This window comes from Ranitomeya imitator, chromosome 1 (assembly GCF_032444005.1).
Source record: "Ranitomeya imitator isolate aRanImi1 chromosome 1, aRanImi1.pri, whole genome shotgun sequence".
NCBI classification, from domain to species: Eukaryota; Metazoa; Chordata; class Amphibia; order Anura; family Dendrobatidae; genus Ranitomeya; species Ranitomeya imitator.
Window position 1 is genome coordinate 1,193,458,384 of NC_091282.1, and position 72,089 is coordinate 1,193,530,472.

At 46.5% G+C, this 72,089-nt stretch overlaps 1 protein-coding gene across 1 annotated transcript; it reads right to left on the reverse strand.

Moving 5' to 3' along the window:
* Positions 1 to 5,494: 5,494 nt before the first annotated feature.
* HS3ST1 (heparan sulfate-glucosamine 3-sulfotransferase 1) lies at positions 5,495 to 38,816 on the reverse strand. Its single transcript, XM_069744856.1, has 2 exons — positions 38,680 to 38,816; positions 5,495 to 6,674 (listed from the first exon to the last, which is right to left on the reverse strand). Exon 2 carries the CDS (start codon positions 6,558 to 6,560, stop codon positions 5,643 to 5,645), a length of 918 nt encoding a protein of 305 aa, XP_069600957.1. The 5' UTR covers positions 6,561 to 6,674; positions 38,680 to 38,816; the 3' UTR covers positions 5,495 to 5,642.
* Positions 38,817 to 72,089: the final 33,273 nt, after the last annotated feature.

Consider the following 72,089-nt stretch of genomic DNA (forward strand, 5'->3'; position numbering starts at 1 on the left):
ATTATTTCCTGGTTTCTGTGAAAGTCCGTCACAACTTTTGGAAGAAACGAAGGGTCCAACTTTAGGACAATGCAATCTTCTTGTATCTTCAAGTATGGATCTGTTATGGACAGGGCTTGAATTTCGCCTATTCGCCTTGCTGACGTTATTGCGACTAGGAAGATAGTTTTGAATGTTACAGATTTCAGGTCTGCCTGATCAAGTGGCTCGTATGGAGCTTTCCGTAATTCATTTAGTACCAGGGTGAGGTTCCATGGAGGTACTGAACTTCGTACTGTTGGTCGGATACGTTGCGTAGCTTTGATGTATCTCGCTACCCAGGGATGATTTGCTAGTGGACAATCATAAAGGGCACTTAAAGCCGAGACCTGTACTTTCAGTGTACTAGGCCTCAAGCCCATATCAAAGCCTGTTTGGAGGAAATTTAATATCTGAGGAATATCTGGTTCTTGGAGAACAGATATTGAAGTATTGCTTTGTGCACAAAATTTCTTCCAAATTTTTAGGTATATAGCCGAAGTTACCGGCTTCCTGCTCTTTTTGATGGTTGAAATGACCGAGTCAGACAGTCCTTTTGATCTCAAGATCTCCTTTTCAAGATCCATGCCGAGAGCTGCAGCATCTTTAGATTTTGATGGACCAGCGGTCCCTGCATTAGGAGATCTTGCCTCAGTGGTAGTAGAACTGGGTCTTCCATCGCCATCCACTTCAGCAGAGAAAACCAGCTCCTCTTGGGCCAATATGGCACTATGAGGATTACTACCGCTAGACTTTCCTGAATTTTCCTCAAAACTCTGGGAATCAAGGCTAATGGAGGGAACGCGTATGCAAGTTCCATGTCCCAATGTTGAGCCAAGGCATCTAGGCCAGCTGGACTGTCTCCTGGATTTAATGAAAAAAACTTTTCCGTTTTTGTATTGTTTCTTGAGGCGAATAAGTCTATTTGCGGATTGCCCCATCGTCGAGTTAGCTGAGTAAAGACTTCTTTGTTTAGAGACCATTCTGACGGCTGCACTTTCTCTCTGCTGAGAAAGTCCGCTATTTGGTTCTGTGAACCTTTTAGATGTACCGCTGTGATGGATTTCACGGAATTCTCCGCCCAGGAGAATATTGTTTCTGCTAGTGCCTGAAGTGGACGGTGTTTCGGTCCTCCCTGATGTAGGAGAATGGCTACCGTGGTCGAGTTGTCTGAGAAAACTCGGATGTGGTGTCCCTGAATCTCGTATTGGCACATTTTTAGTGCTTCCCAGACCGCTCGGAGTTCCCTGTAGTTGGAGGAACTGTCGCGTACTGAGGATGGCCATGTCCCCTGAAGATATTGTCCTTCTATGTGGGCTCCCCAGCCTCTTGAGCTTGCATCGGTGGTTATGTCTATGCATGGAGATAATCTCCATGGTTTTCCTCTTTTGAGGTTTTCTATGTTGATCCACCATGAGAGGGACTGTTTTACCTCGCTGGATAACCACATCTTGTTGTCTAATGACTTTTCCTTCCCGTTCCATACTGAAATAACTTCTCTTTGAAGCGTTCTGGAGTGAAATTGGCTCCACTGTACGCTGGGGATGCAAGAGGTCATGAGCCCTAAAATCCTCATAGTTTTCCTGATGGAAATGTATTTGCGTTTCTTTATTGTTTGAAGTTCTTTTTTGATTGACCGTTGTTTTTGGTCTGGTAGGAAGGAGTATTCCAGTTCGGAATTTAGTAGTACGCCCAGAAATATTTTCTGTGCAAAGTTTCTGGAGAACTCTCTCCTGCGTCTGTCCCTGATAGGGACAGGAAAAACACTGAAGGTTAGAGGTGGGGAGGGGCTATTTAACCTCTTCTGTGTTCCTGTCCCTATCAAGGATATGATGAGCAACCTCCTTGTGGTGCTGTCATGAGGGACGATCTGGAAATATGGATATACTCACCCCTCCGACGAACCCTGGCTGTCACCGCTGCAAGCGTCTGCCTCCGTTCCTAAGAATGCAGAGAGTGAAGGACCTTCGATGATGTCGCAGTCAGGTGACCGGTCACGTGACTACGACGTCATTGAAGGTCCTTCACTCTCTGCATTCTTAGGAACGGAGGTGGACGCTTGCAGCGGTGACAGCCAGGGTTCGTTGGAGGGGTGAGTATATCCATATTTTTTACATGAATATGGATCCAAGGGCCTGAAGGAGAGTCTCCTCTCCTCCAGACCCTGGGAACCATACGTACCGCACACGCCGAAGATGACTGGGAACTTATAGGAACTTCCGATTCCGCAAAAATATCGGAACTCTATCGGAATTCCGATACCCGATATTTGCAGTATCTCGTTACTCGAGATTTCAAGCATGCACGGAGGTCCTCCAAGTATTTTAGTGCTCGGAGTTTTAGTTTTTCTTGCCGCAGCTGAATGATTTACATCTGTTAGCTAGCATAAGTACATGTGGGGATTCCCTAGCAACCAGGCAACCCCCACATGTACTTATGCTGGCTATCAGATGTAAATCATTCAGCTGCGGCAAGAAAAACTAAAACTCCGAGCGCTAAAAAAAATACTCGGAGGACCCCAAGCGTGCTCGAGAAATCTCGAGTAACGAGTATATTCACTCATCACTAGTAAAGATGTAACTTAGCCATACTTCGTCCATGAATCGCAGTCTCTATTCAGACAGGGTGCGGGTCTCGTCGCCTGAACTTGACAACTTCAGGCCCATGGATGTGTGAATGCAGCATAACCTTGAGATAATAAATAAATTAAAAAAAAATTATATATATATATATATATATATATATATATATATATATATATATATATATATATGATATTCTGATCAGGGATGGATATACTATTAAGGAAAAATGTGTAGGAGTCGCACAATGGCACACTCATCTTAAACCCAGCTTCGGACTATTGGATTGTAGATCAGGAAATGAATGAACTAATAAATGTCTTCACTCCCAATTACTGGTTGACTGTTAGAAATAAGTAGGTACCTTATGAGGAGCCAGTGGTGTACCGCTGCCAGCTGCAGACTGTATGGAGCCTGCGAGTTGTGAGATCTGGCTCGGTCACCCCTTCCACCAGTAAGAATTCTAGAACACAATGGTTTGTGCAGCCACAGGGGTCTTATTGTGTATATGCACATCACACAGTAGGGGCAAAGTTACTGTGCAGGAGGCAACATTACTTGTCCCTCTCAGTCTTTCAAAGATGGAGGGTATGTCCTTCTGCACTACAGACGATCTATGGTGATGTAGTGACAGACCAAGACAGCTCATGTCTGCAGAGGAATGAAGAACATTCAAGGTAATTGTTAATTGTGTCTGCTGACTAGTGACTACAATGGGATAACCCCTGGGAATGTGAGAGTCCCTAAAGATCTGCCTGTGTATTCTCAAAACTGTTTTGTAAAGCATAATTTTCATGCAAACATTGGGTTTCCTAATATCTCCATCTATATATAAAATGCTTATGTTTACTGATTTTCATTAAAAAAAAAAATTACAAAAATAACGCAAGGTTAAACCATCAGTCTTTTTAAAGATAATATATAGGGATCACTCACATGAGCCTAAAGGCCCCTTCACATTAAGCGACGCTGCAGCGATAACGACAACGATCCGGATCGCTGCAGCGTCGCTGTTTGGTCGCTGGAGAGCTGTCACACAGACCGCTCTCCAGCGACCAACGATGCCGGTAACCAGGGTAAACATCGGGTAACTAAGCGCAGGGCCGCGCTTAGTAACCCGATGTTTACCCTGGTTACCATCTTAAAAGTGAAAAAAAAAACAAAACAAACACTACATACTTACCTAACGCTGTCTGTCCCCGGCGCTCTGCTTCTCTGCACTCCTCCTGTACTGTCTGTGTGAGCACAGCGGCCGGAAAGCAGAGCGGTGACGTCACCGCTCTGCTTTCCGGCTGACCGACGCTCACAGCCAGTGCAGGAGGAGTGCAGAGCACAGCGCCGGGGACAGACAGCGGTAGGTAAGTATGTAGTGTTTGTTTTTTTACTTTTAGGATGGTAACCAGGGTAAACATCGGGTTACTAAGCACGGCCCTGCGCTTAGTTACCCGATGTTTACCCTGGTTACCAGTGAAGACATCGCTGGATCGGTGTCACACACGCCGATCCAGCGATGTCCGCGGGAGATCCAGCGACGAAATAAAGTTCTGGACTTTGTTCAGCGACCAACGATCTCCCAGCAGGGGCCTGATCGTTGGTCGCTGTCACACATAACGATTTCATTAACGATATCGTTGCTACGTCACAAAATGCAACGATATCGTTAACAATATCGTTATGTGTGAAGGTACCTTTAGGCTCGGATGAGTGCTAGCTGATAGCACTTGGCCCAATGTTATACTATGGAGAAGTGTGGATCCCCTCCCATCATGCGGACTTGGAGACAAAAAAAAAGTAGTAAGAAAAAAATAAATTGCAGCATGCGGAGAGTGGATTCCCTAAGTGGCTGATGCGCAGCCATACAAGTCTGTATGCATGTGAAAGATTGGCCTTCAATCAGATTTACAAGCACACAGAATGGAGAAAAGCTGTTCTTTGTGGCCAGAAGACTAAGATTTTCTCATCTGAGAGAATCGTATCACAGTGAGCTGAGACTTGAAGAAGAGCATCATTAACAAATTGATCTAATGCTCGCAGAAAGGATATACCTAAAGTGTGACCTCCGCCTTAACGTATAAGTTAACTGGGCATCATTGCTGTAGTCAGTTTGAGATCTCCTGCGGTCCATCTATGGTGCCTCTGGGCAAAGAATCGATGATTACACAGTTTGACGTGGCTGCTCAATCATGCTGCTGGCCCAAACTATCATAAAGAATGCAGTGCCCCCACCAAGCAGTGAGAGGACTGGTGTGCTACTGAAGATTGAAAGGGAGACAACCCCTTTTAACTACAATGTGACAATCCCCCATTTTTATAATTTAACTAAAAAAAAAAATTAAATGCAATGAATATATATGGGACTTATTGGGAGAAAGAATGAGGTCTTGAACGAAATGTTGTTCAGTGAAATGGTTTGATTCCTTAGTTAAGAAATATATACACTGCTAAAATGTGCATGATGAGTTTTGACGTACCTGCTGCACAAGTCTCCCCAATTCGATCATCACTGCTCAAATTAAATGGACGAGTTGGTCTACTTCCCGATGTATTTTGCACACAGCCCGTGTTTGAGAACAGAATCCATATGGGTCCACATGTGCATTGCCATGCTTCTCAGGAAGCGCACTTTCATTATAGCATGGGTAGAGGTACAATATTGGCCCATGACATATTCCATACACTACAAATTGTCCCCAAAAACTGACTAATTGGCCCCCATATTCGAACATCTAGAAGTGCAAATTAATTGAAAATCTACAAGTATTACCCACTCATTTTGCTCTTTTTGGACTTAAGTTTAGCAAGTCAAACAAGAGTAGTATCAGCCGAGTGTCAAATATTTTTGTATATACTAAAATTGTTTATTATCCATGAAAATCTATACAAAGAATATTCACAGAACAGTATAAAAATATAGCTAGCTTATTTTGTCATATCCTTGTCCTTTAGAGAGGATTTCAGTTATAAATAACTTATAGCTTAAATATATTCTTAATTAAATACAAGTTAACATTCCAAAAAGTTCATGTTACAACCGAACTATGTTTACAGCCAATCGAATGTCCTCCCAACCAGCTCAAAGAATTTCTTATTGGGTTCATAGAAGTAGTCACGCAGCTTTGCTAAGAGAAAGGAGCTTATGTGTGGGTGAGCCCGTCCTTTGGACTCATGTAAACAACGCTCCCGCCCACTGTCCCGTAAGCAATAAAATCCTTTGGTCCTATTGAAGTAAAAGTTTGATGCGTTGATTTGAGGAGAAAGGTTCAGAAACCTCTCCACCTTCTGCATTTCAGGGAATGGATCCTTAATTAAGTAATCACCGTCAACAATGTGAATGTTTTTGAGTGGGAAGAACTTAAGCCAGTTTTCCATGTAATGGTAATATAAACTCCTGTTTATTGCTTTGTAGTCAGTATTGAGTTCTCCATTTTTTAGAAGTAGGCTCTCCACCGGAGGATAGGTTTTATTTTTCTGCAAGTGGTTATAATAGACTTGGGTGTAGTCCGATAAGACTCTTTCGATAGGGTCTCTTAAGATAAGCAAGATCTTGATGGTGCTGTTCATATTGTATACACGTTCAGATACTTGAGTTGATGTGAAATAGGCTGGGGTTTTCTCCACTGTAAGTTGGTGAGGGTATGAGAAAGGCATCTGGCTCAAGTACCATTGTAGACCTTTTCCATACTGGTTTTCCCAGTCAAAGAAGTGTATTTCGCTCTCAGCCACAGCAATATCGGAATGGAGACTGAGCATTTCTAAGAGAGCCCTAGTTCCCCCTTTACGTACACCAATGATAATGGTGTGTGGCAAATGCTGGTAGGTGCCATTAGGATGAGGCACATTCTTCATCTCATAAACTGGGGATGGAGAGGAGAAAATCCTTACATCACCTGAAGTTGGTCGAGAAGGCACCCCTTGAGGCTGTATAAAGAAAAAACACACTCCAAAAAGCAGCGAGGCCATGACTAATTTCGAGAAGGTGGCTTCAGTTAGAAATATGGTTCTCCATTGGTGTGGAACTGTTGAATGAGGAATAACTTCCTGCTTTGCTGTGCCTAGAATCCTTTTATTAGTGATCTATGGAGACAAAAAAAAAAAAAAAATTTAAATATTTCAAATTAAAAAAGAAATCTTAATTTATGTATAAAATGATGTAGATAAGCAACTATGGTTTCCTAATACCACTATACTCAATTATGTTTGGGTCTGGAGGTGGGAACAAAAAAAAAAAAAAACCCTAGCCCATCATATTTTTTTTTTCTCTACCAACTTGCCTGGAGGTGGGAAAGCTCAGCTCAGCAGAGCATTCAAGAGCTGACGTCATGGTTCTTTCAGCAGATTATCTGCCATAATAAAAAAGATTGGTTGTTAATATTAAACATTCTGGATACTTCTCTCGCTCAAATCCATCAGTTAGGGATTTATTTTAGAGGCCCTCATACATATTAGACACTGGCTGATCGGTCAACAGTGTATGAGGGCCTTAATCACTGGGTAAGCAGACTTCCATTTAAGGTATAGGGGCACCTCAAGTTTTATCAAATGAAATTCTAATATTGGAGCACACTACTCTGACATTGTAATCCTTAAAGGCCCCCCAGACACATTAAATATAAGTCAACAGAACATGCCGATTGGTGGAGGAATTTGCTGACAGTCTAGAGCAGTGTTCCCCAACTCCGGTCCTCAAGAGCCACCAACAGGTCATGTTTTCAGGATTTCCTTAGTATTGCACAGGTGATAGTTGCATCACCTGCACAGGCAATAATTCCATCACCTGGGCAATACTAAGGAAATCCTGAAAACATGACCTGTTGGTGGCTCTTGAGGACCGGAGTTGGGGAACACTGGTCTAGAGTGTGTGGACAGGCTGCGACTCCAACAGATGTCGGGAGAGGGATCCATCCTGTTGAATTTCAGTGGCTGGTTTTTGTTCAGTGTGAAAATAAGCCTCTGCCATAGGAGTCTTACTGTAGATCTCTCAGAACACAAGAAAGCTCAGCTGAGGCGTGTATTTAGGCTATATTCATAAGCAGCAGTCATTTTGTCGCTGAAAAACGCAACAGCCATGTGCCACTGCGGTTTACACCATTTCCCTAAAACACAAACAAATCAGCCGTTTCAGCTGTAAAACTATGGGGACATTTCAACCGGGCAATGCAGGTGAAACAGGTTCCCTTTAATTTTGCAAGGAAATAGCCATCACCACCATAACTGCCATTAACCTGCAGATAGGGAGAACTTGCAGGTAAATATTAATATCATGTCAGGCTGCCTTACTGGAGGTTACAGGGAGAAAATAGTTATATTTCAGTCACTCACTTCCAGTAGTTAGAATTGTGCAGAAGGCTGTCATTATTCCTTGGCACAACCTGTCAATGTGCTGGTGAGTGATGACTAACCTTTCCTTGCACCACCCAGTTACAGGAAGTAAATTGGCTGCAGGGAGAAAAAGAAAAAAAAAAAAGTGTATTCTCCCATTAGCTGCTGCTCCACTCAGGCATGATATGAATCCTCCTGCAGATCACCCCCATGGGAGGATAATTATGCACGCACATTGGTGTTAAAATGTTGCTGTCACATTGACAGCGCAAATTAAAAAGTTAACAGTAGCGGGCTGAGCACCACTCCACCCACAATTGTTAGGGTAAGTCCTGGCTGTAATACACAGCCATCACCTGCCAGGTATGGGGCGGGCTCACTGAGGGAGTCCACTCCCTACACTATTATATACAATACACACTTATTTTAAAGGTCTGTGCTTTGAAATAGTTTTTACACTTTTATGATCAGTATATGCTATCAGAACAGTCACTATTTGCAACATGTGAAATCCTACAAAGCCGCAAACCCCTTAAAAATCAGCTTCAGGAATCAGAATAATTTGCCTTTTATAAAATATTTGAAAATTCTTTCACTGCTCTGATTTCCGAGACATAAATCGCTATATACACAGCTTTGCCTAAAAAGACGGAAGACGCCACAGCAATTGAAGTTCTTAGTTATAGACTGCATTACAATTAAATACATGCAATCCCTACAAGTAAAAGTTTAAATACCAAGTTAACCACATCTATACAGTATGTCCAAACCTTAACTCCCTAGTGAAGAAATCTCATTATGCCTCAGCACCAAAGGAAAAAAAAAAATCTGAACTTTCATAACTTTCTAATCATGTAATTGATTCAGTCTTCAGAGCTGAACTCCTGGCTTTGACTTTTCAGCAGTTATGATTTTAGAACTGGTTTACTTACTGGGAAGTTTTAATGAGCATGATGCTAGCTTGTGCAGAACAATTTGACCAAAACATAAGAGGTAGCAGTTGTGTTCTATCCACAGTATTTCTACATTAGCCAATCAGTAGACAAAATTCCCCCCTAACCACCTTTACACCAGATTGGTATCTTGGGGACAAAGCAGCATAGGAGACTAGTCAGAGACCGGTCTCAGCAGCTCCTCCCCGCCTGCGACCTTGGAGTGATGGGTCTCTACCTGAGCGCACATATAGAAAGACTTGTCACTCCCAAATAGAGGGTCGGGAAAAGCCGCCAGGGATCTACCTGGTCTCCCGTGAGGCTGTGTCCCCAGTGACTTTTAAAAATTAGGTCTCTGAGACAGTTGCTTTTGTCTTACGGTATTTGTTAACTTTTTGCACCCAATTCCTTGCAATTATGCAAACGGTTCATGAATTCTGCAGAGTCAAAAATCACCTTTGTTATAAAATCACATTGGAAGGTTCAAGGGGGCTTCGCAAATTTGTGAAAAATTTAGCAAATTTTTGAAGAGACGCCAATGATGAAACAGATTTAAACATCAGGAAAGAGTAAACTCTACCCCCAATGTGAAAAAGAAGGCACTAAAGCAATGAGGAGCCAGCCCCTATGTCTATAGGAAGTCGCTCACTAAAAGTAGTTACTGCACTTAAGTACCTCCTTGCATTTCACTGTTCTCAGGTTACCATATTTTCATTATACAATGGTTTTTGGGTCAGTGTTACTTGATAATTAAAACACGAATGAATCAACCTTTGCCGAAAATGCGTCAGAAGAAAAGTGCTAGTGTGCATTTTAATAAAAGATGAAACTTTACAAAAGAACGCTGGTTTCTACCCTGTTGCTTTCCGGTTAAACCTGGCATTTCCGTGCACTCATCTGATGGTTAGCTACAACAAGCTGGCGGTCAGCACATTCAGTGTAAAATGCAAAAGTTCTAACTGATGTTTAACACGGGGACAGAAAAATCCTGCCAGTTGATTTGGTCATTTTACTAATAAAACATCTGCATTATTTCCCTGTTGGCACAGGATTTGCCATCTACCGCCTCTCTACATTACAACTGCTCTATATCAGGATTAATCTTCACTTTATTATTTTTCTGGTACCCCATTTATACTGTACACTTAATATATTTCTGTAAGACCTTGTTAAATTTCAGTCGACGTTCTATAGGCCTTGGAGCAAATTCCTTATTTCCAACAGAAATACTCTTGATCACCAATAATTTCAATTTATACTCAAGAACCAAAATATTGGAACTTGAGTGCCCACTGTTTTGTTACGGGAAGATTCATATGGCCACAAGTCGAAATTATAGTGACCTCGACAGCAATATTTTTACATTTTATCTTTTCTATGGCTAAGAGAGGTTCCAAAAGTAGGACACGTGAACAAAGTGTCAATACTTCCTCAAGTCCTACCTGTATGTCTCATTAAGGGAGTTGTTGTGGAGAAATGTTAGTCTGTCTTTAGGTTAAGGATTTCTTACAGCCTCCGGGGTGTGCGGTGCAAGAAATTACTGCCTACTCTTCCCATTACAACTACTCCCTTCTCATGCAGGTCAGTTACGGCCCCGGAATCCCGCACCTGCACCCTTTCAGAAATACATACCTCACCCTCCCGTCTGGGTACTGAATTCAGGGTCCTTCTGCGCAGGTGACTTCCACTACAGTAACCTCCAGTGTGCGCTGATAAGGTGCTCCCCCCCCCCCCACTTCCTTCCTGCATAGTCATTGCTATGTATACATGGTTCTTAGGAATGACTATGCAGAGGGGAAGTGGGGAGAGCATCTTATCTAAGCGCACATCGAAGGTCAGATTTACCGGTGCCTGCATAGAACATCCCTGAATGCATCATCCATGGAAGGGAGGACGAGGTATGCATTTGAGGGAATACTGGGCGCAGGCCCAGGATTCCTGGGATGCAACTGGTGCTGATAGGAGGGGGATATTCTAATGAAAACAGGAGGCAGGGATTTCTTCAAGGCACCACACGCAGAAATAAAGACAGAACATAGCATTTCTCCACAACAAGACCGCCAATATGAAGCATACAGGTAGTACTAGCTTTACATTTCTATCACCTGTATGTCCCATATTAATAGGTCATATATGTCCGGCGGAACAACACAGATTCCCTTTTAATATTTGCAAGTGCAGATTTTTACCCTGTAGAAACTCAGCGAAGACCCAGAGGTAATAGGTTACCAAGACTGTAGTACATGATCATGGTGTAACATCATAAGACCACCCACCTACTCTACATACCAGCCACTAATAATATTTGGAATCTTTAAACTATTACTCAATAGACCATTATATTCCATATTTTCCCATATTTTCCCATGACTATATAATTTGCAGTCAACAAAAAGAATAAATATAAATGCACTTCACTAGCTCAAATATTGGGCAATAATCCATAGAAATGCTACCTCAAGTGCACTCTGGAGTTCTAAATAAAATATTTAGAGTGCTTTTTGCAAGTAAATTTTATTATCATTCATGTTCTCAACTATATAAAAAGCTCATGAGTCAGGCAGGTCGAGTCCCATAATACTTTGCAGAGGGGCGAACAACAAGATTCTCATTGTATGAAATTAACATCTTATAGTTTAAATCTAGGGAGAAGCAAAATATCACTGGAGGATGCAATGCTTGAAGCCAATCCAGGAGGCAAGGAGAAAATATAAAATGTTATACAGTGGGGCAAAAAAAGTATTTAGTCAGTCAGCAATAGTGCAAGTTCCACCACTTAAAAAGATGAGAGGCGTCTGTAATTTACATCATAGGTAGACCTCAACTATGGGAGACAAACTGAGAAAAAAAAATCCAGAAAAATCACATTGTCTGTTTTTTTAACATTTTATTTGCATATTATGGTGGAAAATAAGTATTTGGTCAGAAACAAAATTTCATCTCAATACTTTGTAATATATCCTTTGTTGGCAATGACAGAGGTCAAACGTTTTCTGTAAGTCTTCACAAGGTTGCCACACACTGTTGTTGGTATGTTGGCCCATTCCTCCATGCAGATCTCCTCTAGAGCAGTGATGTTTTTGGCTTTTCGCTTGGCAACACGGACTTTCAACTCCCTCCAAAGGTTTTCTATAGGGTTGAGATCTGGAGACTGGCTAGGCCACTCCAGGACCTTGAAATGCTTCTTACGAAGCCACTCCTTCGTTGCCCTGGCGGTGTGCTTTGGATCATTGTCATGTTGAAAGACCCAGCCACGTTTCATCTTCAATGCCCTTGCTGATGGAAGGAGGTTTGCACTCAAAATCTCACGATACATGGCCCCATTCATTCTTTCATGTACCCGGATCAGTCGTCCCGGCCCCTTTGCAGAGAAACAGCCCCAAAGCATGATGTTTCCACCACCATGCTTTACAGTAGGTATGGTGTTTGATGGATGCAACTCAGTATTCTTTTTCCTCCAAACACGACAAGTTGTGTTTCTACCAAACAGTTCCAGTTTGGTTTCATCAGACTATAGGACATTCTCCCAAAACTCCTCTGGATCATCCAAATGCTCTCTAGCAAACTTCAGACGGGCCCGGACATGTACTGGCTTAAGCAGTGGGACACGTCTGGCACTGCAGGATCTGAGTCCATGGTGGCGTAGTGTGTTACTTATGGTAGGCCTTGTTACATTGGTCCCAGCTCTCTGCAGGTCATTCACTAGGTCCCCCCGCGTGGTTCTGGGATTTTTGCTCACCGTTCTTGTGATCATTCTGACCCCATGGGGTGGGATTTTGCATGGAGCCCCAGATCGAGGGAGATTATCAGTGGTCTTGTATGTCTTCCATTTTCTAATTATTGCTCCCACTGTTGATTTCTTCACTCCAAGCTGGTTGGCTATTGCAGATTCAGTCTTCCCAGCCTGGTGCAGGGTTACAATTTTGTTTCTGGTGTCCTTTGACAGCTCTTTGGTCTTCACCATAGTGGAGTTTGGATTCAGACTGTTTGAGGGTGTGCACAGGTGTCTTTTTATACTGATAACAAGTTTAAACAGGAGCCATTACTACAGGTAATGAGTGGAGGAAAGAGGAGACTCTTAAAGAAGAAGTTACAGGTCTGTGAGAGCCAGAAATCTTGATTGTTTGTTTCTGACCAAATATTTTTTTGCATATTATGGTGGAAAATAAGTGATTAAAAAAAACAGACAATGTGATTTTCTGGATTTTTTTTTCTCAGTTTGTCTCCCATAGTTGAGGTCTACCTATGATTAGTGTTGAGCATTTCGATACCGCAAGTATCGGGTATCGCCGATATTTGCGGTATCGGAATTCCGATACCGAATTCCAATACTTCCCGCGTATCGGATACCGGAATCGGAAGTTCCCAGAATTCAAACTGCACGCAGCAGCCAATGAGGAATGATTGGAAGTGTGGGCACATCCTGTCTAGCATGGTGGGCATGCAAGTACTGGCAAGGCTGTGATTGGCTGCTGAAATGATGTCACTCTGCACTATAAAAAACGCTGCCGCCATTTTGCGCTCACTCTGCTGTGATTTCAGTTAGGGACAGGATGCTGTGTTCTAACTGAGGGCCAGTTGAGCTAGCTAATTGCTTTATTTTCCTTTCCAAAGGCTAATTTAGCAAAACGCTGTGTGTTCTTCACTGTTCACCTTGCTCTTGCCTTACAGCGCTGTTTTAACAGCGTTCTGCAAGGTCTCTGTGTGTGTGTGCAGCTCACTCTGTAGTCTTTGTGCAGCCATATACCCCCCGGTTGTATTCAGCTCAGGGGGGGGGGGGTTCACACTGCCTCACACAGTTGTCCTTTTTTGCTCATAGTGCAGCCTGCTGCACATTTTTTCTCAAATTTCCTATTAGTGTTTTTCCACCCGTCTCCAGCTAAATTGTGGAAAAACACTACATAGGATAACCTAGAGGGGGGTTTTTGGGCCTTGCAGCGCCGTTTACGGCTGTCTGCACGGTCTCCGTGTGATTTAAACTAGCTCTGTAGCCCGATCTGCACAAAAAAAAAAAAAAAAAAGGAAAGTTCACCAAACACAACTTAACACTTGTGTAGGCCACATTTGAAAAATAATAAAGTTTAGTCCACAATTTACAACATTAGTGTTTCTTACACCTGTTAGGAGGAGCATTTCAGGAATAAGCACACTAAGGCCTTAGTACTTTTCTGCTTATCTTTATCTGTCGACCAAGATGAAGAGGGCAGGGAGTAAGTCACGTGGGCGCGGAGCAGGGAGAGGACGTGGTGATTCTGTGCCTGCTGCGGGCGCCGGTGACTCGTCGTCACTCAGTTTCAGCAGGGAACAGTCCTTCATGTGCAGCTTTGTCGGAGAGCGCCGTGCACCGCTGCTGCGTGAAGACCAAATTGAAGCCGTTGTCGGGTGGATGGCAGCTAACGCCTCGGCATCGACTTCAGTTAGTGCCACATCCTCTCAGGCACAGAGCACTGGAGAGCAGCCATCTGTCTCTTCACCACCTGCCAAATTGGCCAGGCAGTCAGAGAGCCCAGGACAGGAGCCGTCTCTACTTCTGTTCTCTAAATCTCTTGGCTTGGAAACAGGGGGCCAGCCAAGCAGCATTGGAGAAATGGAAGAAGAGGCAGTGTGCAGTGATGCCCAACAGCTTTTTCTCTCTGACTCTGAAGAGGCAGGTGGGCCAGTGCCTCCGGTGACCACAGTGCAGTACGCATCTGATGATGAAACTCAGGTGACGCTTTCTGGTGCGTACTGTGCTGCCGAGACTACCCAGGAGGAGCAGTTGGTGGCAGAGGGTAGTGGAGATGATGAGGTCGTTGACCCATCGTGGCGTGAGGAACAGGAAGGTGGTGGGAGCAGCTCTGAGGAAGAGATTCCCCTTACGGGCCAAAGAGGGAGAGGGAGGGGGAAGACTGCGGAGCCTGTAGCCTCCACTTTGGCACCCGTTAGGAGCCTGTCTCTTTCCAAAGCCAAAAAGGGCGCTCCCAAGACTTGCAGTGCCTGGTCCTTTTTTGACACAGTTGCAGATGACATTTGTTTTGTCAAATGCAAGCTGTGTCATCAGAAAGTAAAAAGAGGGAAAAATGTCAGCAACCTCAATACCACAAATATGTGGAAACATGTGCGGACCAGGCACGCGGTGGAGTTACAGAAACAGACTGAAGATGTAGGCCAACCAACAGCGGCAGCTACCACCTCTTCAGCTCGTGTTGCCTCTTCCTCCAGCTCATGCACAGCTGGTTTGGCTTCCTCCCAGGATCGCCATGGAAGAACCTCTGGCACTGTTGTCCAGAGACCTTGTGTAATTCCACCCACAGCACCACCTTCCCAGTCATCCTCACACTCCCAGTCTACTCTACAGCCATCGGTAGTACAGGCATGGGAGAAAAGGTGGGCATTCTCGGCCAACCACCCCCGAGCACAGGCTCTGAATGCAGGCATTGCCAAACTGTTGTCCCTGGAAATGCTCTCGTTCAGGCTTGTGGAGACTGACAGCTTCCGTGACTTGATGGCATTGGCAGTCCCACAGTACAAGGTGCCCAGCCGCTTTTACTTCAGCAGGCAGGCTGTCCCTGCCCTGCACAGGCATGTTGAGGCAAACATAAAACATGCGCTACTGAACGCCGTCAGTAGCAAGGTCCACCTCATCACCGATGCGTGGACCAGTCAGCATGGACAGGGGCGATATGTTTCCCTCACTGCCCATTGGGTTAATGTTGTTGAGCCAGGTACAGATCGTGCGAGTGGCGCAGGACGTGTCCTGCCCACTCCAAGGATTGCAGGAATCCAGTCTGTACGCATCGACTCCTCCTCTTACACCAGTTCCTCAGATTCCTCTCTGCAGGATCCGTCACAGTCCACCTCCACATGGACCCGTGAACGTTTACCTATGACCGACATGAGCACAGCCGTGGCCAAACGTCAGCAGGCCGTCTTGAAACTAGTTTCATTGGGGCATCGAAGCCACACAGCGCAGGAGCTCTGGAATGCCATCAAGCAGGAGAGCGATGTGTGGTTACTGCCAGCGAATCTCCAGCCAGGCATGGTAGTGTGTGACAATGGCCGAAATCTGGTGGCAGCTTTGGCCCTTGGCAACCTCACTCACATCCCATGTCTGGCACATGTGCTCAATTTGGTTGTGCAGAGTTTTCTGAGGGACTATCCGGATCTTGATGCCCTGCTGCACAAGGTCCGCCTAGAGTGTGCTCACTTGCGGCGTTCCAGCTTGGCCAGATCCCGCATTGCTGCTCTGCAGCGCCGATTCCGCCTTCCGGAACACCGCATCATATGTGACCTACCTACCCGGTGGAATTCCACGTTACATATGTTGGAGCGGTTGTGTGAGCAGCAGCAAGCAGTTATGGAGTACCAGCTGCATCAGGCGCAAAGAAGTCGCCGTCAGCGCCGATCAGACTTCACAACCACAGAGTGGGCCACTATGAAGGACGTCTGCCAGGTTTTGCGTCCTTTTGATTATTCCACGCGGATGGCAAGTGCAGATGATGCATTAGTCAGCATGACTGTCCCCCTTATCTGCCTGCTTCAGCAAACTTTGCAAGGGTTAAGGGATGATGTTGTGGAAGAGGTGGAGGATGAGGAGTCACCTTTTCCATCAGCTTCTGGAGAGTCAGCGCCACGTGGTTCCTCACAAAGGGGTACGCAGGGGCCAATTTGTGAGGAGGATGAGGAGGAGTCAATGGAGGAGGAAGAGCTCCGTCCAGAGGAGGGAGCGACACAATTGTCCAGTGGTCAGTGTGTACAGCGAGGGTGGGGTGATGACGAGCGGGCAGAGATCATGTCTCAAGCAGGGGACAGCGTTTCTGGGCCAGTTGGCACTCTGCAGCACATGGTGGATTTTATGCTGCAGTGCCTGAGAAACGACCGCCGCATCGACCACATTCTCAACATGCCTGATTATTGGGTGTTCACCCTCCTCGATCCTCGCTACCGGGACAACGTCCAAAACCTCACCCTGCGTTGACCCGGGAGCGTAAATTGCGGGAGTACCACGACACACTGGTGAATTCCATCATCTTCTCCTGTCCAACTGAGAGGAGTGCTGCTAGTGCTTTACAAAGCAGCTCAGTGCGTCGAGGCAGTGGGGGAGGCTCTGCCCAAAGAGGGAGCAGAAGCAGTGCCTCTGCCCAAGGCAAGCCCAGTATGGCACAACTCTGGCACACTTTTGTGTGCCCGCCCCAAATGTCTACACCATCACCGGCGGCTCCAGTCAGCAGGAGGCAACGGTTCCGTCAGATGGTGACAGACTACATGGCTTGCCCTCTTACTGTACTCCCAGACGGCTCTTCCCCGTTCAAGTTTTGGGTCTGTAAGCTGGATACATGGCCAGAGCTAAGCCAGTATGCATTGGAGGTGCTGGCTTGCCCTGCGGCTAGTGTCTTATCGGAACGTGTCTTTAGTGCCGCAGGTGGTGTACTAACAGACCGTCGCATGCGACTATCCTCCGATAACCTTGACCGGCTTACTTTCCTGAAAATGAACCAGGCCTGGATCTCGCAGGAATTTGCCACTCCTCTGCCTGATTAAGTAATTGGGTGTCATCCAGGTCTCCTGCTGTGTTCATCTTTCTACCACCTGAACTGCTATTCCTGGGCTCCAACACCGCCAGTTGCGGCTCAGAAGTGCAGGCTGCACAGTAAAAACATACGACCCAGTGTTATTGGGTTTCAGTAATGTCAGCTGATCCCCAGCTGTGTAGCCGGCAATGTGTCCTGCGACCGCCACGCTGGCACAACAACCTAAATGTAAGGGAACCTGTCCCCCCCCCCATCGTTTGTTACTGAAAGAGCCATCTTGTGCAGCAGTAATGCTGCACAAGGAAAAGGTAGCTCTTTTTTTAGCTCCTTGCACACGCAGAACTTAACACTTATAAAATGTGTTCACTGATACTGTTATACTGTCCCGGAGCTGGGACTTTCCTTCGTAATGTGACGCAGCACAGCCGTCATTCCTACCCCCTTGGTGCCATGCGCTGCCTCCTCAGCGTTGTTTTAAGCTGTCACGGAGCCTGCGCTGTTCTGTTATACCTTGGGCATGCCCTATTTGCGCTGCCTGTTTTCTGACATAATTTGGTGTCAGGCTGGCTGCGACTGTGCGGCCGCGCTGCCCGAGATCCCGCCTCGCAGTGTCTTCTGATTGAGTCACACTGCGGGCCTGGGATCCATGGGCATGCGCAGTGCATATCTTCCCCTCGCTCATTTCCCTCCGCCTTCTTTAGACTGTGCGCCGTCAGCTGATCCCTAATAGCATGCCACGACCGTGACACCGCACAGTCTGAAGAAGAGGGAAGGAGGGGAGTGAGAGTCGAGGATATGCACTGTGCATGCCCATGGTTCCAAGGCCCGCAGTGGGATTACGTTAGACGAGACTGCGAGGTGGGATCTGGAGCAGCGTGAACGCACAGGCACTGACAGCCTGACACCAAATTATGTCAGAAGACAGGCAGCGCTAATTGGGCATGGCCAAGGGCTAACAGAACAGCGCAGGCTCCGTGACAGCTTAAAACAACGCTGAGGAGGCAGCGCACGGCACCAAGGGGATAGGAATGACAGCTGTGCTGTGTCCCATTACGAAGGAAATTCGCACCTCCGGGACGGTTTAACGGTATAAGGGGACACATTTTTAGTGTTTGCAAGGAGCATAATTAAAAGAGCAACCTTTTCCTTTTGCATCCTTAGTGCTGCACAAGATGGCTCTTTCAGCTACAAACGTCTTGGGGGGGGGGGGGTTAAAGGTAACCTTTGAAATTGGTTCAACTAGGCTTCGGCCTACACTCTGCTCCTCTCCTCCTCCTGCTGTCCCTGGGCTCTAACACCGCCAGTTGGTGCCTGGAAGTGCTGTGTGCACAGTCAACAGTCGCTCCTTTGTTATTGGGGTTCAGTAACGTCAGCTGATCCCCAGCTGTGTATCCGGCAACGTGTCATGCGACCGCCACGCTGGCACAACTAAAATGTAAGGGGACCTGTCCCCCCCCCCCCCTAGGCGTTTGTTACTGAAAGAGCCACCATGTGCAGCACTAATACTGCACAAGGGAAAGGTCGCTCTTGAAATTATGCTCCTTGCAAACGCTGAACTACACATTCATGTAATGTGTCCCCTCACACCGTCCAACCGTCCCGGAGGTGGGACTTTCCTTTGTAATGTGACGCAGCACAGCCGTCATTGCTACCCCCTTGGCACCGTGCGCTGCCTCCTTAGCGTTGTTTGATTCCGTCATGGACCCTGCGCTGTTATGTTATCCCTTGGCCATGCACAGTTTGCGCTGCCCGTCCTCTGACATCATTTGTTGTCGTCCTGGCTGCGCCTGTGCGTCCACGCTGCCCGAAATCACACCTCGCAGTGTCGTCTAATGTGATCCCACAGTGGGCCTGGTATCCATGGCCATGCGCAGTGCATATACTAGCCTCTCACTCCCCTTCTTCACGCTTCTTCAGACTAGGCGGCGTCAGCTGATCCCTAATAGCATGCCACGGCCGTGACGCCGCACAGTCTGAAGAAGCAGGAAGGAGGTGAGTGAGAGGCGATGATATGCACTGCGCATGCCCATGGATCCCTGGCCCGCAGTGGGACTACATTAGATGACACTGCAAGGTTGGATCTCGGGCAGCTTGGACGCACAGGCACTGCCAGCCTGACACCTACATGATGTCAGAAGACGGGCACCGCTAACTGTGCATGGCCAAGGGATAACATTACAGCGCGGGCTCCGTGACAGAACCAAACAACGTTGAGGAGGTGGCGCCCGGCACCAAGGGGGTTGGAATGACGGCTGTGCTGTGTCACATTACAAAGGAAAGTCCCACTTCCGGGATGGTTTGACGGTGTGAGGGGACACATTATATGAGTGTGTACTTCAGCGTTTGCAAGGAGCATAATTTTCGGAGCCACCATTTTCCATGTGCAGTATTACTGCTGTACAAGATGGCTCTTTCAGCAACAAATGCCTGGGGGGGGGGGGGTTAAAGGTTCCCTTTCAACTTGCTCCACTGCAGGCTTCGGCCTACACTCTGCTCCTCTTTGATTCCCTGGGTTTCAACACTGTCAGTTGCCACCTGGAAGTGTTGTCTACACAGAAAAAACACTAGGTGATGTGTCAGTGGGGTTCAGCACCGCCAGCTGTTCCCCTGCTGTGTAGTCGGCAACGTGTCCAGCACAAGCCACGCTGGCACAACAGAACAAAAGCTGCCACCAGTGCAGGCTTCGGCCTACACTCTGCTCCTCTCCTCCTCCTGCTGACCCTGGGCTCAAACACCGCTAGTTTTTGCCCGGAAGTGCTAGCTGCACAGGGAAAAACACCAGCCAATGTGTTAGTGGGGTTCAGCAACGCCAGCTGTTCCCCTGCTGTGTAGCCGGCAACGTGACCTGCAAACGCCACGCAGGCACATGAACTGAAATTAAAGGGAACCTGGCCCCACCCCCCCAGGTGTTTCTATGTATAACAGCCACCTAGTACAGCAGTACTGCTGCATTTGTACAAGGTGGCTGACTTTTTCTCCTTGCCCACGTGGAACTCAACACGTACAAAATGTGTCTCATTTAGACCATTCCACTGTCCCTGAGGTGTGACTTTCCTTTCTAATGATACGCAGCACCCCCCTTGGTAGCGTTTCCCGTCTTTTGACATCATGGTTAGCTGGCTGCGCCTGTGCATCCGCCCTGCTAGAAACAACGCCCCTCGTTGTCATATTTATTTTGTCAGCGAGGGTGTGGTTGATGGGCACGAGCAGTGCATATGTTCGCCTGTCGTCACTCATCTACTTCCGCCTTCTTCAGACTGTGCGGCCTCCTGGCCGTGGTAGGCGATAAGGGATCAGCTGAGGCCGCCCAGTCTGAAGCAGGTGTAAGGACATGTGTGAGCGGCAAACCTATTTACTGCAAAAGGCCATGAATCCCAGCCACGCAGTGTGTTTTTTGGAAAACACGCTGCGGGCCTGGGCTTCATATTCATTGCTAACCGCAACGGCCAATATGAAATGAGGTGAGAAGACAGGCAGCGCATGGCCAAGGGATCACAATAGCGCAGACTCCTGTACAGCTAACAACAACGCTCATGAATCTGCGCCCTGTACCTAGGTGCAAATTTTGACACCTGTGCTGCGTCTCCTTAAAAAGACAAGTCACGCCTCCACAACTGTTTGACAGTATAGTGGGCTAAATAGTGTACGTGTTTTATTCAGCGTGTGCAAGGAGTAAACTAAATAGAACAACCTTTTACTTGTGCAGCATTAATGCTGCACAAGGTGTGGCTCTTGTACCTTGCAACACCTGAGGGGGGGGTTAAAGGTAACCTTTGAAATTGGTTCAACTAGGCTTCGGCCTACACTCTGCTCCTCTCCTCCTCCTGCTGACCCTGGGCTCAAACACCGCTAGTTTTTGCCCGGACATGCGAGCTGCACAGAGAAAAACACCAGTCAATGTGTCAGTGGGGTTCAGCAACGCCAGCTGTTCCCCTGCTGTGTAGCTTGCAACGTGACCTGCAAACGCCACGCAGGCACATGAACTGAAATTGAAAGGAGCCTGCCCCCCACCCCCAGGTGTTTCTATGTATAACAGCCACCTTGTACAGCAGTACTGCTGCATTTGTACAAGGTGGCTGACTTTTTCTCCTTGCCCACGTGGAACTCAACACGTACAAAATGTGTCTCATTGAGACCATTCCACTGTCCCTGAGGTGTGACTTTCCTTTTTAATGACACGCAGCACCCCCCTTGTTAGCGCTGCCCGTCTTCTGAAAACTTTGCTTGGCTGGCTGCGGCTGTGCGTCCGCCCTGCCTGAAACCACGCTCCTCATTGTCTTACTTATTTTGACTGCGAGGGTGTGATTGATGGCCACGAGCAGTGGATATATTCGCCTGTCTTTACTCATCTCCTTCCGCCTTCTTCAGAATGTGCGGCCTCATGGCCGCGGCATGCGAGAAGGGATCAGATGAGGCCGCCCAGTCTGATGCAGGTGTAAGGACATGAGGGATAGGCAACAAAATTTACTGTGCAAGGTCACGAATCCCAGCTCTGCAGTGTGACTTTATTAAAAGACACTGCGGGTCTGGGTTTCATGTCCATCGCTAACCGCATCGGCCAACATGAAATGAGGTGATTAGACAGGCATCGCTCACAGCACATGGCCAAGGGATAACAAGAGCGCAGACTCCTGTACAGCAAATAACATCGATCAGGAAGCTGCGCACATGCACCAAGGTGTTATTTTCGACACCAGTGCTGCTTTTCTTTAAAAAGACAAGTCACGCCTCCACTACTGTTTTACAGTAGAATGGGCTAAATAGTGTACGTGTTTTATTCAGCGTGTGCAAGGAGCAAAATTAAGAGAGCAACCTTTTACTTGTGCAGCATTAATGCTGCACGAGGTGTGGCTTTTGTACCTTGCAACACCTGAGGGGGGTTAAAGGTTACCTTTGAAATTGGTTCAACTAGGCTTCGGCCTACACTCTGCTCCTCTCCTCCTCCTGCTGACCCTGGGCTCTAACAACGCTAGTTTTTGCCCGGAAGTGCTAGCTGCACAGAGAAAAACACCAGCCAATGTGTTAGTGGGGTTCAGCACCGCCTGCTGTTCCCCCACTGTGTAGCCGGCAAAGTGTCCTGCAAACGCAATGCAGACACAAAGCTGACTCCAGTGCAGGCTTCGGCCTACACTCTGCTCCCCCTGCTTACCCTTTGCTCCAACATCGCTAGTTGGGGCTGTAGGAAGCCAATCTTTGATAGGCAACGCATCTGGGTTCCAGCTCCGCCAGCTGGTTCTCGGCAGTGTTCTTGTCACAGGTACTCCCTCGTGCCAAGCCTGGTTTCAGCACCGTCAGCTGTTTCCGGGTTGTGTCAAGCTCACTGAGACGCCTATGCTTGCCCCGTCGTGGTGCGGTCGAGTTAGCCAACTCCAGGGTGCCTCCAGTTTAGGAGCTTCCTATGTGGGCTGCGTGAACTGGTAGTCAAGGCTGGTTCTGTAGTGCCAGTAGGCCCAGCTCCCCCTGTAGGACTGTTGGGGTTCGGTAACTGCGGCTGCCTCGCGGCCTAGCTGTTCTCTCCTCTCCTGTGGGCCTTCGGGTCCACCACCTGGTTCCAGCACCGTCAGCTGGTTCCGGGCCGAGCCTTTGGCTTAGGTGCCTCCTTCTGGGTATCCGAGATCCACCAAAGTCAGGTGGTCCTTGGTAATGCTTTCAGGCACGGGTACCTCCTGCTTAGTAACCGGGTTCCAGTAACGTCAGCTGGTCCTCGGTAGTTCCATAGGCTCTTGAACCTTCGGGTAGCCATCCGAGTTCCAGTTCCATCAGCTGGTTCTTGGCATTTTCTCAGCCTTCTTGTACCTTCTGCTACATTTCCAAGTTTAAGACCCTAAAGTCGACGACCCGGAAGACCACCCCGATGACGACGACGGCTGAGACGACGACGACGGCTGAGACGACGACGACGGCTGAGACGACGACGACGGCTGAGACGACGACGACGGCTGAGACGACGACGACGGCTGAGACGACGACGACGGCTGAGACGACGACGACGGCTGAGACGACGACGACGGCTGAGACGACGACGACGGCTGAGACGACGACGACGGCTGAGACGACGACGACGGCTGAGACGACGACCCTGGAGACGACGACATGGAAGACCGAGAAGCAGAAGAACAAGAGGCTGCAGAACAAAGAGCAGAAGAACATTAAGCATAAGACTTAATATCAGAGCAAAAGATATTATCTAAATTATATGCAGAAGAAGACTAAGCAGTGTATGGGGGTGAGTCCGTTCCTCCTCGTGGTGCCCCTGGATAAAGCCTTATGCTGCAGGCCAAACTGAACGCGGACAAATGTAACTTTTGTGACTGGCAGAACGGAAGGTGTAATCTTCCAACTTTTATAGATAACTATGGGAATGCCTGTCACAAATGAGAATATGATGAAGAAGTAGAATAGGAAGAATAATAATAGTTGAATAAAATGAATATGAAGAATGTAATAAAAAAAAAAAAAAAAAAAAAGGTAAAGGATGAAGAAGAAGATGAATAAGGTGAAGAAGAAGTTGATGTCAAAGATGCTGATGATGATGAAAATGAAAGTGTGGGAAAAAAAAAAAAGAAAAAAAGAAGGGGAAGGGCGTGGAATAGTGAAACATCAATATCTGACAAAATAAAAAAAAAAAATTTACATAGTCAATATCTTTGTCACTCCGAACGTCTTAAAAAACAAAACAAAAAACATGCTATTCTATTTGATTGGGATAAACCTCTATGACTTTAATGTCTCCGCCACCTCCCCAAATACATCCGGCATTATTCTTAGTTGTTTTCCTTCATGTAGAATGAACCTACAAGGCAAGAAAGGGTTTATTTTAATTCCGATATTTTGGTCCCATTGACTTGCATTGGGATCGGGTATCGGTATCGGTGATATCCGATATCTTTTGAATATCGGCCGATCCTATCCGATACCGATACTTTCCGATATCGGAAGGTATCGCTCAACACTACCTATGATGTAAAGATGTACAGACGCCTCTCATCTTTTTAAGTGGTGGAACTTGCACTATTGCTGACTGACTAAATACTTTTTTGCCCCACTGTATATACACACACACTGCAGTTGTATTTCATTTACGGTATTACACTCACCCAGTTTGTCAGCAAACTGGGGTCACTCAGAAGTAGTTCAGTAGCGAATACTCCCTTTAGATTGTGCGTACCATTGAATACATCATACATGTATACATTTTATTTATAAGAAAGTAGGAGGCAAGGTGTTGGATGGCAAGCATTTGTTACAGATTTTTTTGTTGTGACTGGATTTGGGGTCTGGGATTAAGGAGCGACCAAAGAGCCTGGGTGGGAAAGGTCACCCCAATGCTCCAGTTTGGGTGTTTCCGGCCTGATAAGATGCACCCGCTTTAGCTGAGGGAGTAGTACTGTGCTCAGGCTAGAAAAAGACTGCTTGTGAAGGGCAAGAGTCAGCACCCGGGCAAGTGTCAGGGCCCCGAGCAGATCCCCCCACCCTGCCCCTCACTATGGGGGCTCAGTACCTGCATCCCCCTCCCTTGCTTGCTCAGGGCCCCGGTACTTGTGATACTTAGCTGTACCCTTTCCTCTGCTGTAGCATCTTCCGACTGACGTTTCAGGTCAGAGGCCAAGATGACGTGCAGAGAGCCGGAAGACATCGACGCTGAGGAATACGGAGCAGAGCAACAAACAGCAAGGAGGAGAGCATTTTTTTTTTTTTTTAATGTTTGGAGCAATATATGGCATCTATTATATACGCGAACATCATATGGGACCCATTATATAGGGAGCATTATATGGGGCCTTTCATACTGGAGCATTATATGAGGCCCATTATACTGTATGAAGCATTATATGGATCCATTATGTATAGACCAATATATTGGTCTCCATCTGTATGGAGAAATATTCAGGGTCCATTATTCTGTATGGAGCAGTATGTGGTGCCTATTGTACTGTATGAAGGACTATACTGTCTGATTTCTGAGCTATTGATATCCCTCATGTAATGTAAGTGAAATCTTTGGCACTGTACTATACCTATATTTCTCTGCCATGTCTGTGCATCATAAATTTTGGCAAGTGTTAAAAAGGGGCCCACTGAGACTATCGCCAGTGGCCCATGAAAACCTGGAGCTGGCCCTGAACTTGTGGATATTCTGTACTGCAGCCCGAGAGATTCCGGTAATACAGAGTTGATGAGATCGTTTGATTTACTTTGCTTTAGGCCGGTTTCACACGTCAGTGGCTCCGGTACGTGAGGTGACAGTTTCATCACGTACCGGAGACACTGACTCACGTAGACACATTAAAAATCAATGTGTCTCTGCACATGTCAGCATGTTTTCATGGACTGTGTGTCCGTTTGGAAAACACGGAGACATGTCAGTGTTTGTGGGAACACATGGACCCATTAAAGTCAATGGGTCCGTGTAAAACACGTACCGCACACGAATGCTGTCCGTGTGCCATGCAGGAGACAGAGCTACAGTAAGCGCTGTCCCCCCAACTTGTGGTGCAGAAGCCCCATTCATTTCTTCTCTCCAGCAGCGTTCGCTGGAGAGAAGGAATGAAAAATCTTTAATTTTAAACACAAAAAAAAAAAAAAGTTCCCGGTAATCTCCCCCTTCCCTCCCCCTGTGCACCCGCCGGCATTAAAATACTTACCTGGCTCCCTCGGCGCTTCCATCTTCAGCGTTGCAGCTCTTCCTGTATGAGCGGTCACGTGGTGCCGCTTATTAGTGTGATGAATATGCGGCTCCACCTCCCATAGGGGTAGAGCCGCATATTCATCACTGTAATGCGCTCATACAGGAAGAGCTGCGACGCTGAGAGGATGGAAGCGCCGAGGGAGCCGGGTAAGTATTTTAATGCCAGCGGGCGGGCGCACAGGGGGAGGGAGGGGAGAGATTACCGGGAACTTTATTTTAACCCCTTCATGACCTTGGGATTTTTCGTTTTTCCGTGTTCGTTTTTCACTCCCCTCCTTCCCAGGGCCATAACTTTTATTTTTCTGTCAATTTGGCCATGTGGGGGCTTATTTTTTGCGGGACGAGTTGTACTTTTGAACGACATCATTGGTTTTAGCATGTTGTGTACTATAAAACGGGAATAAAATTCCAAGTGCGGTGAAATTGCAAAAAAAGTGCAATCCCACACTTGTTTTTTGTTTGGCTTTTTTGCTAGGTTCACTAAATGCTAAAACTAACCTGCCATTATGATTCTCCAGGTCATTACGAGTTCATAGACACCTAATATGACTAGGTTATTTTTTATCTAAGTGGTGAAAAATAAATTCCAAACTTTGCTTTATAAAAAAAAAAAAAAAAATTGCGCCATTTTCCGATACTTGTAGCGTCTCCATTTTTCGTGATCTGGGGTCGGTTGAGGGCTTATTTTTTGCGTGCCAAGATGACATTTTTAATGATAGCATTTCGGTGCAGATACGTTCTTTTGATCGCCCGTTATTGCATTTTAATGCAATGTCGCGGCGACCAAAAAAAACGTAATTCTGGCGTTTCCCCATTTTCTTCTCGCTACGCTGTTTAGTGATCAGGTTAATGCTTTTTTTAAATTGATAGATCGGGCGATTCTGAGCGCGGCGATACCAAATGTGTAGATTTGATTTTTTTTTATTCATTTATTTTGATTGGGGCGAAAGGGGGGTGATTTAAACTTTTATATTTTTTTTTATTTTTTTCACATTTTTTTTAACTTTTTTTTTTACTTTTGCCATGCTTCAATAGCCTCCATGGGAGGCTAGAAGCAGGCACAACGCGATCAGCTCTGCTACATAGCAGCGATCATCAGATCGCTGCTATGTAGCAGAATTGCAGGTGTGCTGTGAGCGCCGACCACAAGGTGGCGCTCACAGCCACCGGTGATCAGTAACCATAGAGGTCTCAAGGACCTCTATGGTTACTATTCTGAAGCATCGCCGACCCCCAATCATGTGACTGGGGTCGGCGATGACGTCATTTCCGGCCGGAAATGGTAGTTAAATGCCGCTGTCTGCGATTGACAGCAGCATTTAACTAGTTAATAGGCGCGGGCAGATCGCGATTCTGCCTGCGCCTATTACGGGCACATGTCAGCTGTTCAACAGCTGACATGTCCCGGCTTTGATGCGGGCTCACCGCGGAGCCCTGCATCAAAGCAGGGGATCTGACCTCGGACGTACTATCCCGTCTGAGGTCAGAAAGGGGTTAAACAAAAAAAAAAAAAAAAAAAAGCATTTTTCATTCCTTTTCTCCAGCGAATGCTGCTGGGAAGAAGGAATGAATTCTGGATTCAGCACCCAAAGCAGGGGACAGCGCTTAACTCTAGCGCTGTCTCCTGCATGGTGCGTGTGGTACCCAGTTGGCTGCCGCACGTGTGCCACACTGATGTGCCAGGTAAGCACATGGACACGGATAACTCTGGTACCGATTTTTCGGTACCGGAATCATCTGGACGTGTGGGACAGGCCTTACATATATAGAAGACTCATTTTTAATGAAAAGAAGTTTTATTTCTGGAGCTGTAAAGTTTAAAGGACAATAAACTTAATTCCGTTTTGATATAGAAACCTTGTGGGCATCCAAGAGCCAAATATGGATGGGTGGACACATGGGGGAAAAGACTTACACCATCCTTAAAACAAAAGGTGCTCAGAGTTCTTAATGAGGTCAGTGATAATATAAGCCACTTAGAATATGATGAAGTTAATATGGCATGGACTGGTCACACCCTTTCCCAATTGTAGCAAGGCACCGCAAACACGAAAATTTGCCAAAGGTCTAAAAAAAAAAAAATAAATAAACAAAAGATTCTCCCTATTGTGCCTAGACTATAGTATAAACTGCAGAGCTGGGGGGCTACATTACTGATTTTTACATAAGGAATTACCTGAATGAGTTGCATTTAGATCTCGGACCTCTAACGCTCTACATCCTCCATAGTTTCACATTTCCTTTAACTATGTAGACAATCAATACTGGAGAAATGTTGCCAGTGCTTTACTGATTGAATCTAAAAATTGATTGACGAATGACTCCAATGTACTGCTAATCTCCATATATAATAGTGAGCCACCTGTTAAATAGGGTTACAAATAGCCAGTCATTTATAGGCCATGGAATACTTTACATGACAATTTTTTTTTTTTTTTAAATTTAGTTGAAGAGGTATTTTTTTTCTTTATATCCACAGGATATTCCATATGCAAGAAAGGCGACGGTCCAAGAGATGAAGGGGAAAAAAAAAAAAAAAACGGCCCCTGTTCACCAATAATTCATGGAGGCAGCACTCAAAAAAAAATAAATAAATATATATATACAAACACATTCTGCACTGAAGTTTCCACAGTACACAATTGTGATTTGTGCAAATCTGCTTCCATCTAAAAGTACAGTTCAAAAATTCTGGGTATCTAGTTTGTGTGAACATACGCCTGCATGGCTTGGGGAGTCTTTAAAACGGCTTTTTATCTTCAAATGGATATTAAGAATAGGAGTAAATACATAGGAATCCATTCTGATGAATTTAAAATGAAAAGAGACAACATTTCCAAGAATAAGTACAATGACGCTGAAAAGTATCTCTTGCTCTTTTTATCCAAGGTCAGTGATTATTCGCTGACTAAAACAAGGAAAAAAAAAAAAAAAAAAAAAAAACACCACACAGCAAAACAGTGGCAGATTGACCAGATTTTGATTTGAGCAATAAAAAAAAAATAAAATAGATACAAGGATTCAAACTCCACTTTTATTTTTAGAGAGATTAGAAGTAAGTTCGATTTGCTTTCAATCAATTGATTCGCCCATCCCCTACTATCAGAATAGACCAGGCAGTGACAGTCTGTAGGGGCAATAAACTGATAACATTCAGTCAATTTATGACTACATTTCCAGGAGAATAACAGAAACAAAACAATGTAAGGAACGAGGCTTCCTAGCACTGATGCAAAAATTGGTGGTCACAGACCCAGCACTGCCAGGTAATAGGGACCAGTCAGCACGGATAGTTTTCCAACTACTATGGAGACTGAAGTAGGACAACATTCATGTATTAAAATGTTGGTGGTGAAGTTATAGAAGATTCCTCACCATCTGGACTTTCTTACAGACAGCGTTTACTTTGAGCAATTTTCCTGAGATAAAGAGATTCCCTTTTGTAAGAAATAAAACCCCAAAGCTGGAATAGATCACCACACTTGGCATGGAAGCTCTACACCGGGCATGAACCACTTGCAGGTGCGCAATTATCACTCCGAAAGAAATAAAAGCTGACAGATTGATTTATGGGAACGTTTGCGCAAGTCACTGGCACAGGGGTCGTCCTGTGACCGGTTAAGTGGAAATTGTAAGTGATTCTTTATCTACAACAGGAATGGAAAACATGGTGACCACGCCAAAGTGATCATCACAGGAGATTAGATCTAGTTGTAAGCTTCTACAGGACAAGGGAAGAAAAAAAAAAAACCAAAAAAAAAAAACCATTGCCAATTCACAGGAATTAACGGAGTTGTGAAATTATAAAAATCAGACTGAGTAAATGAGTTCTATTCCCACTTAGCACCAGAAAGCCACACTGGCACAGAGACACCAAGACTAGATGAATCTCAGAAGCCAAGTAGGCCATGAACCTTGGAATTTGTAGCTGGCAACAGCCTTTTGGGTTGCTTTAAAGATAAAAAAAAAAAAAAACCCCAAAAAATAAAAAAAAATAAATAAATAAAAAACCACAGATATGGGGTTATCGGAAGGTTACTTGCGTTCTGAACCTACCCTCTGAGCTCGGTCCTCTCCGTTCAAGAATGAGTGATTTTTTTAAATGTTATTATAATTATAAAATAGTGTTGAAGCACCAATAGAAAGCTTTTTCACCAGTGCAAAGGCACCTTACATCGATGCTACAACCACCACTATAATCAATCTTCAGAGTGGTGAATAGACAAGAGACTATTAATAATCACAGTAACAAAAAGGAACAAAGTCAGTCTTTTTTTAAAATCGCTGCACCTGCTGTCACAACTTTTGCACTTGTATGCGGCTTGATTCATTCTTCCTTGGCAAAGAACAACCTGCCCAATTCCAGCCTCGCTGAAGCATCCCCAGATCATCTCCAATCCTCCAAATTTCACAAAGGGTCCAAGACACTGGCTTATAATCCTCTCCAGGTCTCCGTCTAACCATTAGACGACCAGGTGTTGATCTGGGGACGCTTCATCAAGTCTGGAAATGAGCAGGTTAATATTTTTTCTTACAAAAAGGAAGTATGAATCAAGCCGCATAGAAGGTTATCCTGGAAAAACAGTTGATTCCTTCTGCTCAGGCAATGTTCCCCAACTCTTGAGGACTGTTTTTTCCCAGCAGGACAATGCGCCATGCCACACAGCTAGGTCAATCAATGTGTGGATGAAGGACCACCACATCAAATCCCTGTCATGGCCAGCCCAATCTCCAGACCTGAACCCCACTGAAAACCTTGTGAATGTAATCAAGAGGAAGATGGATAGTCACAAGCCAAACAAAGAATTGCTTACATTTTTGTACCAGGAGTGGCATAAGGTCACCCAAAAGCAGTGTGAAAGACTGGTGGAAAGCATGTGTAGCACCCCCAGGAGTCCGGTTGCCACAGTGGCATTGCCTCCCTCACAGAGGATAATGTCATGCCTGGAAGCAAGAAGGGATTCCCTTAGCAGGTACCACTGGCATACATCTTTCCTGACTCCAGACCAGAATGGGGAGCTCTAAACCTGGTTTCAGGGTAGCTTCCCTATAAGTTCTGGCCTGGAGGTGGGGTTAGGAAGTTCAATGTGAGACAGTGAAGAGAGTAAGAATGTGAGGAGAGCCTGGGAGTGGAGCTGCGACTGAGCTTACCCCAGGATTGAGCTCAACAGAGCAGACACCGGAGTCCGTGGTTGTGTGGGAACTACACGCCCTACAGCCAAAATCCCGAGGACAGGAGATTGCAGGTCTTTTGGCCACAACCTCATACCAGAGCCCAGAGTCACCACAAGGGAGTGAGACCTAGAAGAGGCTCAAGCCGCCTGCCACGCATGTAGCGTTTCACTAAGTGGACAGACAGAGGACTTGAGGAGAACTACAAGCATCAGGAACCCAGATAGCAGTGCAGTTGGGAGGATTCCACCCCACCTGGCTAGGGGAATTCTAAACTGTCTGGATCTCTAATACCACCTGTTACCTGTGATCCGGACTGCACCTACAATTAAAAGGTAAAGAAACTACAGTCCCTGTGTCCCCCAATTATTCTTGCACCCAAACGTACACAACCCCTCAGACTGTTCTTGTAGCCCTGCTCCACTTGTGGGAAGTCAAACCATCTCAGCTGCAACACCACCGGCCCCAGTGATTCCGTTAAGCAGCCATCGCTGTCTGAACACCACAGGTGGCGTCACTAGTAATCCCCTACAAACATTTCCCTCATCCCTTTTATTGCGCACCAAGGGCCATGGACTGGGACACTGTGCCGTGACCATACCTTTAAGAGCCACCCAACCAAGTTCCAAGTACCCCACGGCCCTAGCGGGTGTTGCACATGCCAAGACGCATGAAAGCTGTGATTGAAAATCATGGTTATTCCACAAAATATTGATTTCTCAACTCTTCCTGAATTAAAAAAAAAATATATATATTAGTATGGTTTCTAAATGAACTTTTTTTTTTGCATTATTTGAGGTATGCAAGCAATTTTTTGCTATTTTGACCATTTCTCTTCAGAAAATAAATACAAAATGTATTGCTTGGAACTTCGGAGACAGAAAAAAAATAAATAAATAATCAAACGCTGAACATTTTGCAGTGATCTCTTAATATATACGGCTCTGGCAAAAATGGAGTCCCCGCGGCTGTATGTCTCACGGTTGTTCAACAGCTGCAGCATATACAGGGCGTCCCCGTTAGGCAATCCCTCCATGTGTTGCGGCAGTCTAGCAGCCCTGAGACACCTTATCCCAGCACGTTCAATCACTAGTAGACAACCCTGGAAGTTTCTGACAACTTAGGCTACGTTCAGATTTGCATTCCGCCGGGATGCGTCATGCGCCCCTATATTTAACATGGGGGCGCATGTACATGCGTTGTGCTGCGTTTTGCGATGCATGCGGTTTTTTTGCCGCACGCCTCAGGGCGCAGAGGACGCAGCAAGATGCATTTTTTTGCGTCCAAAATTCGGCAAAAAAGGACGCATGCGTCGCAAAATGCAGCGTTTTAGCGTGCGTTTTGGTGCGTTTTTATTTGCGTTGTGTCGCCGGCACACAACGCAAATGTGAACGTAGCCTTACTACTTTATATGTGCAGTCAGTGATCACAGCATATTAGGGCCATGTTCACACCATATGTTTCTGCAAATTAAAAGCTGCTCTCTATAGTAGCACCAAAAGGCTGACCTTTTAGAAATCTCATGCCTGGTTCTATTTTTCCGACTGGCTTAGAAAATTGCAGCATGTCCACTCAGCATTTTTTGGGAGAATAAGTCCAACTTTATTATTCCATACATCTATTATAGACAAAACTACACAACTAAACTGCAGAGAAAAAAAAAAAAAAAAAAAAAAGTGTAGAAATAAAAATGTCAATTTTGCAGGACTGTGGGGGAAAAAAAAAAAAAAAAAAAAGAATTTTGGGCCATTGTCAATCTAAAGATAAGACTGAAATATAAAATAGATCAGAAAGGCGCTGCAGACAAGTTTATTTGTTCTTGCATTACTGCTACAGTAAGTTAAGACGATACGGCTCAGCCCGTCATTGCCCGGTAGTTTCCAGCGTTCCTCTCTGTACTGAGCTGCATTGCCATCGTGATGGGTCATATTTGAAGGTCACCATACAAAAAGATCAAGACAAGAAGGTCTTATTACACAGGAGCAGAGATCCTACTTCTAAAATACAGATATTGATTTGTGCTCCAGTCTATGACAGTTTCTCTTTTCTATTTCCCACACTATGAAATAGATGTTCTGCAAATAAATTTTCATCTGTGGTTATTTCGTTACGCAGGGTAGTGTCCTACACTCCGAGAGTCAGGTTTGAGGTCTGCAGAGTTTCAATGACAAGGAGACCTACTACTAGAAAGAAGTCTTGTCTAACCATATTGTGCGATAAGAAATGTGAATAAAAAATTAAATAATGTACACCTATACTGTAATTCTGCAAGTTTCTTTTTTTTGTCATTGCTGAACAAAATTCTCTCAACTCGCCGTGTTATTGGGGTTTCTCCACTCATTCTCTCGGGCATCCACAAACATCGAAGTCAGTGGGAGCTTATTGACCTCAATGGGGCTATACTATTGCAGGACAACTAGGACAGTAGGCATTTACTTTGCTGCTTGTGTCTGATCAGAGGAGTGAACCCCAGTCCTTCCAAAAAAGATAGACCCCCTCAGCATCTACTTCAATTATCTCGATGTTCCTAAGGTTGTGAGCACATTGAGTCCTTTTCAGGAGGTTTACGCCTTGAACCCACCTGAAAAAGCACTCGCGAAACACCAGAAAGAATGAACATGTGCACAGAAATCTATTTAGTGTTTAATTAGTGCAATTGGTTGAAGTGGAAACAGATGTAAATCGCTCAAGTACTGGATGACTTCCATGTGCCGTCAGCTAGAAATCAAAGTCATGTTCATGGGAGTTATCAAATTTCCCTTTTGCAAGGGGTAGAAAAAATATATATATCTTCTGCCCAGTTTTTTGCTCTTTGAACTTAAGGTGTTTCTCCTCCAATGCCCCCTCTTGTGTTTATTGAATTTTTGTTATAAAGTCAGTACACCCCCCACCCTTCCATCAGGAATGCCGTCAATGTAGGAATGTCACATGAATTCCAGCCTGGAGCTTGTAATACCTATATGAACCCAGGTTACAATGTGTCCAAACTACACAGACAGGTTTACTCACTGAAGTGTTATACTTTTACATTTCTATGTTTCAATTATGTAACAAAAAAAACGGAAATAAAGAGCATAACCATAAAGTAACAGAAGCCTTATGGCAAGTTCTGTGGGAAGTAAAATAGATCGGTAATTGAACTCGGATCAAACTGAAAACTAAACCTAAAGTCGGACAACCGTTGAGGAGCTCGGACCACCAGTGTTTGACAGTTGTCTGGAAAGGATGACTTTTTTCCCCAATGTCATAAATAAAAAGAGCAAGTCACTGATTGACCTCTGTCACGATCTGTGGACTGGTCCTAGCCCACACCGTTTATTTCAATGTTAATACTAGAGATGAGCGAATTTGCTTGGGTTCCCTTTTATTCGGCAAGCTAGAGCGCTTCCCGAATATGCTGCAGAGGGAACCCGGCTTCCTGGATCGCTCCGGCTGATCGGTGCCACAGCTGTAGGTGTCACAGTCACGACCCATGCATGGAGAGCCTGTTCGTTGGGTTGCACGTGTTATGACTGTCACTCAGCACCTATCAACCGGCGCGATCCAGGAAGTCGGGTTCTCTCTACAGCTCTTCCGGTAAGTGCTCTAGCTTTCTGAATAAGAGGGAACCCGAGCAAATTTGCTTAGCTCTAGTTAAGACTGTTTAACGACCTTTGGTGACATCATGTTCATTGACCATGATGTCAAAGGTCCTTTGTGGGAGTCTAGAGGAACTGGAGACAGGCTGATCTGTACAGTATGCACACAGGCGTGATACACACGATTATATTTGAATAAATGTTGATTTTTTTTTTATTTTTTTTTATTTATTTTTTTTTTAAGAATAAGTGTGAATAGTTATTAAAGGGGGAAAAAATAAAACATCCCCTGAAAATAAGCCTTAACCCATTTTTCAGTACAAAAATATAATACAAGTCAGTCTTATTTTAAAGGGAAACACTGTACAAAGGAGGGCAACAAAATTAATAAAGGGGATGGGAGAACTACAATACCCAGATAGATTAGCGAAATTAGGATTATTTAGTCTAGAAAAAAGACGACTGAGGGGTGATCTAATAACCATGTATAAGTATATAAGGGGACAATACAAATATCTCGCTGAGGATCTGTTTATACCAAGGAAGGTGACGGGCACAAGGGGGCATTCTTTGCGTCTGGAGGAGAGAAGGTTTTTCCACCAACATAGAAGAGGATTCTTTACTGTTAGGGCAGTGAGAATCTGGAATTGCTTGCCTGAGGAGGTGGTGATGGCGAACTCAGTCGAGGGGTTCAAGAGAGGCCTGGATGTCTTCCTGGAGCAGAACAATATTGTATCATACAATTATTAGGTTCTGTAGAAGGACGTAGATCTGGGGATTTATTATGATGGAATATAGGCTGAACTGGATGGACAAATGTCTTTTTTTGGCCTTACTAACTATGTTACTATGTTACTATGTACTCTACTCAACCCCCTACTAAAATTCCTCCCCATGTGTCACACGGGCAAACACCCTACATACTTCCTACTCCTTCCTCAGTACTGACTCCTGGTGGTAATAGGACATAATGTCACCTGAACCCTGCAGCCAATCAGAAGCCACTGATCTGCTCCAGTCACTATTACTACTACTCAAAATCTGAACTGTACAGTTTAAAAAAAAGTCTTAGCCGGCGATACAAATGGGATTTCATTCCCTAGTATCTGCCATTTCTGACTGGAAGGAGAAGAGGTGACAAAGGACCGTCAACCCTTTACTGTGCTCCTATTTCTCCAGAAACATTCACATACATAAATGTGAGACCGAAGGTCACAGTCATAAATGTATCAGATCTCCTTGATTCAGTGTTAATATACAACCACACAAACATTGTAAAAAAAAAAAAACCACCACCACACACTACCCGTCATGTTATTATGCCAAATGATAAGTACCAATGTAAATGACAAATATAATACAGAAATTCGTAGAGCGAATAAGTTCAAGAACACAGGACCTGCACCAATTTCTCCCAAAATCCTTTATAATAAAGAACTACAAAAACAAGTTATTGCCCACCCAACAGATAGGCGATAACATGTTCTCCGTGGGGTTCCCAGACTAATCGGCAGGATAGAGTCATCTTGTACCCCGTCAGATTAGAGCGGCAGTGAAGGTGTGCGTCTTGCTGCTCCATCTATTCACCATGGTGCTGCTGAGCTCGGTGTTCAGCTTCTTCAATCAGGCCCATAGAGAATGAATGGAGCCGTGATCAGGCTGATCGGTCAGGGTCACACAGTCGGACACAGTTTCAGTAAATTATTTTTGGAGGTGATAAAAAGTTTAGTGAAAACAAGTTATATAGACCTAATGTTTAACAGTAAGAGGAATCCTTTGCCACCTGTGGACCTCCCGAAGACTTGGGTGGACCACTCAACAAATGCAGAGATTAAAGCCGTATGTCAGACAGTCGCACTCCCCATAGATGGTAGGGGACGATCTCTGCCTTCCAGATCACATCACTGAATGGGCGCTGTGTATACAATGGAGCAGATGGACATGAACATGTAATGAATCAGGGGCTGCCGGAGGGAGAAGTTACATGGAATTCTAATAGATGGCTTAATTTTCATTAATTGGTTACCCGTAACTCAGCAATCGCCAACATGTCCATTAAGAAAGGAGCGGTACTGTGCATGATCAACCTCTGAACCATTCAGCCAGGGGCCTCAAGTCTGATGGGGTCCACCAAAACTTATCTCCCATGCCACAGAACTTTTAGACCCGAACATCCCTTTAAGTAGGATTTTGTTCCCAACATCCCACCTTTTGAATTTGATGATTAGCTGCTTCGATTACTCCTATGGACTACGAATGGACGTCCACTTCTTCATTCAGTCTATTCTAGGCAGTCACGAGACAGACATTCTCCTAATGAATGGTGGTCTCCGAGGAGACCGCTCAACCTGCAGACATTTACAGCATAATCCATGCATACATGGATGTCCCGTTAAATTAGTTCAGATGTAAAACTTGTTTTGGTTTTGATGGTGAGGCCAGATGTCCCTATAAATATTACAGGTTTTGGGAACCAAATTTAGCTTAGAGGATGACGATCCAGGGAACTAGATGGACTCAGGAAGGACATTTTCCCCCTAATATGGGGCAACTGGCTTCTACAGCCACGTTGGGTCAGAAGTTGAACTTGATGGATTTGTGTTTTCCTTCAGCCTTAACCCTGCTGTTGTCTTCGGTCTGGGGAGACCGATTTTGAACTTTGGTATTTTTGGGGGTGTTCAAGATGCGGTTCTGAAACTTGTGGTTGATTGACGTACATGAGGATGGGTCGGTTGGCCACAGGTTTCAGAGCCGCATCTTGAATATTTTAAAGAATATTGAAGTCCAAGGTCGGTCCTTTTTGACCGAAGACAACAGCAGGGTTAAAACTATGAAGAATTTTGGAGAATCCAGACTTCAGCTTAACATTTCCACACATTATTGGACCAATACACTTATTACAACTGCTGCTCACATGTGGAGGACGGACGTAAGAAGAAAAGCCACACGGCTAGGAGACCGGGACGTCAGCTTACAAGGAGCAAAGATGCAGAGGTTGTAGACCCCGAGGAACAACTGGAGCCGTCAATCACTGGAGCCGACGCCATCAGATCTATTCTGCCTGCGATTCACTTAGTGCAGGTCACAAGATAAAAAAATAAATAAATAAAAATAAACTGAATAATAAGGAGGATACTAGGACGTCAGATTACAAGTAGCAAAGATGCAGAAGTTGGAGACCCCGATGATGAACTGGAGCCGTCAATCATTGGAGATTTATTCTGCCTGAGATTCATTTAGTGCAGGTCACAAGATAAAAAAAAAAAAAAATATATAAAAAAAAAAAATTCTAAATAATAATAAATTATTATTAATAATATTTCCCAAATATCCACATGCCCCATAATTATTGGCAGCTATGAGGATGATGAAAAGGATGTGGAACGTGCAGCACAGAAGATCCTCGTTACTGATGCATCCGACTGCCAAATACCCCGATCATTACACAATCAGATGTGTCCTCCCAATAAATGTTCATTAATGACCAATATAAAGTAAAATAAATAAATTTAAAAAAAAAAAAAAAAAAAAAAAAAAAAATTCCCATCCTGCTGGAGATGGGATATTAAGATCAGTATCTATTGTATGGGAAAATTTGAAAAAAAATAAAAAAACAAAAAAACAAACACAAAATAGAACAAAAAACCCCCACTTTTATTACAGAAATAATATTTTCTGTAATAATACAAACAAAAGTTCACTGTTAGTGCCAGGAATAAGTATATGAATATACAATTAACATGGAAGTACTGTGACCTGTGAGCGGGCAGCTCTACGAAGATGTTCTGCAGCAGCTACCTTTGGAAGAGAACACTATACCTAGGGGAGGCGGATGCCCCCCGTACACGTGCAGGTGCACGCAGCCAGCAGGACACTTACCCCCGGGCTCAGCGCTGCCCTCACAGCCGGCTCCGTCACCCAGCCAGGTGCCCCGGGCAGACCCGATCAGCTGGCCGCAGTCTTGTAGCCTCTGCTCGGTGACGCAGGTCTCCTCTCCCATAACTCTCACCCTATGGCCGCTGTCCTCCTCCCCTAGGAGTGCCGCCACTGCTACCACTGACGAAATGCTCGTGTTGCAATGTACAGGTGAGGTGTGTGGGCGCTCAGCCGCCGCCGCAGCCTCCTCTGCCCCTGTGCCGCTGCCTCCTCTGACTGCTCTGCTAACTCCGGAGTCACTTCCCAGCACTGAGCCCCTATTATACGATCTCTGCGGGGTGTCCTCCTCTACTACCGTAATGTCCCGGATACAGGTGCACTGCGGAGGCAGCAGACCTGCCGGATGGAGAGGTGGGAGCTCTGTGCCCGGGGATGAAATAGTTATCAGAAGAAGGATATACATATATGTTATTATAAGCATCTATCATCTGTCTATCTATAAATCTATTATCTATCTATCTATTCAGACCCTTATAATTTTTCACTCTTTGTTTCATTGCAGCCATTTGGTAAATTTAAAAAAAAAGGTATTTTTTTCCCATTAATGTACACTCTGCACCCCATCTTGTATGAATAAAAACATAAATGTAGAAATTTTTGCAAATTTAATAAAATAGAAAAAATGAAATATCACATGGTCATAAGTAGAGTTGAGCGACCTTGACCTTTTTAGAGTCGAGCCGGGTTTCGCGAAACCCGACTATCTCAAAAGTCGGGTCGAGTGAAATCGGCCGATTATGACGTAAAGTCGGGATCGACCGAAACACGAAACCCAATGCAAGTCAATGGGGCAGCATAGTCGGCAGTGAGTGGGGGCCAGGAAAACACCTAGAGTGCCCATTTTAATGTCAAAACCATCCATTCTTCTTAATGAAGCTTGTCAAGCGTAATTTACCTTATAATAATTGGAAGGCATTTGAAATTGGGGGTCATTTGGCTAAAGTTGTGGTGGGTAGGGCTGGTTCAAGTAATTAGTGGGCCCAGGAAATCTGGACCACGTCACGGCAGTGGAGCAGGGAGAGGTAAGTATTTCAACTTTGCAAGTGCTGTGAACCTGAGCAAGCAGGGGGGGCCCACTCGTTGGCATTGGCACTGGCACAGGGTCCCTCAAAGGACAGCGGTGTGTTTGCACGGCGGGGGCGCCTCCCACCGGCAGCAACACTTTTGCGAATGTGGCACCCCTAGGGGTATTTGCCACAAAAATAGTTACTGACAGTAAGTACAAATACTAAAATAGCAAGACTGCACTACCACCTCCGGCCAGAAGGGGGAGCTCCAGAGACTCCCCTTGATCCATTCTGGTCTGAGAGAAGAAATGGCAGTTGGGCTAAGGAGCTGAAAGTGAGAGGTCATACAGTTGAATCTCTAACAGCCCTGTGACTGTTACCAGGCCTAAATCACCGGCCTGAGGAGAAGAGGGATAGAGAAAAAGGACATTGTGAGAACCGGGTAGCATTAATCACTACCCAGAACAGGCGCAAAGACGGATACCGGATCCGTGGCTGTATTCATTATATATAATACAGCAACCGGAAAAACGTGAGGTGATATCAGCTTCACTAGGGCCGGACGCAGCAACAGACACAGAGTTCAGCGGTACTCCCAGAGGGGGTAAACCGATAAAAGGACTCGGGTTGCCCGTCGAACCAGGACCCGGAGGGGACAGATTGGGCCGGCAGCCAGTTCACATACAGCAGCAGGGCCACACAGAAATTGCGCACAATAAGAGGCGAAGACCCCGGCAGGGTCAAAGTAACTCAGAGTTCCCATACAGACTCCGGTGACAGGACTGGTTGTAAATCCTTTTATGTTAAAGTAAACTGGTTAAACGTTTCAGTGCCTCAGTCTTTCATTTGGACAATAGCCATCTATCCAGGATTGGGATCATCACCGCTGGGAGAATCTGCTGCTGATCAAGTAAGTGCCTGTCCCCTCATGATACCCCTTACACTGTGCATTGCCTGAGGCCACAGCACCGGGTCAAGCCACCCGTGACATCCCCCTCAAGAGACAGACTCCATTGGTCCGGTGCTGGGTATCCCGGTCTCCTGGGCGTCACAATTGGCGTCACGAACAGGATCTAGCCAGCCCGTATACCGGGTATTGTGTGCCGTGATTGGAGCCCAAAACTGTGAAAACTGGGATGAATAATCTTGAAAATTGACTTTATTAAAGAAAAATCCATTCCCCATTGAAAACTATTGAAAGTGACTTTTCCCCATTGGTTATAATGGAGTAAAGATGGCCGCCATCCCCTGAGGTAATCACTTCATAACCGTTAGGCACGAGACTGTTAATTGAGCTACGCCATCACCTGAGCCCCAGTCTAACTGAAAAACTTCAGAATCCGCCATTACAGAGCGCGGTGGGTGGGAGCAGCAGGGGGCGTGTCATTGTGGGCGGCACCAAGCTGAGCGCTCTGACATCAGAGCAAGGGGAAAATCGATCCTGCTGCACAGCGGAACGAATCTACACTATCCCGACGGAAGCGGAGGACCGGAAGGGTCCGGATTAACTAAGGGGGCACAGTATGTCGCAGCACGGAGACGCCGCAGCACCCGGCAACGCTAATGCAGCTAAAAGACAGAGTGTCAATAGAGAGTCCGGCAGCGCAGCGGTGCAAGGAGTGGCGCCCATCATGCCGGTGCTGATGCCATATACCCCGGGTGGCCCATGGCTTCCAATGTATGAAGGTGAGCCTAATACCCTTGACGATTTCAGAGAAAAGATGCTGGCCCATTTTGACATGTTCCCTGTGGGTGAAGTTCAGCGTGTTAGTCTCCTGATGATGCAGTTAAGTGGCCATGCTAAGTGAGAAGTCACAGCATGGGCAGCTGATCTAAAAGGCACTGTTGAACGCATATTTGCTGGATTAAAAGCTACATTTGAAACCACGGCCAGCAGCAAAGCTAAAATACGATTCTTTAATTGCAAACAAAAAGCTAATGAGGGCGTGAGAGACTTTGCCTTAAACCTGCAGGAAGCCCTTAAATCACTTACACTGGCTGAACCCATTTTTAACACCGGAGCGGATAAACTGCTAAGAGATCAATTTATTGAGGGACTCTACACCCCTTCTCACCGGGGGCATGTGAGCATGCTTGTTTTTAAGAACCCTGAATTGACATTTGCCCAATTAAAGGAGAGCGCTATACGTCTCCAGCTGGCAGAGGCACCTCGGGATCAGGATCCTGCGCAACCCATGGCAGAGGCACCTCAACAACAGGGAGTGCCAGTGACATCAGCTATGTCTGGGGCCATTGCTAAGCCCCTGGGGCCCAGTACTAATGAGGCTCTTCAACAAAAGCTTGACTCTTTAGCTGATGTTGTTGCTTCAATGGCTAAAACCATGCAGGAGATGAGAGGACCCAAGATGGAGTTGGCAAACTGTAGAGAGGATGTTCCATGGATGAGAAACCGGAGATACCCGACATGGAGAGGACGACCCCGCGACCGCTACCAACCGGATGGACAGCCCATTTGCCGCCGTTGCCAGCAGCCGGGCCACTTTGCACGAGATTGTGATTTAAACGGGAATCCCCTGGGAATGCGGGCCGCTTCGCAGGAATGAACTTTCAAGGCCCAACACCCTGGCACGACAGGTACATCGGAGGACGACCCATTATCCCTATCGTGCTGGACGGAATTCCCCTCAACGCTTTGCTGGACACAGGTTCCCAGATTTCATCTATACCGTATATCCTTTATAAGAGGTACTGGGCTGATGCAGATATTGATAAAGGGCCCTCTGATGTTGAACTAGATATATGGGCCAGTAATGGTAAGTTGGTACCGAAACTAGGATTCAGGGAGATGACCATAAAGATTGGTAAAGTAGAACTGAAGAAACAGGGTATAATTGTTGTTGATGTTGACCGGCGGAACTGTGAACCAACTGTATTGATAGGAATGAATGTGTTAGAGAACTGCTTTTCCGAAGTCATTTCTGTCTTACAGCAAATTGCTGAAACTGCCCAATCCTGCCAGCAGAGAGTTCTCCGGAGGGAAATAAAAGTATTGATGTTAAGGCAACAGGTAGAAGTTGCAGGTGGAGAAATCGGCAGTGTGAGGGTAAGTGATCCAACGTCTATTGTAATCCCACCAAAAACAGAAATGCTGGTATGGTGTAGAGCAGCCATTGGTACTAAGGGACGAGATTATCAAGCCTTAATAGAACCAGTGTACACCGACAGCAGGCCCACTATACTCACAGCACGAGGGATAGTCGAGGTACACCGGGGACGAGTGCCGGTACGACTTTTGAACTGTGGAGAGGAAGAGGTCACTTTGCCAAGGTATGCTACAATGGCAAAGCTATATACTGTTGACAACAATGCCATCACAACCATTGAGCCCTTAGAACCAACCTGTCAGGTGGAAGGCAATGGCTCAGATGGAGAAATGGAGGATTGGTGCCAACAGCTACACGTGGGCATAAATTCAACACCTACCCATCAAAAACAAGGGGTGTATAGGCTAGTGACGGAATATGAACAAGTCTTCAGTAAACACCCATTGGACTTCGGACGGATAGAAGGGGTAGAACACACAATCCCCACAGGTGACCATCCCCCAATAAAAGAAAGATATAGACCCATACCGCCCGCTCACTATCAATGTGCAAAAGATATGCTGAGGGAAATGAAACAGGCCGGGGTAATAAGAGACAGCTGTAGCCCCTGGGCGGCCCCTCTAGTGATTGTCAAAAAAAAGGACGGAACCATGAGAATGTGCGTAGACTACCGGAAGATTAATAACATCACCCATAAAGACGCCTACCCCTTGCCTAGGATAGAAGCGTCCTTAACTGCTTTGAAATCTGCTAATTATTTTTCCACCTTAGACTTAACAAGCGGGTATTGGCAAGTCCCTGTGGCTGAGAGAGATAAGGAAAAGACGGCATTCACCACACCAATGGGTCTATGTGAATTTAATCGCATGCCGTTCGGACTCTGCAACGCATCCGGTACCTTCCAGCGGCTGATGGAATGCTGCCTCGGACACAAGAACTTCGAGACCGTCCTCCTGTACCTAGATGATGTGATCGTCTACTCAAAGACTTACGAACAACACTTAATAGACCTGGCAGAAGTGTTCGAAGCCTTATCCAGGTATGGCATGAAAGTCAAGCCATCCAAATGTCACCTTCTCAAGCCAAAGGTACAGTACCTGGGACACATCGTGAGTTCGGAGGGAGTAGCACCAGATCCCGAGAAAATAAGCGCCATAAGGGATTGGCCAAGACCTACCAGCGCAAAAGAAGTGAGACAATTCCTGGGATTGGTGGGTTACTATCGCAGATTTATAAAAGGATTTACCAAGTTGGCAGCACCCTTGCAAGACACCTTGGTAGGGCAGACGAAGAAACCTTCAAACCGAAACCCTCCTTTTCAGTGGAACGACGAAAGGGAAGACTCCTTTGAACAACTAAAGAAGGCACTAACCGGAGAAGAGGTTCTGGCATACCCAGATTACCATCAACCTTTCATCCTCTACACCGATGTCAGTAATGTGGGACTAGGAGCGGTGCTGTCACAAAAGCAAGAAGGTCGGGAGAAAGTCATCGCCTTTGCAAGTAGAAAGCTCCGGCCTACTGAAAGAAATTCAGAAAATTACAGCTCCTTCAAATTGGAACTACTGGCAGTAGTTTGGGCTGTGACTGAACGTTTCAAACACTATCTGGCCGCTGCAGAATTTATTGTCTATACTGACAACAATCCGTTGACCCACCTGGACACAGCCAAATTAGGTGCATTAGAACAGCGATGGATAGCCCGGTTATCTAATTACAACTTCATAATCAAGTATCGAGCAGGTCGCAAGAATGGAAATGCCGATGCCCTATCCCGGATGCCACACTTGAGAGATGTAGAAGAGGAAACGGGGGAGCTTGAAGAAATTGAACTACCAGCCTTCCATCGTCCCAAGGCAAAACATCATCAGTCAAGTACCTATCAGAAACAACAAGAGGTGAATTTTAATCCGTTAGCACACCATAGATGGGCTGACACCCAAGACAGCAATCCGGCTGTGAAGTTGGTGAAGGAACTGTTGACTGAGCAAAGTGCATATCCCGATGAGGATGCCCCAGAAGAGACGCATCAACTCTGGAAAGAGAGAGGCAAAATGTTCCTGTATCAAGGGAAGCTCTGTAGAAGATACACCAATCCGAAAACACATGAATTGGTTTGGCAGATTATTGTGCCTAAACAAGATGTGAAGATGGTCCTCGAAGCTTACCATAATGGTGCTGGTCACTTCGGTTGGAAAAAGTTAGAAGTACTTCTAAGAGAAAGATTTTATTGGGTCGGGATGAGAAAATCAATCGAACAGTGGTGCAGAAATTGTGGCCCGTGCAACCTCAGAAGAAACGATCAAAAGAACCAAAGAGCACCACTGCAGCCCATAATCACCAAACAACCACTTGAACTTGTAGCCATGGACCACGTGAAGTTGACACCAAGCCGGTCCGGCTATGTCTATGCCTTGACCATCATGGACCATTATTCACGTTTCTTGGTAGTAGTACCCGTAAAAGATCTGACAGCAAAAACAGCAGCCAAAGCGTTCCAAACGTACTTTTGTAGACCCCATGGATATCCGGAACAGGTTCTCACCGACCAAGGTACAGCCTTTGAATCAGAGATCTTCAGAGAATTCTGTAATATGTATGGTTGCAAAAAGATCCGGACGACGGCCTATCATCCACAAACAAACGGCTTATGCGAGAAGATGAACCATATTGTAATAGACCTACTAAAGACTTTACCTGAGACAGAAAGGAATCAATGGCCAGAGAAATTGCCTGACTTGGTGGATCTGTATAATCATGTCCCGGTGAGCTCCACCAACTGCACCCCAGCTTACCTTATGCGTGCAAGACCCGGCCAATTACCAATCGATCTAGAAATGGGAATTCTGAAACCAGACGCAGAAGTTCAAGACTCCAATTGGGATATCATACGGCAAAAGCAGTATCGCCAAGTGCAAGAGAGTGTGGAAAGAAGCCTTCAGCAAACTAGAGAAAGACAAGAGCGAACTTTCAACCAGAATGCTCTAGCGACCCCATTAAGACCGGGTGACGAAGTGCTCAAGAGAAATCGTCGAACCAATAAACTGGACAATCAGTGGGAAGCCGTACCCTACACAGTTTTACCAACAAGAGTGGATAATCCTAAAATGTGTCTCATTAGCAAAAACGGAGGCTTAACATCTGTACTAGTGTCAAGAGACAATCTTAAATTGTGTCCGGAAGCATTGAAAGAGCCAGACGTTGTCCAGCCAGAACCAGAAGTTATTCAACCCATACAGGTTCAACCAGTAAAGGAAAAAGAAGAGGAAGTGTATCACACCTGTATAGGAGACTTTTCCAAAACCCTACTAACATACCATGGTGCAGTAGTGGTTCCCATGGTGGCCTTTTACCCAACACCGAACCCAATACCAGAAGTCCCAAGACAGGAAGAGGCTGACCCCGTACTACAGGAGGTTCCAGGCCAGGAAGAACAGATTCCTGGTCAGAGTAATCCCATTCACGGTGGACTTGCCAACTCCATAGTTGTGGAATTATCTTTAGCAGAGCGGGCAGATACTACATCCGCAGTAGACAGTAGTACACCACATGAAGAGACACCGCTATTACGTAGATCACAGCGTAGTACCCAGGGTCAATTACTGGCCAGGTATGCAGATTACCAACTATAAAGCTCATAATGTGAATTGTATATATGTTATGCCGTATATAGTTAAACAGAAAATGTAGTATAGTCATTGTTATCAGTCTGCAACGTTTAAGCCCAGTGCCTACAGAGACTTGTCTGTATGAACTTATTGCATATTCTTGAACTTTTTATCAGCCCGGAGGCACTAAATCAAAGCTCCGGAAAGACTGCTTTTTGAACTTTGCTTTTTGCTCTTTTTGAACTTTCTTTAGACTTTATATTGATAACTCCGTTGGAAAAATGGAACTAAATTCCTGGACACTAAGTACAGTGCCTTTCCTAATACCTTCAAGGATAGAACTGTATGAATGGACGCTATTTGAAGTGACTTTTTTACAGAACTCTATTTTTGTTTCCTTGAGTGGTTTTTGTAACTTTTCATTTTTAAGACTCTGTACATATTAATTGTTATTTCAAAATGTTATTGTCCCACAGTCCCGGAGTACTGTTCTTAACTAAGGGGGAATGTGGCACCCCTAGGGGTATTTGCCACAAAAATAGTTACTGACAGTAAGTACAAATACTAAAATAGCAAGACTGCACTACCACCTCCGGCCAGAAGGGGGAGCTCCAGAGACTCCCCTTGATCCATTCTGGTCTGAGAGAAGAAATGGCAGTTGGGCTAAGGAGCTGAAAGTGAGAGGTCATACAGTTGAATCTCTAACAGCCCTGTGACTGTTACCAGGCCTAAATCACCGGCCTGAGGAGAAGAGGGATAGAGAAAAAGGACATTGTGAGAACCGGGTAGCATTAATCACTACCCAGAACAGGCGCAAAGACGGATACCGGATCCGTGGCTGTATTCATTATATATAATACAGCAACCGGAAAAACGTGAGGTGATATCAGCTTCACTAGGGCCGGACGCAGCAACAGACACAGAGTTCAGCGGTACTCCCAGAGGGGGTAAACCGATAAAAGGACTCGGGTTGCCCGTCGAACCAGGACCCGGAGGGGACAGATTGGGCCGGCAGCCAGTTCACATACAGCAGCAGGGCCACACAGAAATTGCGCACAATAAGAGGCGAAGACCCCGGCAGGGTCAAAGTAACTCAGAGTTCCCATACAGACTCCGGTGACAGGACTGGTTGTAAATCCTTTTATGTTAAAGTAAACTGGTTAAACTTTTCAGTGCCTCAGTCTTTCATTTGGACAATAGCCATCTATCCAGGATCGGGATCGTCACCGCTGGGAGAATCTGCTGCTGATCAAGTAAGTGCCTGTCCCCTCATGATACCCCTTACACTGTGCATTGCCTGAGGCCACAGCACCGGGTCAAGCCACCCGTGACATCCCCCTCAAGAGACAGACTCCATTGGTCCGGTGCTGGGTATCCCGGTCTCCTGGGCGTCACACGTACTATGAGAGGCCCTGTGCCAGTGACGTCGCCAACTAGTATTCCTCCCCCCACCTGATGAAGGAACCTGCACTTTCATCTGCACCTTCCTGTTTGTACCCGTGTAAGGTGGTATGGTATGCGGGAAGAGCAACCTGACTTTCAGCAGGGTCACAATGTTGTTGTGTAGCGTGCACGGGGAATGTTGCGTTATGATTCAATGTACGAGCAGACTTATCTATCACTGGCTGGGCAATGGGCAGGATGAGGAGGAAACACAGATATAGGCCCAAAGAATAAAGTTGGCTAAATGCAGTTCAAAATTGGTAACACAGGAATAACCAGGGGGCATTGCAGTGGAGGACAACTGGAATGAGAGGCTGACACAGAGAGTAGGCCCAAATCAGTAAGTAGTCGAAATGCAGTTCAAAATTGGCAACCGTAGTAAACAGGCGGCACAGCTTTGTTCAGTGGAGGAGAACAGCAAGGAGTGGCAGACACCGATAGTAGGCCCCAACCCAACTAGTAGGCCAAATGCAGTCTAACATTAACAACTACTTAACGAGCGCCTGAAAACGGAATTTCAGGACAGGAAACCTGGAGAACAGCAAGGAGCGGCAGACACTGTTAGTAGGCCCCAAACCAACTAGTACGCCAAATGCAGTTGTTCCATTTAACCACAATTTAACGAGAGCCTGAAGATAGAAGCTCAGGAAAGGCAACCTGGAGAACACCTTGGAGTGGAACACACCATCTCTCTCCACCCCATACCCATTTTGTAGGCCTAATGCAGTGTAGTTTTCTACAACTACTAAACGAGAGTCGGAAGACCGAAGCAATGGCAAGGAAAGCTGGGGAACACCTTGGAGTGTAACACACCATCTCTCTCCACCCCATACCCAATTTGTAGGCCTAATGCAGTGTAGTTTTCTACAACTACTAAACGAGAGTCGGAAGACCGAAGCAATGGCAAGGAAACCTGGGGAACACCTTGGAGTGTAACACACCATCTCTCTCCACCCCATACCCAATTTGTAGGCCTAATGCAGCCTACTTTCCGACAACTACTAAACGAGAGCATTAAGATCGAAGCTCTGTAAAGGCAACCTGGAGAACACCTTGGAGTGGAACACACCATCTCTCTCCACCCCATACCCATTTTGTAGGCCTAATGCAGTGTAGTTTCCAACAACTACTAAACGAGAGCATTAAGATCGAAGCTCTGGAAAGGCAACCTGGAGAACACCTTGGAGTGGAACACACCATCTCTCTCCACCCCATAGTCAATTTGGAGGCCTAATGCAGTGTAGTTTCCAACAACTACTAAACGAGAGCATTAAGATCGAAGCTCTGGAAAGGCAACCTGAAGAACACCTTGGAGTGGAACACACCATCTCTCTCCACCCCATAGCCAATTTGGAGGCCTAATGCAGTGTAGTTTCCAACAACTACTAAACGAGAGCATTAAGATCGAAGCTCTGGAAAGGCAACCTGGAGAACACCTTGGAGTGGAACACACCATCTCTCTCCACCTCATACCCAATTTGTAGGCCTAATGCAGCCTACTTTCCGACAACTACTAAACGAGAGCATTAAGATCGAAGCTCTGGAAAGGCAACCTGGAGAACACCTTGGAGTGGAACACACCATCTCTCTCCACCCCATAGCCAATTTGGAGGCCTAATGCAGTGTAGCTTCCAACAACTACTAAACGAGAGCATTAAGATCGAAGCTCTGGAAAGGCAACCTGGAGAACACCTTGGAGTGGAACACACCATCTCTCTCCACCCCATACCCATTTTGTAGGCCTAATGCAGTGTAGTTTTCTACAACTACTAAACAAGAGTCGGAAGACCGAAGCAATGGCAAGGAAACCTGGGGAACACCTTGGAGTGTAACACACCATCTCTCTCCACCCCATACCCAATTTGTAGGCCTAATGCAGCCTACTTTCCGACAACTACTAAACGAGAGCATTAAGATCGAAGCTCTGTAAAGGCAACCTGGAGAACACCTTGGAGTGGAACACACCATCTCTCTCCACCCCATACCCATTTTGTAGGCCTAATGCAGTGTAGTTTCCAACAACTACTAAACGAGAGCATTAAGATCGAAGCTCTGGAAAGGCAACCTGGAGAACACCTTGGAGTGGAACACACCATCTCTCTCCACCCCATACCCATTTTGTAGGCCTAATGCAGTGTAGTTTTCTACAACTACTAAACGAGAGTCGGAAGACCGAAGCAATGGCAAGGAAACCTGGGGAACACCTTGGAGTGTAACACACCATCTCTCTCCACCCCATACCCAATTTGTAGGCCTAATGCAGCCTACTTTCCGACAACTACTAAACGAGAGCATTAAGATCGAAGCTCTGGAAAGGCAACCTGGAGAACACCTTGGAGTGGAACACACCATCTCTCTCCACCCCATAGCCAATTTGGAGGCCTAATGCAGTGTAGTTTCCAACAACTACTAAACGAGAGCATTAAGATCGAAGCTCTGGAAAGGCAACCTGGAGAACACCTTGGAGTGGAACACACCATCTCTCTCCACCCCATAGCCAATTTGGAGGCCTAATGCAGTGTAGTTTCCAACAACTACTAAACGAGAGCATTAAGATCGAAGCTCTGGAAAGGCAACCTGGAGAACACCTTGGAGTGGAACACACCATCTCTCTCCACCCCATACCCATTTTGTAGGCCTAATGCAGTGTAGTTTTCTACAACTACTAAACGAGAGTCGGAAGACCGAAGCAATGGCAAGGAAACCTGGGGAACACCTTGGAGTGTAACACACCATCTCTCTCCACCCCATACCCAATTTGTAGGCCTAATGCAGTGTAGTTTTCTACAACTACTAAACGAGAGTCGGAAAACCGAAGCAATGGCAAGGAAACCTGGGGAACACCTTGGAGTGTAACACACCATCTCTCTCCACCCCATACCCAATTTGTAGGCCTAATGCAGCCTACTTTCCGACAACTACTAAACGAGAGCATTAAGATCGAAGCTCTGGAAAGGCAACCTGGAGAACACCTTAGAGTGGAACACACCATCTCTCTCCACCCCATACCCATTTTGTAGGCCTAAAGGAGTGTAGTTTCCAACAACTACTAAACGAGAGCATTAAGATCGAAGCTCTGGAAAGGCAACCTGGAGAACACCTTGGAGTGGAACACACCATCTCTCTCCACCCCATAGCCAATTTGGAGGCCTAATGGAGTATAGTTTCCAACAACTACTAAACGAGAGCATTAAGATCGAAGCTCTGGAAAGGCAACCTGGAGAACACCTTGGAGTGGAACACACCATCTCTCTCCACCCCTTAGCCAATTTGGAGGCCTAATGCAGTGTAGTTTCCAACAACTACTAAACGAGAGCATTAAGATCGAAGCTCTGGAAAGGCAACCTGGAGAACACCTTGGAGTGGAACACACCATCTCTCTCCACCCCATACCCATTTTGTAGGCCTAATGCAGTGTAGTTTTCTACAACTACTAAACGAGAGTCGGAAGACCGAAGCAATGGCAAGGAAACCTGGGGAACACCTTGGAGTGTAACACACCATCTCTCTCCACCCCATACCCAATTTGTAGGCCTAATGCAGTGTAGTTTTCTACAACTACTAAACGAGAGTCGGAAGACCGAAGCAATGGCAAGGAAACCTGGGGAACACCTTGGAGTGTAACACACCATCTCTCTCCACCCCATACCCAATTTGTAGGCCTAATGCAGCCTACTTTCCGACAACTACTAAACGAGAGCATTAAGATCGAAGCTCAGGAAAGGCAACCTGGGGAACACCTTGGAGTGGAACACACCCTCTCTCTACACCACGGAAGGGCTGATTCTTAGGAAGGAAGGCTGTCATAAAGAAGCAGGGCGCGTCCGAGGGTGATTATATTCTTATTAGGTATATACTCACCCTCGGACGCGCCCTGCTTCTTTATTTGTAATGAATGTTTATTTGCAATGTGGTTTTGACTTACTCTATTTTTTGGGTAAATAATGATTTTATTATTTTCATTGTTTTGCATCTTCTTGGCAATAATATAAAGAAGACGCCACAGGACAACACTCGGTGGATGCCATATCTGTGTTTTAAATTGAAAAAAACTTTCAGTTAACTACTTGCAGGAGAAAGTTATTGTAGCTGGTGGCCATTTTTAGTACTGTACCAGATTTTTGTTGTATGTGTTTGTTTTTAATGTTAAAATGTCTGCATTTAATATCTCTCCAGTATTTTCTTTTTTATAAGAAAAATACTTATTTTTATATTTTCTGATGTTGGTTCCAGGGGAACACGGGCAGCAGTAGACAGGTCAGTGGAGGCCTAGTGGAAGGAGGGACCGCAGACAGGCTTCGAAGCCCTAACATAATAAATTGGGCTGGCTGTAGGCAATTTAAAATTGGTTCCAGGGGAACACGGGCGGCAGTAGACAGGTCAGTGGAGGCCTAGTGGAAGGAGGGACCGCAGACAGGCTTCGAAGCCCTAACATAATAAATTGGGCTGGCTGTAGGCAATTTAAAATTGGTTCCAGGGGAACACGGGCGGCAGTAGACAGGTCAGTGGAGGCCTAGTGGAAGGAGGGACCGCAGACAGGCTTCGAAGCCCTAACATAATAAATTGGGCTGGCTGTAGGCAATTTAAAATTGGTTCCAGGGGAACACGGGCGGCAGTAGACAGGTCAGTGGAGGCCTAGTGGAAGGAGGGACCGCAGACAGGCTTCGAAGCCCTAACATAATAAATTGGGCTGGCTGTAGGCAATTTAAAATTAGTTCCAGGGGAACACGGGCGGCAGTAGACAGGTCAGTGGAGGCCTAGTGGAAGGAGGGACCGCAGACAGGCTTCGAAGCCCTAACATAATAAATTGGGCTGGCTGTAGGCAATTTAAAATTGGTTCCAGGGGAACACGGGCGGCAGTAGACAGGTCAGTGGAGGCCTAGTGGAAGGAGGGACCGCAGACAGGCTTCGAAGGCCTAACATAAGAAAAATGTCAATACAATGGTATTGACAGTGCCAGGCATTGAAGGATGTCAGCGCATAGACTAAACATTGGTGGAGCTGTGAGAGAAAATTTTGCAAGTGGTAGAGCACTGTTTGACCTGGGGGGGGCGGACTGTTTGTGGCCGGCGGTACAGGCCCAGGGCCCCTCATATTACAACGGTGTGTCTGACGTTGGGTGCGCACCACCACCGCCAGACACTTTATTGTACTATGAGGGACCTAGTGGCAGTGCCGTCGACCAAAAGTGGGCACACCCACCTCTTCAGACAAACAGTTCTCTCACGGGTGCTGGCGCCAAGTGGCGATACCACGGCCCCGTGTGGGGACTTTGACCATTTAGGGAGGTGTTAACATGTCGGATGCTGGACAATCAGGTGCTGCAAATTACGAGATTGGAAAATTCGTTCAGAATAGTCCACAGGCAAGACCTTTACATAGGAAAGCTAGGTGTCAGCCGGGCAAGGTGGGGCAAAAGATTTCGAAATCCAGTTGTGGTTCATTTTAATGAAGGTTAGATCATCTACATTTTGGGTAGCCAGACGAGTCCTTTTTTCTGTTAGTATTGAACCTGCAGCACTGAATACTCTTTCTGATAGGACACTAGCTGCCGGGCAAGCAAGCTCCTGCAATGCATATTCTGCCAATTCTGGCCAGGTGTCTAATTTTGATGCCCAGTAATCAAATGGGAATGACGGTTGAGGGAGAACGTCGATAAGGGATGAAAAATAGTTAGTAACCATACTGGACAAATGTTGTCTCCTGCCACTTTGAATTGATGCTGCAGTACCTGTCCTGTCTGCGGTCCTAGCAAAATCACTCCACAACCTGGTCAGAAAACCCCTCTGGCCAACGACACTTCTGATTTCTGCCCCTCTAACACCTCTGGTCTGCTGGCCCCTGCAGCTCGTGTTAGAACGATCACGGGCACTGTGTGCAGGGAATGCCAGAAGCAAACGGTCAACAAGAGTTGATTGTTTGGTTGCTAATATTAGTTCCAAGTTCTCATGTGGCATTATATTTTGCAATTTGCCTTTATAGCGAGGATCAAGGAGGCAGGCCAACCAGTAATCGTCATCGTTCATCATTTTTGTTATGCGTGTGTCCCTTTTGAGGATACGTAAGGCATAATCCGCCATGTGGGCCAAAGTTCCAGTTCTCAAATCTGTGGTTGTGCTTGGTTGATGGGCAGTTTCAGGCAAATCCACGTCACTTGTGTCCCTCCAAAAACCAGAACCCGGCCTTGCCGCGCCAACAATTTCCACTGGCCCCGGAAAAGCTTCCTCATTAAAAATATAATCATCCCCATCATCCTCCTCGTCCTCCTCCTCCTCTTCGCCCGCTACCTCGTCCTGTACACTGCCCTGGCCAGACAATGGCTGACTGTCATCAAGGCTTTCCTCTTCCTCAGCTGCAGACGCCTGATCCTTTATGTGCGTCAAACTTTGCATCAGCAGACGCATTAGGGGGATGCTCATGCTTATTATGGCGTTGTCTGCACTAACCAGCCGTGTGCATTCCTCAAAACACTGAAGGACTTGACACATGTCTTGAATCTTCGACCACTGCACACCTGACAACTCCATGTCTGCCATCCTACTGCCTGCCCGTGTATGTGTATCCTCCCACAAAAACATAACAGCCCGCCTCTGTTCACACAGTCTCTAAAGCATGTGCAGTGTTGAGTTCCACCTTGTTGCAACGTCTATGATTAGGCGATGCTGGGGAAGGTTCATTGAACGCTGATAGGTCTGCATACGGCTGGAGTGTACGGGCGAACGGCGGATATGTGAGCAAAGTCCACGCACTTTGAGGAGCAGGTCGGATAACCCCGGATAACTTTTCAGGAAGCACTGCACCACCAGGTTTAAGGTGTGAGCCAGGCAAGGAATGTGTTTCAGTTGGGAAATGGAGATGGCAGCCATGAAATTCCTTCCGTTATCACTCACTACCTTGCCTGCCTCAAGATCTACAGTGCCCAGCCACGACTGCGTTTCTTTCTGCAAGAACTCGGACAGAACTTCAGCGGTGTGTCTGTTGTCGCCCAAACACTTCATAGCCAATACAGCCTGCTGACGTTTGCCAGTAGCTGCCCCATAATGGGAGACCTGGTGTGCAACAGTGGCAGCTGCGGATGGAGTGGTTGTGCGACTGCGGTCTGTGGACGAGGTCTCGCTTCTGCAGGAGGACGAGGAGGAGGAGGAGGGGGTGCGAATGGCTACAGCCAACTGTTTCCTAGACCGTGGGCTAGGCAGAACTGTCCCAAACTTGCTGTCCCCTGTGGACCCTGCATCCACCACATTTACCCAGTGTGCCGTGATGGACACGTAACGTCCCTGGCCATGCCTACTGGTCCATGCATCTGTTGTCAGGTGCACCTTTGTGCTCACAGATTGCCTGAGTGCATGGACGATGCGCTCTTTAATATGCTGGTGGAGGGCTGGGATGGCTTTTCTGGAAAAAAAGTGTCGACTGGGTAGCTCGTAGCATGGTACAGCGTAGTCCATCAGGGCTTTGAAAGCTTCGCTTTCAACTAACCGGTAGGGCATCATCTCTAACGAGATTAGTCTAGCTATGTGGGCGTTCAAACCCTGTGTACGCGGATGCGAGGCTAAGTACTTCCTTTTTCTAACCATAGTCTCATGTAGGGTGAGCTGGACTGGAGAGCTGGAGATCGTGGAACTAGCGGGGGTGCCGGTGGACATGGCAGACTGAGAGACGGTGGGAGATGGTATTGTTGCCGCCGGTGCCCTAGATGCAGTGTTTCCTACTACGAAACTGGTGATTCCCTGACCCTGACTGCTTTGGCCTGGCAAAGAAACCTGCACAGATACTGCAGGTGGTGCAGAAAATGGTGGCCCTACACTGCCGGAAGGGATGTTGCGTTGATGACTAGCTTCATTGGCCGAGGGTGCTACAACCTTAAGGGACGTTTGGTAGTTAGTCCAAGCTTGCAAATGCATGGTGGTTAAATGTCTATTGTTGTGAATTCTGTGGCTGAATTCACTCCTGTGGTCACAAGTGGTACTGCAGCTTCTGAGCTTCCTCCCTCAGGTGTTCTGGTGAGCTCGTTAACTGCTTCATTACTTAACTCCGCCTGATGCTGCTATCCTTGCTCCTTGTCAATGTTTCAGTGTTGGATCTGAGCTTCTCCTGATTGTTCCTGTGACCTGCTGCTCTGTATAGCTAAGTGCTTTTTGCTTTTTTGTTGCTTTTTTTCTGTCCAGCTTGTCTTTTGTTTTGCTGGAAGCTCTGAGACGCAAAGGGTGTACCGCCGTGCCGTTAGTTCGGCACGGTGGGTTTTTTTTGCCCCCTTTGCGTGGTTTTGCTTTAGGGTTTTTTGTAGACTGCAAAGTTCGCTTTACTGTCCTCGCTCTGTCCTAGAATATCGGGCCCCACTTTGCTGAATCTATTTCATCCCTACGTTTTGTCTTTTCATCTTACTCACAGTCATTATATGTGGGGGGCTGCCTTTTCCTTTGGGGAATTTCTCTGGGGCAAGTCAGGCCTATTTTTCTATCTTCAGGCTAGCTAGTTTCTTAGGCTGTGCCGAGTTGCCTAGGTAGTTGTTAGGCGCAATCCACAGCCGCTTTTAGTTGTGTTTAGGATAGGATCAGGTGTGCAGTCTACAGAGTTTCCACGTCTCAGAGCTCGTTCTTGTATTTTTGGGTATTTGTCAGATCACTGTGTGCGCTCTGATCGCTAAGCACACTGTGTTTCTGGATTGCCTTCATAACACCTGTCATTAGCAAACATAACAGTACAAGGAGCCTAACTAATGATTCTCAATAGAGGGAAAGAAAAAGTTCTGACATCATTTTTTTTTTTTTCCTGCTCTGTGTTCATTTTTTTTTTTTCCCCTAGACATTTGGGTGATTCTGGACACAGGTGTGGACATGGATATTCAGGGTCTGTGCTCTTCAATGGATAATCTCGTTATAAATGTACAAAAAATTCAAGATACTATTGATCAGAAATCTATGTTAGAACCAAGAATTCCTATTCCTGATTTGTTTTTTGGAGATAGAACTAAGTTTCTAAGTTTCAAAAATAATTGTAAGCTATTTCTGGCCTTGAAACCTCATTCTTCTGGTAATCCTATTCAACAGGTTTTGATTATTATTTCTTTTTTGCGCGGCGACCCTCAAGACTGGGCATTTTCTCTTGCGCCAGGAGACCCTGCATTGAGTAGTGTCGATGCGTTTTTCCTGGCGCTCGGATTGCTGTACGATGAGCCTAATTCAGTGGATCAGGCTGAGAAAAATTTGCTGGCTTTGTGCCAGGGTCAGGATGATATAGAAGTATATTGTCAGAAATTTAGGAAAAGGTCAGTACTCACTCAGTGGAATGAATCTGCGCTGGCAGCTTTGTTCAGAAAGGGTCTCTCTGAGGCTCTTAAGGATGTCATGGTGGGATTTCCTATGCCTGCTGGTTTGAATGAGTCTTTGTCTTTGGCCATTCAGATCGGTCGACGCTTGCGCGAGCGTAAATCTGTGCACCATTTGGCGGTACTGCCTGAGGTTAAACCTGAGCCTATGCAGTGCGATAGGACTATGACTAGAGTTGAACGGCAGGAATACAGACGTCTGAATGGTCTGTGTTTCTACTGTGGTGATTCCACTCATGCTATTTCTGATTGTCCTAAGCGCACTAAGCGGTCCGCTAGGTCTGCCGTCATTGGTACTGTACAGTCCAAATTCCTTCTGTCCATTACCTTGATATGCTCTTTGTCGTCGTTTTCTGTCATGGCGTTTGTGGATTCGGGCGCTGCCCTGAATCTGATGGATTTGGATTATGCTAAACGTTGTGGGTTTTTCTTGGAGCCTTTGCGGTGTCCTATTCCATTGAGAGGAATTGATGCTACACCTTTGGCCAAGAATAAACCTCAATACTGGGCCCAGCTGACCATGTGCATGGCTCCTGCACATCAGGAAGTTATTCGCTTTCTGGTGTTGCATAATCTGCATGATGTGGTCGTGTTGGGGTTGCCATGGCTACAAACCCATAATCCAGTATTGGATTGGAATACCATGTCGGTATCCAGCTGGGGTTGTCAGGGGGTACATGGTGATGTTCCATTTTTGTCGATTTCGTCATCCACCCCTTCTGAGGTCCCAGAGTTCTTGTCTGATTATCAGGATGTATTTGAAGAGCCCAAGTCCGATGCTCTACCTCCGCATAGGGATTGTGATTGTGCTATCAATTTGATTCCTGGTAGTAAATTCCCTAAAGGTCGATTATTTAATTTATCCGTGCCCGAACACGCCGCTATGCGCAGTTATGTGAAGGAATCCCTGGAGAAGGGACATATTCGCCCATCGTCATCACCACTGGGAGCAGGGTTCTTCTTTGTAGCCAAGAAGGATGGTTCGCTGAGACCGTGTATTGATTACCGCCTTCTTAATAAGATCACTGTTAAATTTCAGTATCCCTTGCCATTGTTATCTGACTTGTTTGCTCGGATTAAGGGGGCTAGTTGGTTCACTAAGATAGATCTTCGTGGTGCGTATAATCTGGTAAGAATCAGGCAAGGAGATGAATGGAAAACTGCATTCAATACGCCCGAGGGTCATTTTGAGTATCTAGTGATGCCGTTCGGACTTGCCAATGCTCCATCTGTGTTTCAGTCTTTTATGCATGACATCTTCCGTGAGTATCTGGATAAATTCCTGATTGTTTACTTGGATGACATTTTGATCTTCTCAGATGATTGGGAGTCTCATGTGAAGCAGGTCAGAATGGTTTTTCAGGTCCTGCGTGCTAACTCTTTGTTTGTGAAGGGATCAAAGTGTCTCTTCGGTGTGCAGAAAGTTTCATTTTTGGGGTTCATCTTTACCCCTTCTACTATCGAGATGGATCCAGTTAAGGTCCAAGCCATCCAGGATTGGATTCAGCCGACATCTCTGAAAAGTCTGCAAAAGTTCCTGGGCTTTGCTAATTTTTATCGTCGCTTCATCTGTAATTTTTCTAGCATTGCCAAACCATTGACCGATTTGACCAAGAAGGGTGCTGATTTGGTTAATTGGTCTTCTGCTGCTGTGGAAGCTTTTCAGGAGTTGAAGCGTCGTTTTTGTTCTGCCCCTGTGTTGTGTCAGCCAGATGTTTCTCTTCCGTTCCAGGTCGAGGTTGATGCTTCTGAGATTGGAGCAGGGGCGGTTTTGTCACAGAGAGGTTCTGATTGCTCAGTGATGAAACCATGTGCTTTCTTTTCCAGGAAGTTTTCGCCCGCTGAGCGTAATTATGATGTGGGCAATCGAGAGTTGCTGGCCATGAAGTGGGCATTCGAGGAGTGGCGTCATTGGCTTGAAGGAGCTAAGCATCGCGTGGTGGTATTGACTGATCATAAGAACTTGACTTATCTCGAGTCTGCCAAGCGCTTGAATCCTAGACAGGCCCGTTGGTCGTTATTTTTTGCCCGCTTCGACTTTGTGATTTCGTACCTTCCGGGCTCTAAAAATGTGAAGGCGGATGCTCTGTCTAGGAGTTTTGTGCCCGACTCTCCGGGTTTATCTGAGCCAGCGGGTATCCTCAAGGAAGAAGTCATTGTGTCTGCCATCTCCCCTGATTTGCGGCGGGTGCTGCAAAACTTTCAGGCGAATAAACCTGATCGTTGTCCAGCAGAGAAATTGTTCGTCCCTGATAGGTGGACTAATAAACTTATCTCTGAACTTCATTGTTCGGTGTTGGCTGGTCATCCTGGAATCTTTGGTACCAGAGAGTTAGTGGCTAGATCCTTCTGGTGGCCATCTCTGTCACAGGATGTACGTACTTTTGTGCAGTCCTGTGGGATTTGTGCTAGGGCTAAGCCCTGCTGTTCTCGTGCCAGTGGGTTGCTTTTGCCCTTGCCGGTCCCAAAGAGGCCTTGGACACATATTTCGATGGATTTCATTTCTGACCTTCCCGTTTCTCAAAAGATGTCAGTCATTTGGGTGGTCTGTGATCGCTTTTCTAAAATGGTCCATCTGGTGCCCTTGGCTAAATTGCCTTCCTCCTCTGATTTGGTACCTTTGTTCTTTCAGCATGGGGTTCGGTTGCATGGCATTCCTGAGAATATTGTTTCTGACAGAGGTTCCCAGTTTGTTTCAAGGTTTTGGCGGGCCTTTTGTGGTAGGATGGGCATTGACCTATCCTTTTCCTCGGCTTTCCATCCTCAGACTAATGGCCAGACCGAACGAACCAATCAGACCTTGGAAACATATCTGAGATGTTTTGTTTCTGCAGACCAGGATGATTGGGTGTCCTTTTTGCCGTTGGCTGAGTTCGCCCTTAATAATCGGGCCAGCTCGGCTACCTTGGTTTCTCCATTTTTTTGCAATTCTGGGTTCCATCCTCGTTTCTCTTCAGGACAGGTTGAGTCTTCGGACTGTCCTGGTGTGGATTCTGTGGTGGATAGGTTGCAGCAGATCTGGACTCAGGTAGTGGACAATTTGATCTTGTCCCAGGAGAAAGCTCAACTTTTCGCTAATCGCAGATGCCGTGTGGGTCCCCGACTTCGTGTTGGGGATCTGGTTTGGTTATCTTCTCGTCATATTCCTATGAAGGTTTCCTCTCCTAAATTTAAACCTCGTTTTATTGGTCCGTATAGGATTTCTGAGGTTCTCAATCCTGTGTCTTTTCGTTTGACCCTCCCAGACTCCTTTTCCATACATAATGTATTCCATAGGTCGTTGTTGCGGAGATACGTGGCACCTATGGTTCCATCTGTTGAGCCTCCTGCCCCGGTTTTGGTGGAGGGGGAATTGGAGTATATTGTGGAGAAGATTTTGGATTCTAGTGTTTCTAGACGGAAACTCCAGTATCTGGTTAAATGGAAGGGTTATGCTCAGGAAGATAATTCCTGGGTTTTTGCCTCTGATGTTCATGCTTCCGATCTTGTTCGTGCCTTTCATGCGGCTCATCCTGGTCGGCCTGGGGGCTCTGGTGAGGGTTCGGTGACCCCTCCTCAAGGGGGGGGTACTGTTGTGAATTCTGTGGCTGAATTCACTCCTGTGGTCACAAGTGGTACTGCAGCTTCTGAGCTTCCTCCCTCAGGTGTTCTGGTGAGCTCGTTAACTGCTTCATTACTTAACTCCGCCTGATGCTGCAATCCTTGCTCCTTGTCAATGTTTCAGTGTTGGATCTGAGCTTCTCCTGATTGTTCCTGTGACCTGCTGCTCTGTATAGCTAAGTGCTTTTTGCTTTTTTGTTGCTTTTTTTCTGTCCAGCTTGTCTTTTGTTTTTGCTGGAAGCTCTGAGACGCAAAGGGTGTACCGCCGTGCCGTTAGTTCGGCACGGTGGGTTTTTTTTGCCCCCTTTGCGTGGTTTTGCTTTAGGGTTTTTTGTAGACTGCAAAGTTCGCTTTACTGTCCTCGCTCTGTCCTAGAATATCGGGCCACACTTTGCTGAATCTATTTCATCCCTACGTTTTGTCTTTTCATCTTACTCACAGTCATTATATGTGGGGGGCTGCCTTTTCCTTTGGGGAATTTCTCTGGGGCAAGTCAGGCCTATTTTTCTATCTTCAGGCTATCTAGTTTCTTAGGCTGTGCCGAGTTGCCTAGGTAGTTGTTAGGCGCAATCCACAGCCGCTTTTAGTTGTGTTTAGGATAGGATCAGGTGTGCAGTCTACAGAGTTTCCACGTCTCAGAGCTCGTTCTTGTATTTTTGGGTATTTGTCAGATCACTGTGTGCGCTCTGATCGCTAAGCACACTGTGTTTCTGGATTGCCTTCATAACACCTGTCATTAGCAAACATAACAGTCTATGCATGCAACTTGTATTGAGACTTTTCAGATTCTGCCCTCTGCTTAAGGTAGTTGAAGATTTTGGACAGATGACTTTGCGCTGATCAATTGGATGTTGTTTAAAAAAATGCCAGACTGCACTCTTTCTAGCATCGGATACCTTTTCAGGCATTGCAGACTGAGCTTTAACCGGATGGCCACGCTGTCCTCCAACAGGTTTTGACTTTGCTACGCGTTTTGGGCAAGATACGGGCCCGGCAGATGGAACCTGTTGCGATGTTGATGCCTGCTGCGACCCCTCCTCCTCCGCTTCAGAACTGCTGCCGCCTGCACCCTGTTCCCCCAATGGCTGCCAATCGGGGTCAAGAACTGGGTCATCTATTACCTCTTCTTGTAGCTCGTGCGCAACTTCGTCTGTGTCACCTTGTCGGTCGGTGGTATAGCGTTCGTGATGGGGCAACATAGTCTCATCAGGGTCTGATTCTTGATCAGCACCCTGCGAGGGCAATGTTGTGGTCTGAGTCAAAGGACCAGCATAGTAGTCTGGCTGTGGCTGTGCATCAGTGCACTCCATGTCAGATTCAACTTCTAATGGGCATGGACTGTTAACTGCTTCACTTTCTAAGCCAGGGACGGTATGTGTAAAGAGCTCCATGGAGTAACCCGTTGTGTCGCCTGCTGCATTCTTCTCTGTTGTTGTTTTTGCTGAAGAGGACAAGGAAGCGACTTGTCCCTGACCGTGAACATCCACTAACGACGCGCTGCTTTGACATTTACCAGTTTCACGAGAGGAGGCAAAAGAGCTAGAGGCTGAGTCAGCAAGATAAGCCAAAACTTGCTCTTGCTGCTCCGGCTTTAAAAGCGGTTTTCCTACTCCCAGAAAAGGGAGCGTTCGAGGCCTTGTGTAGCCAGACGACGAACCTGGCTCCACAGCTCCAGACTTAGGTGCAATATTTTTTTTCCCACGACCACCTGATGCTCCACCACTACCACTACCCTCATTACCAGCTGACAATGAACGCCCCCGGCCACGACCTCTTCCACCAGACTTCCTCATTGTTTTAAAAACGTTACCAAACTAACGGTATTTGTTGCTGTCACACAACTTACACGGTGAGCTATAACTTCAGTATGATTTAGCTACCCCTTTACAGGTGGGTGAGACCACAACGAAAATCAGGCACAATGTTACACACTCTGTTGTTGGTGGCAACAAATGAGAGAGATGCCACACACGCAGGACTGTCACTGAAGCGCAAATGTAAATATTAATCTCCCACTGATTTGTGTTTTTTTTTTTAAAAAGGAGACTTTAGAAGAAAAAAAAAATGATTTTTTAAGGAAGAATTTATAAACCAAATAAAATGAAATGATTTTTTCAGGGAGAATTTAGAAAACAAATAAAACATAAAATAGCCTTTCTAGGGCCCAGTGAGTGAGAGAGGACGCACACAGGAGTCAGGAGTGGCACACAAGCCCAGAGGCCAATATTTATCTCCCACTGATTGATTTAGTGATTTTTTCAGGTAGATTTTGGAACCCAAATCAAGCAAAAAAATTAATAGGCTTTCTATGGCCCACAATTGGAGAGAGAGAGATGGCACACCCAGGAGTCAAGACTGGCACACAAGCAGAAAGGGCAATATTAATCTCCCACTGATTTGTTTTTTTTTTTTTTTTTTCAGGGAGACTTTAGAAAAAAAAAATACAAAAAAAATGATTTTTTTCAGGAATAATTTAGAAACCAAATAAAATAAAATGATTTTTTCAGGGAGAATTTAGAAAACAAATAAAACAAAAAATAGGCTTTCTAGGGCCCACTGAGTGAGAGAGCACGCACACAGGAGTCAGGAGTGGCACACAAGCCCAGAGGCCAATACTTATCTCCCACTGATTGATTAAGTGATTTTTTCAGGTAGATTTTGGAACCCAAATCAAGCAAAAAAATTAATAGGCTTTCTATGGCCCACAATTGGAGAGAGAGAGATGGCACACCCAGGAGTCAAGACTGGCACACAAGCAGAAAGGGCAATATTAATCTCCCACTGATTTGTTTTTTTTTGTTTTTTCAGGGAGACTTTAGAAAAAAAAAATACAAAAAAAATGATTTTTTTCAGGAATAATTTAGAAACCAAATAAAATAAAATGATTTTTTCATGGAGAATTTAGAAAACAAATAAAACAAAAAATAGGCTTTCTAGGGCCCACTGAGTGAGAGAGGACGCACACAGGAGTCAGGAGTGGCACACAAGCCCAGAGGCCAATATTTATCTCCCACTGATTGATTAAGTGATTTTTTCAGGTAGATTTTGGAACCCAAATCAAGCAAAAAAATTAATAGGCTTTCTATGGCCCACAATTGGAGAGAGAGAGATGGCACACCCAGGAGTCAAGACTGGCACACAAGCAGAAAGGGCAATATTAATCTCCCACTGATTTGTTTTTTTTTTTTTTTTCAGGGAGACTTTAGAAAAAAGAAAAACAAAAAAAATGATTTTTTCAGGAATAATTTAGAAACCAAATAAAATAAAATGATTTTTTCAGGGAGAATTTAGAAAACAAAAAAAAAAAAAAATAGGCTTTCTAGGGCCCACTGAGTGAGAGAGGACGCACACAGGAGTCAGGAGTGGCACACAAGCCCAGAGGCCAATATTTATCTCCCACTGATTGATTAAGTGATTTTTTCAGGTAGAATTTAGAACCCAAATCAACCAAAAAAATAAATAGGCTTTCTATGGCCCACTATTTGTGAGAGAGATGGCACGCTCAGGACTGGCACACAAGCCCAGAGGCCAATATTAATCTCCCACTTTTTTTTTTTTTTCCAGGGAAAATTTATAAACCCAATAAAAAAATAATAAATAGGCTTTCTATGGCCCACTATCTGAGAGAGAGAGAGATGGCACGCTTAGGACTGGCACACAAGCCCTGAGGCCAATATTTTTCTCCCACTGATTGATGTAGTGATTTTTTCAGGTAGATTTTAGAACCCAAATCAAGCAAAAAAATAAATAGGCTTTCTATGGCCCACTGAGTGAGAGATGACACAGACAGGGATGGCACTCTAGCAGAAATGCCAATCTTAATCTCCCACAAAAAAAAAAAAAAAAAAAGGAACTGTCCTTCAATTGCTATCTCCCTGCAGTAATCTCAGCCAGGTATGGCAGGCAGCAATAAGGAGTGGACTGATGCACAAATTAAATAAAAAGTGTGGACAAACAAACAAGATAGCTGTGCAGAAAGGAAGGAACAAGAGGATTTGTGCTTTGAAAAAAGCAGTTGGTTTGCACAGCGGCGTACACACAGCAATGCAGCGATCAGGGAGCCTTCTAGGGCAGCCCAATGAGCTACAGCGCTGAGGGGAAAAAAAAAAAAAATGTAGCTTCCACTGTCCCTGCACACCGAAGGTGGTGTTGGGCAGTGCAAATCGCTACAGCACAAGCGGTTTGGTGGTTAATGGACCCTGCCTAACGCTATCCCTGCTTCTGACGAAGCGGCAGCAACCTCTCCCTAAGCTCAGATCAGCAGCAGTAACATGGCAGTCGGCGTGAACGCCCCTTTATAGCCCCTGTGACGCCGCAGACAGCAAGCCAATCACTGCAATGCCCTTCTCTAAGATGGTGGGGACCAGGACCTATGTCATCACGCTGCCCACACTCTGCGTTTACCTTCATTGGCTGAGAAATGGCGCTTTTCGCGTCATTGAAACGCGACTTTGGCGCGAAAGTCGCGTACCGCATGGCCGACATCGCACAGGGGTCGGATCGGGTTTCATGAAACCCGACTTTGTCAAAAGTCGGCGACTTTTGAAAATGTTCGACCCGTTTCGCTCAACCCTAGTCATAAGTATTCAGACCTTTTGCTCAGCCACTCATATTTAAGGCTACTTTCACACTAGTGTTAACTGCAATCCGTCACAATGCATCGTTTTGCAGAAAAAACGCATCCTGCAAAAGTGCTTGCAGGATGCGTTTTTTCCCCATAGACTTGTATTGACGACGCATTGCGACGGATTGCCACACGTCGCATCCGTTGTGCGACGGATGCGTCGTGCTTTGGCGGACCGTCGGGAGCAAAAAACGCTACATGTAACTTTTTTTGCTCCTGACGGACCGCTTTTTCTGACCGCGCATGCGCGGCCGGAACTCCACCCCCACCTTGTTAGGGTTGGCGGAATGCACCAAATATATAATTTATTAAATGGAATTGGTGCGTTCGCAACCCGGGATCCACCGTGCAGGAAAGCACCTGCTGCTAAATAATGGCGGCTCTATATGGCGGTATATACCAACTCTGTTAGCTTCACAGAGTAACCGCGAGAGGAAAGCTCTGTGACCTGTTAGACTTTCACAGAGGCACAGGCCAACTACCCAGATGTGAGCAGTGAGTGGTCATGCATGCATACAAAACTCCTCGCCGGAGATGCCATCATTCTAGGGGCTTATTTCAGCCGGGTCCCTGAACACACTTAAACACAATCTCCTCGCCGGAGGTGCCAGCATTCTAGGGGCTTATTTTAGCCGGGTCCCTGAACACATTCAAACACATGACCACATTGGCGCAAAACATATAGCATAAGACGATACTAGCGCATGGCCGTGCGGTCATGCGCAGTTTATATAGTTGCAGCACAGGAAGCTGCTACTGAAGTTTTTGCCCTTTCAGGGCCTTCCAGAAGGACCAATGGAAAGTGCTGCAGTACCTGAGCATGTTTTGCCCTTTCAGGACCTTCCAGAAGGACCAATGGAAAGTGCTGCAGTACCTGAGCATGTTTTGCCCTTTCAGGACCTTCCAGAAGGACCAATGGAATGTACTGCAGCACCTGAGCATGTGACCGAACATGTGGCCCTCGACCTCCAATGGGAGACCCTGCCCTGGGCATGCTCAGTGTGAGTAAACAAGGACTTAGTCCCAGAGAGGCTCGCTCGCCGCAGATCAGTGCAGGGTACCATAGGAAAGCCAGAAAAGGCAGTAGTGACCCTATACACCGAATCAGCCCCAGCGAGACGCTGGGAGCGACGTCTCTGCTGAGCAGAGCCCACTGCGGCCGATACCGAATGGGAGACCGCAGCAGACACGGATCGAGATTCCCCCCTGTGCAGCAGAGGAAACTCGACTCCTAACACACCTCCCCGCACCTTACAATGGGGCAGCGGATGCACAGGAAAAATGCATCCTGCTGCCTCCGTTGTGCAGTGCGTTAAACGCTAGTGTTGGAATCTCTGCCCGACGCATTGCGACGGGGAGATTCCGACGCTAGTGTGAAAGTAACCTAAGTCACATGCTGTCCATTTCCTTGTGATCCTCCTTGAGATGGTTCTACTCCTTCATTGGAGTCCAGCTGTGTTTAATTAAACTGATAAGACTTGATTGGGAAAGGCGCACACACCTGCCCAGGGCCGGACTGGGACTAAAATTCAGCCCTGGCATTTGAAGTTACACAGGCCCACTTGTCACATGGTGACTGTATAATATCTTTGTACACTTGTAGGCAGGGCCTGTTTTAGGCAAAGTGGGGCTCTAGGCAAAGTTTAAAATGGAGCCCCAAATGCTAACATATTGCACATCACACAGAAGCATTTCGGTTGTATTTACAACCGACAAGTTTGATCGTCAATACTGAAGTTGTTCAACACTTGATTCCCGGCCTCTTTCCACCAGCAGAGGAAATGTGTTTGGGACAGAACGATCACTAATAGATCACCATACAGTACCATGTTATAAGCAGCACATCTACAGTTTACAGCGGCGATGTGCTGCTGAGGACAATGATTTTTGTTCCAGCAAAAACAATCTGAATATGCAGCATTTTACTTGTTTAGTAAAATACACACCATAGTCCTCCATATATTATAATGTGCACCACAGTCCTCCATATAGTATAATACGCTCCCTATAGTCCTCCATATATTAAAATACACCGCTCAGTCCTCCACATAGCATAATACACTCCTCATAGTGCTCCATATAGTATAATGCACTGCCATAGTCATGCATGTAGAACAATTCACTTCCAATAGTATAATTCACCCCATAGTTCTTCGTATAGTATAACGTATTCCCCATAGTCCTCAATACAGTATAATGCAGCCCACATATAGTATAATGCAGCCAACACCCTACAGAATATAATGCAGCCACCCCAGAGTATAATGCAGCCAACCCATAGAATATAATGCAGCTCTGCTCATAGTTTAATGCAGCCCCCTCATAGAGTATGATGCAATCACCCCTCAAATAATATAAATATAATACAGCCCCCCATAGAATATAATGTAGCACTGAATAGAATATAATACAGCCCACCTCCCCACAGAATATATTGCAGCCCCATCAAAGAGTATGATGCAATCATCCCTCATAAAATCCAATACAGCCCCCGATAGAATATAATACAGCCCACCTCCCCATAATACATAATGTAGCCCCCATAGAATATAATGCAGCCCCCCATAGTACATAACACAGCCTCCCCCATAGAATATAACATAGCCTCCCCCATAGAATATAATATACCCCCACAAAAGTATATAACACGGCCTCCCGCATAGAATATAATATACCCTGTTATGATCTGGTGGCCTAGTAGCAGCATGAGACGGACTCTGGAGAAGGGGCAGAAATGCTGGATACAGTGGGGCAGAAATGCTGGACTCAGTGGGGCAGAAATGCTGGACAGTGGACACAGTGGGGCAGAAATGCTGGACTCAGTGGGGCAGAAATGCTGGACTCAGTGGGGCAGAAATGCTGGACACAGTGGGGCAGAAATGCTGGACACAGTGGGGCAGAAATGCTGGACTCAGTGGGGCAGAAATGCTGGACTCAGTGGGGCAGAAATGCTGGACAGTGGACACAGTGGGGCAGAAATGCTGGACACAGTGGGGCAGAAATGCTGGACACAGTGGGGCAGAAATGCTGGACACACAGTGGTGCAGAATGCTGGACACAGTGGGGCAGAAATGCTGGACACAGTGGGGCAGAAATGCTGGACACAGTGGGGCAGAAATGCTGGACTCAGTGGGGCAGAAATGCTGGACTCAGTGGGGCAGAAATGCTGGACAGTGGACACAGTGGGGCAGAAATGCTGGACACAGTGGGGCAGAAATGCTGGACACAGTGGGGCAGAAATGCTGGACACAGTGGGGCAGAAATACTGGACACACAGTGGGGCAGAATGCTGGACACAGTGGGGCAGAAATGCTGGACACAGTGGGGCAGAAATGCTGGACACAGTGGGGCAGAAATGCTGGACTCAGTGGGGCAGAAATTCTGGACTCAGTGGGGCAGAAATGCTGGACAGTGGACACAGTGGGGCAGAAATGCTGGACACAGAGGGGCAGAAATGCTGGACACAGTGGGGCAGAAATGATGGACACAGTGGGGCAGAAATGCTGGACACAGTGGGACAGAAATGCTGGACACAGTGGGGCAGAAATGCTGGACACAGTGGGGCAGAAATGCTGGACACAGTGGGGCAGAAATGCTGGACTCAGTGGGGCAGAAATGCTGGACACAGTGGGGCAGAAATGCTGGAATCAGTGGGGCAGAAATGCTGGACTCAGTGGGGCAGAAATGCTGGACACACAGTGGGGCAGAATGCTGGACACAGTGGGGCAGAAATGCTGGACGCAGTGGGGCAGAAATGCTGGACTCAGTGGGGCAGAAATGCTGGACTCAGTGGGGCAGAAATGCTGGACTCAATGGGGCAGAAATGCTGGACTCAGTGGGGCAGAAATGCTGGACTCAGTGGCGCAGAAATGCTGGACTCAGTGGGACAGAAATGCTGGACTCAGTGGGACAGAAATGCTGGACTCAGTGGGGCAGAAATGCTGGACTCAGTGGGGCAGAAATGCTGGACAGTGGACACAGTGGGGCAGAAATGCTGGACACAGTGGGGCAGAAATGCTGGACACAGTGGGGCAGAAATGCTGGACACAGTGGGGCAGAAATGCTGGACACAGTGGGGCAGAAATGCTGGACTCAATGGGGCAGAAATGCTGGACAGTGGACACAGTGGGGCAGAAATGCTGGACTCAGTGGGGCAGAAATGCTGGACTCAGTGGGGCAGAAATGCTGGACACAGTGGGGCAGAAATGCTGGACAGTGGACACAGTGGAGCAGAAATGCTGGACAGTGGACACAGTGGAGCAGAAATGCTGGACACAGTGGGGCAGAAATGCTGGATACAGTGGGGCAGAAATGCTGGACTCAGTGGGCAGAAATGCTGGACTCAGTGGGGCAGAAATGCTGGACAGTGGACACAGTGGGGCAGAAATGCTGGACCCAGTGGGGCAGAAATGCTGGACACAGTGGGGCAGAAATGCTGGACTCAGTGGGGCAGAAATGCTGGACACAGTGGGGCAGAAATGCTGGACTCAGTGGGGCAGAAATGCTGGACAGTGGACACAGTGGGGCAGAAATGCTGGACACAGTGTGGCAGAAATGCTGGACACAGTGGGGCAGAAATGCTGGACTCAGTGGGGCAGAAATGCTGGACACAGTGGGGCAGAAATGCTGGACTCAGTGGGGCAGAAATGCTGGACAGTGGACACAGTGGGGCAGAAATGCTGGACACAGTGGGGCAGAAATGCTGGACACAGTGGGGCAGAAATGCTGGACTCAGTGGGGCAGAAATGCTGGACACAGTGGGGCAGAAATGCTGGACTCAGTGGGGCAGAAATGCTGGATACAGTGGGGCAGAAATGCTGGACTCAATGGGGCAGAAATGCTGGACAGTGGACACAGTGGGGCAGAAATGCTGGACTCAGTGGGGCAGAAATGCTGGACTCAGTGGGGCAGAAATGCTGGACACAGTGGGGCAGAAATGCTGGACACAGTGGGGCAGAAATGCTGGACTCAGTGGGGCAGAAATGCTGGACAGTGGACACAGTGGGGCAGAAATGCTGGACTCAGTGGGGCAGAAATGCTGGACTCAGTGGGGCAGAAATGCTGGACACAGTGGGGCAGAAATGCTGGACAGTGGACACAGTGGAGCAGAAATGCTGGACAGTGGACACAGTGGAGCAGAAATGCTGGACTCAGTGGGGCAGAAATGCTGGACACAGTGGAGCAGAAATGCTGGACAGTGGACACAGTGGAGCAGAAATGCTGGACTCAGTTGGGGAGAATTGCTGGACACAGTGGGGCAGAAATGCTGGACACAGTGGGGCAGAAATGCTGGACTCAGTGGGGCAGAAATGCTGGACACAGTGGGGCAGAAATGCTGGACACAGTGGGGCAGAAATGCTGGACACAGTGGGGCAGAAATGCTGGACTCAGTGGGGCAGAAATGCTGGACACAGTGGGGCAGAAATGCTGGACACAGTGGGGCAGAAATGCTGGACTCAGTGGGGCAGAAATGCTGGACTCAGTGGGGCAGAAATGCTGGACAGTGGACACAGTGGGGCAGAAATGCTGGACTCAGTGGGGCAGAAATGCTGGACACAGTGGGGCAGAAATGCTGGACAGTGGACACAGTGGAGCAGAAATGCTGGACACAGTGGGGCAGAAATGCTGGTCTCAGTGGGGCAGAAATGCTGGACACAGTGGGGCAGAAATGCTGGACTCAGTTGGGCAGAAATGCTGGACAGTGGACACAGTGGGGTAGAAATGCTGGACACAGTGGGGCAGAATGCTATGGACACAGTGGGGCAGAATGCTATGGACACAGTGCGGCAGAATGCTATAGACAGTGGGGCAGAAATGCTGGACACAGTGGGGCAGAAATGCTGGACACAGTGGGGCAGAAATGCTGGACTCAATGGGGCAGAAATGCTGGACTCAGTGGGGCAGAAATGCTGGACAGTGGACACAGTGGGGCAGAAATGCTGGACACAGTGGGGCAGAAATGCTGGACACAGTGGGGCAGAAATACTGGACACACAGTGGGGCAGAATGCTGGACACAGTGGGGCAGAAATGCTGGACACAGTGGGGCAGAAATGCTGGACACAGTGGGGCAGAAATGCTGGACTCAGTGGGGCAGAAATGCTGGACTCAGTGGGGCAGAAATGCTGGACAGTGGACACAGTGGGGCAGAAATGCTGGACACAGAGGGGCAGAAATGCTGGACACAGTGGGGCAGAAATGATGGACACAGTGGGGCAGAAATGCTGGACACAGTGGGACAGAAATGCTGGACACAGTGGGGCAGAAATGCTGGTCACAGTGGGGCAGAAATGCTGGACACAGTGGGGCAGAAATGCTGGACTCAGTGGGGCAGAAATGCTGGACACAGTGGGGCAGAAATGCTGGAATCAGTGGGGCAGAAATGCTGGACTCAGTGGGGCAGAAATGCTGGACACACAGTGGGGCAGAATGCTGGACACAGTGGGGCAGAAATGCTGGACGCAGTGGGGCAGAAATGCTGGACTCAGTGGGGCAGAAATGCTGGACTCAGTGGGGCAGAAATGCTGGACTCAATGGGGCAGAAATGCTGGACTCAGTGGGGCAGAAATGCTGGACTCAGTGGCGCAGAAATGCTGGACTCAGTGGGACAGAAATGCTGGACTCAGTGGGGCAGAAATGCTGGACTCAGTGGGGCAGAAATGCTGGACAGTGGACACAG

Excerpts from the sequence above, each read along its gene's own strand:
- HS3ST1 (XM_069744856.1), bottom strand. The coding sequence starts at position 6,560 with ATGGCCTCGCTGCTTTTTGGAGTGTGTTTTTTCTTTATACAGCCTCAA.